Raw genomic sequence first — 72089 nt, 5'->3', positions numbered from 1 at the left:
TGTAGAACACACTGGATCCTCACAAAGACTGGGACAGGGCTGTGTATAAGACAATGCTTCCCTTGGTGATGCAAGGCTGTATGAGTGCAGGGACCACAGCTACTCTACCTGGTACTTCCTCCACTAAAGAACAAAATATTAAGTTATTAGCAAATGGAAAGGCAGCAAATGCTTTTGCCCAAGAGCACATGTGAAGACCAATTTCATCTGGAAGAAAATACAAGAAAAACACCCTCTAACCCTGGAGAAGGAGAAGTTTCCTTCTCTCTTAGGCCCAGACCACTGGGGATCTCCTGCTGCTCTAATGTGTTGATGTGAGATCAATCCAAAAAGTACACATTACATTGTATCCATTGCTTGTACATCAAAGGGATCCAGAAATATTCAGTTTGACAAATTTCCTTTTCCAACATTAAGCCATTGAGCAATTTTAGAGGGAGACTATGCCTTTTTTTTTTTTCTTCCACTGAACCCTTTATCCCACTAGTTATCCACTAGTTGAAGAGTCTAGATGTCAGCAATATGTAGTATGATCATTCCCATTGAGGTTAGAGAGAAAACTAGAAATAAGATCAAGTATAAATAAGACTAAACATTAGAAAAATATCGGAGTGCTATAAGTATTCAGAGATATCCATGTTTCTCCTTTAAATGCTATTTTTCCTTAAAATGTATCATTGTCTTAGAACAAATAAATTCCAAGGAGTGAGAGTTTAGGAACATTATTACCTTTATGGCAACTAGTAATATATATGTATTAACCTTATAGAAAACTCACTAGGATTTAGTGTTTTTAAAAGTCTAATATTTTCAAAGTTTGAATATAACTCTAAAGAGTTTTCTCAGAAAATTATCCAGAGTAACTATTTAAAACTAGGTTTTGTGAAGTTTTAGGGGAACAAAAAATGGATTCACAGTAAGCTAGTAACATCAAACTAAACTACTTCTCTCTTTCACTGTTCATCACTCCTTTCATATTTTCTCTTCCTTGCCTACAAATATTAGATCCTATGTTGCAAAACTTCCTTACACACATTATTAATACTTTTGACACTTGCTCATTAATTATATCAAGTTGATAAAGCCCTAACTTTAGTTAAAACCTCAGTAAACTGTTTTCAAAAAGCTATATATTACCTGAAAACCTCTCAAAACAATGTTAACTGCTCTCTTTAAACTTGTAACCCTCAGCCTCACATTGGCATTCAGCACTAATAAATTATACCACTAAATTTCCGTAATAAATTTGTTTTTGCACTTTCCATACCCAAACCACTTCTCAACATAGTCTCACTTCTGTCTTCTAATGATAATATCATCTTTGATGACAGAAAAATCTGGGTGATATGGAGGATTATTCCTTTATCCTTTTGGCACTTCAGTGGAGAGCTTTCTCTTCTGGGCAGCAAAGAAGGCCTTTGGCTGATCTCAGCATTCCTGGCTTTTTTCAGAGTCCTCAGTGTGCAGAACTTGGACCTGAGTGTGCACACTCTCCAGTATTCTTTAGGTTACCTTGAAATATTTCTTACTTAAAGAAAATAGAAGTTTTGTAGTCCAGTTTAGGCTAACCTATAAGTATGTAACACAGTGTAGGACAGGTTTGTTCATCCTCTTGGAGTACCTTCTGGCAAAGGTCCATCTGTAGCCCACCCAGGATCGTCTCTGCTGGAACCTTGGCCTCTCTGCGTATGGAACTTCCTTGTACAGCCTGTGCTGTGGAATAATGAGAGTTCTGGGGGTTGAGTGAACTCTAACATGCTTCTGCTTATAAGATTTCCCCCAATAAATGTTAGGTTATATCTGGTCTTTAAGGTAGTGTGTTTATGATGCTCTTGGGTGACAACCTCGTTTTTATTGATTAAAAATGGGAACAATCTTTTGGAAACTCATTTATCTTTTTTCAACTAAGTTGGCCAATAAAGGCAGTTTAGCCTAGTGCTTAACGTGTTTTCTGGAACTCATGTGGTGGGCTTTGAATCCCAACTCCCAATCATCAACTGTGTGATATTGAGCAAGTCATTTTTCTTTCCTGTGCCTCAGTTTCCTTATCTGTAAGTAACACAGGAATAATATAACATTGTAGGGTTGTAGTAAGGATTCAGTTAACATATATAAACTACCTAAAACAAAGTCTTACATATAATAAACCAATATTAGTGTTTGTTAAACAAATAATGCCTATCTATAACTAAAACCAAAGTCTCTGTGTTTTCTATCATTACAATGAAAGATGGAAGAAGTGGCCCTCTCAAAGGCCAACTCCATCTGTTTGTTCTGGATCAGATCCTACCTAGTTTGTAAGAACTTCATTCTTGCATGCATTCCCTTTCTCTGCTATCATCAATTTTTCTAACTCTGAATCATTCTGACTAGCATAAAAATTCTTATTGTCTATCAAATTAATAAAAATGTTTTCTTACCCCTTATCCTCTACCAAGTCAATTATTTTCCCTCCTTGACAATAAATTCATAGAAAGAGATTAGTTGTGGCAGATTGCATTTTACAGAATTGTCCCTTGCGATATTTCTGGTTTCACTCCAGAATGTTACTGGTCTCATCAAGAGAAGAATTTTTTTCCCTTCTCCTTGAACTCAGTGGGATCTTGTTATTGCCTCTATAAATGGAATATAAGAAGTGATATTGTGTGACTTCTGAATATAGGTAATAAAAGATGATATGGTTTCACCTGACTCGCTCTCTCTTGGGATGTTTACCCTGTGGTCCAGCCACCCTGCAGTGAAGAAGCCCAGGCTATATGGAGATGCCAAGTTTAGGGGCTCTGTTCAACAACCTCAACTAATGTAAGCCACCGGTGAGCTTCATTCTCCAAACACGTTGTAAGTAGGCAAAGCTTCAGGTGATTCTAGCCCCAAGCCTTTGAGTCATCCAGTTTGAGGTCCCACATATTATGGAGCAAAGACAAACTATCCCTGTCATGAACTGTTCAGATTCCTGACCCACAAAATCCACAAGCATAATAAATCATTGTTTTATGTCACTGAATTATGAGGTAATTTACTATGCAGCCATAATAACTGGAACATTTGTTTATAATAATTAGAGTGACTATACATCAGGGCACAGCAATTTCCATTAGGAAGTGCCAAATTGATGGAGATATGGAAATTACAAGAGAAAATTTAAAATAAATGAAGAAATCATCCAGCGTTTCTGAAATCCATCTAATAGAATTTCTAGGAAAAGATTATGAGAAAAGCAATGAAGAAATAAATAAAGAAGAAATTCCCTAAAAGTGAAGAAAGACTCTTCATTTTATGTGGGATGTACAGGTTTCTCCGTTATTATTTTCCAAATTATCCAACCTACATAATTAGAAAATACAGTGATGGTAATTTTATTCCTGATAATTTTCTGTTTTAAAAAGTTATTTTAAACTTTCTCACAATCAGGATGAATTAAGCCTATAATATAAATTAAAATAAAAATTCAAAACAAGTGTAGTAATGTTTAAAAGGGTTTATAGTAGAGTTCTACATAAAAGTTATTTTTCTTGGGGCTTCCCTGGTGGGGCAGTGGTTGAGAGTCAGCCTGCCGATGCAGGGGACACAGGTTCGTGCCCTGGTCCGGGAAGATCCCACATGCCGCGGAGCGGCTGGGCCCGTGAGCCAATGGCCGCTGAGCCTGCACGTCCGGAGCCTGTGCTCCGCAACGGGAGAGGCCGCAACAGTGAGAGGATTTCTAAGGATTAAAAACTGTCATGCAAAATGTAAAACAATAAGCAATATGAAGTATGTGTAGGAGAGTGTTTGAATAAACTTGTAGTGCTAGAGACCTTCCTAGTATTTCCTTGCAATCATATCTTTTTTCTAGTTATACATAAACAATTTGTTTTCTACCTGCTTAATTTCACATCTAAATGTTTCAGTTATATAATCATTATCCTTTTCAAGAAAATAATGTGAGTGACAATTCAATTCTTTTACTTGATACAGACTAAATTTGTTAATATTTTTCATTGTGGGTATTTGATATCTGGCTAGACATTTTGGTTACTGACAAAAAATATTTAATTTCCTCTGAATTTAAACCAATTAGAAAAACAAAAAGATGTTCCCTAAAAATGGGCATAAGTATACTGTGTTTTATGAATTGTTAGATACATTTGTTTCCAAAATTTTAACATTTTGGAAATCAGGATGAGTTTTTAAAATATAATGTATCATATTTTAATTAGGGGAATTGTTTTCTTTCATTATAGAAGCTTAAATGATGTGTCCTTCAATTGATTGGCATATATCTTTATTTTCCATGTAAGAAAAAATCATCGGTGATCTGAAATTTGGATATTTTATAAAACATCAAGATCATCAGAAGTTATATAGAATGATGCTTTGATTTGCAGAAGTGAACATTTATGAAGAAATAATTAAAGTAGATATAGAATAAACTATTAAGTCTATAAATTGCTCTTTAAGCACTGCTTTCACAGTTTTGTATGTGGTGTTTTCAATGCCATGGAATTGTTTATTTTTATTTCCATTAATTCTTCTTTAACCATAATTGAAGTATATGTTAAATTTTTCAAATATATGGAAGTTTTAATATAGCTTTCTGCTATTGACTTTTAATTTGTTTTTGTTGTAAAAGAGAATGGACTATCTGTGATAATAATTCTCTAAGATTATTTACTGATTATTTAAGATTATTATTTATTGTAAGGCCATAGTTATTTTTTGTACATGTTACTCCATGTACGCTTCAGTAAACTGAATATTTTTCCATTGTTAGATGTATAACTCTCTATTCATGCATTAGCTAAAACATTGACTTTGTTATTAATTTTTCAACATATTTTTTAATTGTTATCTGCTTGACCTATCAATTTCTGAAAAAGTGTATTGAAATCTCACACAAGGATGTTAGGTTTTCCAGTATTTTCTTGTAATATCCTTTATTTTTGTTTTAATTATTTTGATATAATTTTTAAATGTCTATACTTTAAAATTGTTAGAACTTTTAGATAAATTCAACTTTTGATCAAAATATTTTTACCATGTTCTCAATGATGCCTTTTTATCTAAAGCTATTAGTTTGAAAGTAAAACAGTTTTATTTATATTTATTTCTTTAGCATGTATTTCAATACTGAGCTAATCATAAAAACTCAAGATATTTTTGTCAAAGGAAGATTAGACTTTTATTTATATTTAAAAGACTGATTTTTAAGTGACTCTGAACTCAATGTAAGATAATCATCTTTCAAGTCAACATAAGAATATTGCACAGCATTGAAACACTTAGCCATTGATGATTAGTCAGGATACCTTATTTCAACCTGATTTTTGGCATTTTAAGCACTATTACTTTAAAGGCTTGGATTTTGACTCCTTGCTTTATTATCAGCTTCTTCTCCCCTAGCCTTTGTAACTGGTGTTTTGAATGTTAACTTAGTATATTTCGAGATGTTCTGTTTAAGGACCCTAGATTAACATTTTTAAGATTGCCCTGCATGAACTAATTTCATGCTCTTGGTTCAACTCTACCCCCTTGCAGTACTTCTTGTCTAGTCTACATATACCTGTTTTGCTGGCAAATCAATGTACAGAGAGAATTTCCAATTAGTTCTTTGCTGCCACCTCTTGGATCGTGAACACTATGATTAGTGTAAGATTAAGTGATATTTTTTCTAGTTACAGACAGGTTACTCATTTGGAACCAGGAGTTTAAAGTGGACCACTATAAAATAAAAATACTGTTAAGAGCAACAGGTTTCACTAGTAATTAATACTTCTAGAAGTATTGCTAAATTATCTTGTGTGGCTAGAAATAGCCATGCGGAAAGAAAGGGTAGAGACTGTTTGTCTAAGGGTATGATATGTATGGTCACATTTCACAGGTATGCAAATTAGGTATAACTTTGTAATTGGAATAATAATAATAATAAAAAGATATATACTAAGAAAATTGAAATAAATGGCAATTTAACCAAGTGAGCTTGGTTTGTTTATGTCTTCAGACCATTACTGTGATCTTCTCTAGGTTTATTTTAATTTGCTTTGCAGGGCAATGAGCTTTGGATAAATGCTTGCTTATTCTTAACTGATACAACTACTTTATTTGAAAAACTTTCAAAATAATTTTCACATAGCCAATGATAGCTACCCATTATTTGTATGACTCTGTGGCTGACTTGCAATACTCTCATAAATGTAAGTATCACTTATGTCCACCATCAGTCCTCTTAGCTATACAGGCCTTTAAAAAATATTTTACTTTTTCCAGTGAATGGTTAGTAAGAAAAATACAGCTATTGAATGTGTGTTTAACAGGATGAATAGGAGAGCTGGTATTAGAGAGAGTGTAATTGAAATGTAAGTAATTGAAGGATAACAAAAATCACTGGTAAAGGCTTTTTATCATTCCAGTGAAGAGTTCAGTCTAGCCTTCAATTGCTTCCTATAATTTCTGTTTGTAAGACTTTACTCGCTCGCTTTCTCATAGGAAACACTTGTGATGTCACAATTACAACCTGAGCTTATAGCACTATGACATTTTCAAGCTCTTCAAGGTTTGTCAAGCACAGTAATTATATTTCCTAGAAGTCTCTCACCTCTTAAGCCCATGTACCTTAATCATACACACAGTGGAACTCTGTAAATTGTGCAGGCCTGCAATAAAAGGACTGTGTTTAAATACTGCCTTTAAGACAAAAAGATGTCTGAGATTTTGAAAATAGGATAATCATAATTTGGTATGCTTTTAGTTTTACTATCATGAAACCTAACAAAGGGATTTTCTGCATGGATTGCTGTAGCTCAAAAAATCTATTTGAAGGCTTTAATCAGTTAAACATATTTTAACTGAGTTCTGAAAACTTTCTACATATCATTTTGAAATATTGTATGTTTTCTGTAACTGAATGGATCAGAATTATTTTTATATAGTGAAGTTAGCAATAGAGAATAACAAGTACTTCTAACTGAAATTTGTGATGCTTTCAATGCAAAAGATGTTGTCCAGAAATATTTTGAAACCAGTATTTCTGAAATTTTGTTTAAAATTATAAAATTAATTAGAAAAATAATTAATAGAATTTAATTCCTTTTTATATTAACAACTATAATCTCTGTTTTGAATGGTGTGTATATTGGGAATATAAAAAAAGGCAATTGGATATGGAGCTTCCATTTGTGACAAGAAACATAAGAGAATTTATAAAGCAAACAGCATCTGAGTGACCATTTGGTCACTTTGTAAACATTAGTTTCTAAAATATAATGTAAACATATACAAAGATATGCACAGATATAATTTATTATCAATGTATTTGGGAAACTGCTTCTAAATATTTATTTTATTGTCTGTTTTATTTTTAGTAATAAAAATAACCTATATAATGAAGATAAGAATACAATATAGAATTTTAATTTAAAGATGTTAATAATATAAAAGTAAACATTTTTGCTCTGTGAAAGACAGTTAAGAGAATGAAAAGACAAGCCACAGACTAAGAGAAAATATTTGTAAAACATACATGACAAAGGATCATATACAAAATATACAAAGAATGTTTAAAACTCAACAATAAAAAAATCAAGTTAAATAATGGGCAAAACATCTGAACAGACACTTTATCAAAGAAGATATACAGATGGAAAATAGGTATACAGAAAGACTCAACATCACTTGTCACTAAAGAAATGCAGACTAAAACAACAGAGAGGTACTATCACACACCTAAAAAAAATGGTTGAAATAAAAAAAACTGACAGTCTCAACTACTGGTGAGGATGTAGAGCAGCCAGAACTCTCACACAGTGATAGTTGGAATGCAAAATTGTACAACCACTTTGGAAGACAGACTGGAAGTTTCTTATAAATCTTAAACACAATCTTAACATACAGTCCAGCAATCTTGTTCCCGTATTTACCCAATAGTTTTGAAAACATGCTCACACAAAAACCTGAATGTGAATGTCTATAGCAGCTTTATTATTGGCCCAAACCGGAAGCAATCAAGATGTCCTTCAAAGAGAATGGATATACAAATCGGAAACTGTGGTACATCCATACAATGGAATATTATTTTGCAATAAAAAGAAATGAGCTTTCAAGGCACAAATAATGTATATTATTAAGTGAAAGCAACCAGTATGAGAAAGCTACTTACTATATGATTCGATTCATATGACATTCTAGAAAACACAAAATGACCCAGGCAATAAACAGATCATTGTTGCCCAGAGTTGCAGGTGGGGTTTGAATAGATGAAGCACAATAGAGGATATTTTAGGGCAGGAAAACTAGTCTGTATGACACCAAAATAGTGAATTAATGACACTATGCATGTCAAACGCATTGAATTTTACAGCACAAAGATTGAACCTTAAAAAAATTAAGTGGTCAGGAATTTCCAAGATGGAATGCAGACTGTGACAAAATAATCTAAATGCATTATAAATGTGTGAAATAACCAAACTTAAATGGGTAGTAACTCTGTAAATGAATGAAGATGGTAAGATTAAAAATGAATCAAACTGTACGTAAGCATTATGTTGTATTTGGTAAAGTATTTTAATATGGGGGTATGACAATTCTGAAATCATTGTACATGAATACATATTAGAATTCAATAATGAAATAAACAGATGGCAGGTGTTAGGAGCCAGGTTTTTCACTGTTGGAGTGGGTAGTTTTTGACAAGTAGGGTGAGAAAGCTAGAATGATCCACATGTTAGTAGATTAGAGTTGAAGATAGTATGAACTCATGGTTAGCTTAATGCAGACACAAATGGATACATATAGAAATAGTTATTTCTATCTTGGATGGAATCCTGACATAGAAAAAAGATATTAGGTAAAAACTAAGGATATCTGAATAATGTATGAAGTTTAGTTAATAATAATGTATCAATATTAATTCATTAGCTGTGATTAATTACCATACTAATGTAATATGTTAATATTGGGAAAACTGGATATGGATTTTATAGGAAATAGTTGTACTATCATTGCAACTTTTCTGTAAAAATAAAACTACTCTAAAATAAAAGTTTGTTCTTAAACTATTTAATCTCCACTTCAACCCACACATATTATTATATACTTCCTGTTAGTAACAAATCTTCAAATTTTGGTGTATTCTTCCACTCATTTTTTTCATTTCATATAAATTTAAGCAAACATCAATGCTTAATTTTTTTGGGAAAAATGCATTTTGTATCTACAAATATATCGACTGTGAAATCTATTTTTATATACTAAACAATCTCATATTGTTTTCTTTTTTTTTTTTTTTGCGGTGCGCGGGTGTCTCACTGTTGTGGCTCTTCCGTTGCGGAGCATGTTTAGGCATAGAGTTTTAGTGGATGCATTTCCAGCAGTCAAAACTTCATTAATTTTGATTCAAAATTCAAAAATTTTAGTAATTTGCCCTAAAAGTTACCCTGCTTCTGCATGATTTTCACTGATGCCTTGCTCATATTGGCAATTGTGCACTCACCATTTTCAAGATCTGAGATAGAGGTAACTCCCTCACTACTGCTTTATGCTCAAGAAAGTATAATTCTCCTGCATAACAGTGGGTTCTTCACCTGAGATACATTACTGAGAGTGTCAATCTATAATGACTGAGGGATCATCTACCTCCCTGACATAGTTGATACCATCATTATCTTGAAAGCAGTTTATATTTGGTGGTCAGAATATGTGATGGTATATTATACCATCATCAGCTGAAGAGAAAATCAAGGTGAAACATTTTGCTCAGTTAAATTTAAGTATTTATGTGATAATATATAGGAAAACCAAAAGTCAAAGAAATTACATAAATTTGTTATGAGAAATGAAACAGGATCATAGTCAAAGGTATGACTGACGCCTGACTCATGAGTAATAAGGAACAATGAAATTTATAAACGTGTAAAATATGGATTATCTATATGGTATAGTGAAGCAGTTAGTACTTAAATTTTCCTTAGATAGGAAAAGAAATATTATACAAAATAAATTAAAAAATACAAACAGCCTAAATATTTTAAGAAAAAAGATAAGGGAATTCTTAGATTATTTAATCTTCAATTAGCTCTAACATGCATAAATGATTCATTTACTTATGCCCCGTTAAAGAATTTTTACCACACTCATGCTTTCCCATTGAACAAAATCTAAATTTCTTAGCCAAGTTTTTTTTTAACACACGATTAAAATTTTTCTCTGAAAATATTTCTCTGCTTGGATCCTGACCTTCCAGGTATAGAGAAAAATATACTCCAGATAGAAGATTGTACAAAGTTACAGATCCCACTTTTAGGTGAATCTTCAGTCTATGGAATGAAAATGAAGAAATCATCCTCATAGATCCAAAAATCCAAGAGACACTGATAGCTTACACAATGCTTAATATATACTGATGTGTCATTTTGCCAGTATTTGCATCATTTTATTTATTTATTTTTGCCATTGTAATAGACACAGACACTGAATACATATGATTTCTAGTCCGAATTTCCTATCTTAAGTCCTGTGTTTACAGTTTTTTCCTAGTCAGTGGTTAACTGAGACTATGTTGAAAGTGGAATTTAGTTCATTAGGCTCTAAAGGGGTTCTTTGGGATGTTAAACACATTCTCTATCTTGACTGTGGTAGTAGATGACCCAATGCATACATCTGTCAGAACTAATCAGCGCATTTTTGTGTGTAAATTTACCTCAATAAAGTTAATTTAAAGATTACAGAAATAGAACAGTCATGCCATAAAGTAACAATTATCATTAGCTATCTGATAAGCAGTAAGCGCTTAGTTATATGCCATATAATTGATAAAAAAAATTCGTGCTTGTAGGTGCTGATGAATTCTTTCACGTGACTCTCTTAATCGTGAATTGGAGTATAATTTAAGGATAGACTAAAGCTTATAAAATAAGGGATCATCATTCATCTATTTTGTATATGTCTATTGTTTTTCTGTTTTTAGTTAAAAATTTATTTTGTTGAAGTATAGTTGATTTACAATGTGTTAATTTCTACTGTAGAGCAAAGTTATTCAGTTATACATATATATACATTCTTTTTCATATTCTTTTCCACTATGGTTTATCACAGGGTATTGAATATAGTTCCCTGTACTATATAGTAAGACTTTATAATAACTACATAATAGTTTGCATCTACTAATCCCAAACTCCCAATCCATCCCTCCCCTACCCCCACTCCCTGCAACCACAAGTCTGTTCTCTACCTCTGTGAGTCTGTTTATGTTTTGTAGATAAGTTCATTTGTATCCTTTTTTAGATTCCACCTATAAGAGATATCATATGGTATTTGTCTTTCTCTTTCTGACTTACTTCACATAGTATGATAATCTGTAGGGCCATTCACATTGCTGCAAATGGCATTTCTTCATTCTTTTTTATGGCTGAGTAGTATTCCATTGTATATATATACCACATCTTCTTTTGTCTATTGTTAATTAATCTCTCTCTAGTTTCCAGGAATTGCCATCGATATACTTAATGAAATTCTATTGTTTTGATATTCTTTTTTCAAAATATGTCCTCTTATTAGATAAGCAGATAAAATGATGGTGACACATAGTATTGTTTTTGCTGACTTATAAAGCCAAACATATGGATGATGTATCCCACCGCCAAGTAAGTTTAGAAAATAATTGTTTAAATAATTTGCGAGAGAATTCTCTACTCTAGAACTTCTAGTCTTTAATATACTCATGTATTTCATGATTCCTTAAAAGGAAAATATACTATGCAGTGTTTACCACTTTTTGAAAACCATAGATTTTTGTATAATATTTTCTGGCCTTCTGTTTTATGAAATAAGTTTTGGGGAAAACTGATATGAATATTTCCATTTCCCCAAGGCACAGTCATGTTTCTATATATTTTTCATTACTGATGAGGAATGCAGTGAAATTCCCCAATGGCAATTTTTCTCTCCCACTTTAAACAGTACTCTTTGGTAAAAGAGAACAGAATGTGCTAAGTGGTTTATCAGTCTTAGAGAGCACCCACTATGGTTTAATAAATGGTAGCTTATATCAATTAAACTAGCTTGAATGCAAAGCCCCACCCCTGCTAACTATTCTCAAAAAAGTAACTGTTATATGGGCTTCCCTGCTGGCGCAGTGGTTGAGAGTCCGCCTGCCGATGTAGGGGACATGGGTTCTGTGCCCCGGCCCGGGAAGATCCTACATGCCGCGGAGCGGCTGGGCCCGTGAGCCATGGCCGCTGAGCCTGCGTGTCCGGAGTCTGTGCTCCGCAACGGGAGAGGCCACAGCAGTGAGAGGCCCACATACCGCAAAAAAAAAAAAGTAACTGTTATATATAATACAAATTTTCCCTATAACTGAACTTCAGCCTTTCCCAATGTATGCAAGCAATAACCCTACAGCTTTTCATTTTTCTATAGGCATGGTTATCTCCTTGTTTCCTCTGAACCAAGACACAGAAACACTTTGTTGTTTTAGTTTATCATGATCAATAATTTTATATGCTCTTCTGGATACCTGTGTTTCTATCTAACTTTACTATATAATTATAAATACTTTCTAGAGCATTACTATTAGTAACAACTACTAATGAGGGAATTAGATATGACTAATGAGGTCTTTCTCCTTGTATTTATGCTCTTAGAGGACATTTTCCTCTTTTATGATGATATAGTTATATATTTCATTTTGGAAAATGTCTGCTTGAAATTTAGCTATGCAGGTTAACACGTTTCATGATCTTAGATGTGAAAATATGTATATATTTATTATATACATTATTCATATATATTTATTTATATTATATATAATGTTATATATAATATGCATATATATTTCATTATATATTTACTCATTACATGTATATACGATGAAATGAGGAAAAGAACAAGTATTACGTATTGTAGTCATAGGAGTAGGCCATAAGCAGGAAATAACTGATTTTGATGGGAAGAGTCAAATGGTTCTATCATCTCCCTGCATTAAAAAAAAAAAAAAAAGAAAAAGAGTTCATCTTCCTGCACGGTCAGTTATCCATTACTCTCTGGGTTCCTAAACAGAATGATATTGAAAAAAGAAAGAAAAAAGCCTAACCAATGATCAGAATATAGGTGCCTCAGTTTACCATATTTTCAGTAATAAGATAAACGATGCAAAGTTGAATTTTTTGTTGGGTGTTTGAGATTAATATATATGTGTACTTTGATGGTGCTGCTGGACACTTGGTAACAATATGTCTTACATTTTCAGAAAAAGAAAAAAGGTCAAAATATCTCATTGCTATTTTGGGCACATTCAGATAGTATGCAGAAAGGTATTACTGGCTTAAGTTAATATTTGTATTTCTATAAAATGAACTATGTAGAAATAAATGATACATGCCTTTTATCTGTCTCCAAAAATTAATGTAAATTGGTCCTTTATCACCACACACTTGAGAATAAAACCATTTATACCATGTTAATGTATTTTTTCAATAAGAAGCTCTTTATATGTATTGTGTAGAAATATTCTCAAAATAATTTGTCTACTTAAATATGTTCCCATGAGCCTAAGTATAAACGTCTAGTTCTTTATTTATGAAAAGAAATGGATCTCCTTAACAGGGTTAACTAATTATGATGTGACTGCAATTCTAAAATGCACAGTGTTATATTTATACATTTATGTGTATAGACATGTTTGCCTTCAAATACCTCATCCATGAATAAGCTAAATTTTAAAATAATAGTAACATACAACAATAAATTATAATGTTAATGATTTTAAATAAAAGCTTTTTAATAAAACCTTTATCAAGGAAGGATGCAACAGGCTATAGAATCAACTTGCAGTAAGTTAAGCAAATAAAATTTGTTCTATAAGCAATACATTGTAGTATTATTTAACACTGTATATTTTTATAATATTCTATGTGCCCATTGATATAAATATATTTGTTCTTATTTGTGTAACAATCCATCAAGATAAGTATTGTTAATATTGGTTTACAGAAGCAATGAAACTAAATTTTAAAAAGGATAAGTAGTTGTTCAAGGTTATAAAAGTCATGTTAGTGCAAGGAGGCAAAAATGTGGGGTATAACTATACTTCAGTTTAAAAAAAAATGTGAGGTATGCCTCATTCTTAAGTGCATACAGGTTCCATTGTGTACCTTTTCATATTTTTCCTCTGTGGAATGTAGAGTGTTTACAACATGATATAATATTAATAAATGATATAATATTCTGTACCAGGCACGGTTCTAATTTTCTTCCATGTATTAGCTGATATAATCTCAGTAACAACCCTATGGATTAGGAACTATTATTACTTCCAATTTATGGATGAGAAAACTGATGGCTGGAGGAACTAACCTGAGTAACTTGCTTAAGTTCTTACAACAGTTAATTAATAGAATGGGGATTTTTCCCTGGCATCCTATACTTGAAAGTGAGTCTAGATAATATCACAACTCTGCTTCAGAATGATCTAGATGGGTATGAGGACTTTTGGCCCCCTTTTTTACCTGCTTCATACTACCAAGTGAGAATTTACACTTTGTAATGATTAATTTTGTTTCATCTTGGCCACATAAGGTTGCAAAGATAGTACAGATAATTACCTCATGTCCCTTACCCAGTTACCCATTGTTAACATATTACATTAGCACAGAAGATTTGTCGAAACTGAGAAACTGAAATTGGTAAATGTTTCAGCTAGGTGGCAACTGCAAGACTTTGACAATGCCCTTCATCTATATATGCTCTAAACATGCATCCTATATATGGTACTCTTTTTCCCATAACCAGGATTTTGTGGTCAAGTAATCAAGATGCGGAAATGGGAGAAGAATCTTTCACTATACTACTTGTGATCCACTAGCAAAAATTTTGTCTCTTGTCCTTGTGACTTTATGTTCTGCTTGTCTAGAGGTCTTAGTTCCAACGGGGGCAATGCTTCCAACAGTGGACACACAGTAACTGAACTGGCAATTAAGAAAGCCACCTGGCCACTTTGGGCTCCTCATGCCTCTGAACCAAGAGAAGAATGGAGTTACAAATAATGGCTTGGGTGATTGATCCTGAATACTAAAAGGAAACTGGGCTGCTATTATACAGTGGAGGTAAGGAAGAGTATACCTGGAATAAAAGGGATCACTTAGAGCATCTTAGTACTACCATGTCCTGTAATTAAGGCAATGGAAAACTAAGGCAACCCAATCCAGGGAGGACTACTTTTGAACCAGACCCTTCAGTAATGAAGGTTTGGGTCACCCCAACAATCAAAGATCCATAACTGGCTGAGGTGCTTGTTGAAAACCAAGTGAATATGGAATGAGTAGTGGAATAAGGTAGTTATAAATACCAACTACAATGAGATGACCAATTGAGGAAATGAGGGATGTAATTCTGTAATTTTTATGAGTAGATTTTCCTTATTTCATTATGAATATGTGTGTATAATATATATTTCAAAATTTTATTCCCTCTCTTGTCTACTTGTCATTTAAATAAGATGTATTAATAATACTTAACTTTTTATCACATTATTTAAGTTACAGAATTGTAAAGAACAGTGAACATCACCCAAGGACTTTGCATCTGCTTCTGGGGAAAGGGTTAACAAGTTTTTGGTTGTATGCAGGATAGGTATGTCGTGTTAGGTGGAAGTATGGCTCTGTTATTGTCTTCTTTTGGTGATTAAGTGTGTTTAAGGATATGTGTATGAATGCCAAGTTGACAAGGAGGGAATGGTGATGGTTAGTTTTATGTGTCAACTTGACTAACCTATAGTATCCAGTTATTCTATTAGACATTAATCTAGGTATTGTTGTGAAGGTATTTTGTGGATGTGGATACCATCTATAATCAGTTGACTTTAAGTAGATTATCTTCAATAATGGTGGGCCTCATTCAATCAGTGGAAAGTCCTTAGAGAAAAACTGAAGTTTCCCTGAGGATAAAATATAACTGATTTTCCCCATTCAAGAAATCACAGGATAAGAGTATCCTCAGCTATTAAAATTCCTGAGATCTTGGTCAGGTTTGCAGCCTTTTCCTGATAATTTGGATTGATAGGAAATGAAATGTTTGAGAGGTAAAGGAAAGGAGCATGAGTGGAAACTACAATGAGGAAACTTTAAGCTTACTCTACCTTATTCATAATCTAGGAACACACCTAATTAGCCCAGGGGTCTTTGAATATACCTTCGGAAGGTATTGGCATACATTTGGATTAAACTCAGACTTTTCAAAATAAACCCTAATTTTTAGTAAAGAATTTCTTTGTCCTCAAGACTGCAATATCAGCTCTCAGCCAAAAGTTTCCAGCCTGCCCTGTGGTTTTGGATTTGCCAACCCCTAAACCTCAGCTCCTACAATCACATAAGTATACGTATGTCCCCTTCTGGCTCTCTTTCTATGACTCATTTACTCCCAGGTTGGAGACCAACACAACTAATTATGTCTCTTAGAAGAATCGTATCTTCCTTTTGACAAGTACTCAGCAAACAATAGAATGGTATGTCAATTATTATATTATTTCATGCTGAAACTGACTAAATAGCCTCTATATTTCTTAGGGAACTAATCATATCAATAATCTCAATAAACTTTTTAAACCACAGGCTGACAATTTCTTGTATTCATACACCTTCAAGTAAATCAAAAATTGCCAATTACAAGCTATAATTCTCAGTTTTATTATCTTAAAGGTTGTAACAATGTAATATGTCTCAAATTGATTGCTATTAATAGTAGTAATATTGTTTGTAAAGTGCTTTAAAAGTCCGTTCCTTATGTGAGACATTATGGATTAATCTATACCAGTTACTATCATAAAGTAAAATTATATAAACAAACATACCAATATAGTACTACACAAAATAATACTTAATTGAATATTGCTGATGAAGTGTGATACACTTGAGCTGTATTCAGCAATGATTAAAATCAAATAGTTATAATAACAATAAAAAGACAACTTTTAAGATGCTCCAAAAACTGTTTTATAAATAGAGCTTCACACTAGTAACAACTTAATTATTTAAAGCTATGCAAGTAGATTAATTAGGAAAGAATATCAGGACATAAGTTGGTGTCAAAGAGAGTGACTGGAGACATGGGCTTTGAGTTGCCAAAAGACAACTGGCTAAAACTCAAAGGACTAATTAAAATTTCAGCCCCAAATAAAAATGGTACTACAGCAGAATATTAGTCAACCATGGCGAGACACTCCACAAACAAACATAGAAATACACAAGAAAATAGAGTGCCCTTGGCCTCATTGTTCTTCACTTAACAAAGAACAAAGTGTCCCTGAGAGAAATGTATTGACTAAACATGCCCCAACCTTTTCATAACTCAATCCTCTTAAGGTGTTAATCTACCAGAAAATAAATACATGTTTGTGCTTGTGAATGAATGTTAATGCTAATGAACATAGGGAAAATTGTAATTCCATGTGCTTTGCCTAAGCTTTCCTCTTAAAGGAGCTGTGCTTGTGGAAATCATTATTCACCAATCTGATTTGAAACTGAAAGATGGCAGATGGTCAGCTCATGTTTAATGCGATACTGACAGGTTATGTATCTGAGGAAAATGTTGTATTTCCTAATATTGTAAGACAAATTAAATATTTTTGAGAAGAGAATTTGAGAACAAAATTTATAGTTTTAATACACAGAATCATATAAAAATGGCCACAAACAATGGCCATGTCTTTCCATTTTATATAGCTTTCATAGTGCACATAATTCAAATGAGTACAATTCTTAAAAATAAGCAATCCACAAAATTTTTAAGAAAGATTTTGCATAAAGGGCTTAATTATGGTAAAATTTGGTGCTAAAAATCCACTAAGGGATTGAACATTGTGAAACTTAATCCAATTTAATAACATTACAATTAAAAATGTGACTGGGGATTTGGGAATCAAAAGAAAAAGGTATGATTAATGCATTTAGAGATTTTGATTATGATCAATGATCATATACCTGGTGGTTGAAGGTTATTTTCAATCAAAATATTATATGACACACAAACTTACATATAGATTTCTGATCTCATGTTCTCTGTTGAAAGATTATATCTTTTCTTCTCTGAGAGTATTCAGTATTGTTAAAATAAGCTGGGCAAAGAAAGAATGCAGATATGACCTGGTTAAGTAGAAGTTATATATAATGGTGATTTAGGTTTAACTTACTCTGCAAAAGAAAACACATTGTCATATATCATGGAATCTGCAATATTATCTAGCTTAAGACATATTAAATTAATTAACATTAATGAAAGGAAAAAATGTAATTAGAATTGTAAATTGTCACAGATTTTTAATATCCATTATGATTTAATACAATTTTAAATGTAAAAAAAGAGCACCTTAGAATTGATAAAATACAATTTTTATATCACAGATAAATTAGTTATAAATATTTATAAAGAAACATGAGTGTCATTGGGGCACATGAGCCACAATCACCTAACTGGAATATTTGTGTTTCTTTCCCTTTTTATTTTCTCTGAGTTAATACAACTTGACTTGTGTTAATGATGCCAAAGTTCCTAAGTGTTATGGGCTGAATCGTGTCTCCCCAAAAGATGTTGAAGCTCTAGATTCCCAGTACCTGAGTGTAAAATTTTCTTGAAATATCGTCTTTGTAGATGATCAAGTCAAGATGAGGTCATTAGTGTGGGCCCTAATCTAATATGACTTTTAATAAAATATTTTAATAAAAATTTTTAATAAAAATTTAAAATAAATTTTAAATAAAAATTTTATAAAATTTATAAAATAAAAATTTCCCCTTACAAAGGGTAAATTTGGACACTTGAAACAGATGCACACAGGGAGAACTCTATGTGAAGATGAAGGCAATGATTGGAGTGATGTATCTACACATCAAAGAACGACAAAGACTCAGCAAATCACCAGAGTTAGAAAGACATGAAATAAATTCTCTCATACAGCTCTCAGAAGTAACCAACACTGCTGACACTTTGATTTCAGACTTCTATCCTCCAGAACTCTTAGACAATAAATTGTTTAGCCACCCAGTTTGTGGTGTTTTGTTATGGCTGCACTGGAAAATTAACAGACTAAGATAACTTAGAAATACTTTAGCAATATATGTTTGGTGCTATTGTTTGAATAACAGAGATAACAATTACAATTTGTTTCTTATTACTCCAGTTAGGAGAGTAACTTATTCAGAACCCAATACCTCCAGCGTTTTTATACATTGCCTGCTATTGACTGTTACTCTCCTCCTACAGCATGATTATGTGTTTTAAGTTATGAATAAAGGATCTGAGAAATTAATATTTACTACTACTAAGCAGGCAAATAAAAATCTAAAATCATGTTTCCTTAAATTGGCTAATATTTATCATAGTGAAAGTTTCCGTTAATGCCTCATGCTGCATACTGCAATAATTTTACTTATTTTAATATGTACGTGTCTCTGTGTATGCACAGAGTGTGTGTGTGAGTGTGTGTTTGTGTGTGTTTGTGTGTTGAGGAAGGTAGGGATTTTCAGGTTTCCTTCTTCTACTGTATCTTTTTGTTTTGTTTTGGTTTGGTTTTGGTTTTCCTTTCCCTCACAGGGCCTACACTTCAGATCTTCATTAGTTGGTATTTAAAAAAAATCACATGTTGACTAAATTAGTCAGAGTTAGATGATTTGTGCATCTTAAAAGAACAGCTGTGGCTTAAACTTAGCTTTTATCTGTTTACACATAGAGAGTATAAGGGAGGAAAGACTTTTCTGATAGGTTCTGAAACCTCCTAGGTTCTGTAGGGGAGGAAAAATAATTTTCCTTCTAACCTTCTGAGTTTTTTGGCTGAGACCCCTGTGATAAAGACAGGTTAACAAGAGAAAAACAAACAGCAGTTTGTTAACATGTATACCTCATGTATATATGGGAGATACCCAGGGAAAATGAGTAATTCAAAGAGACAGCCTAGAGTTCCAGCTTATAAAGCATCTTCAACAAAGAATAAATTTGTGGAGAAATGACAGGACAGAAGAAAGCAGTTTTAGATCTCCAAGTGTTGGGATAGAGGCTAGTTAATAAAGTTTGTTATGTAGATTCCTCTGGTGCCTTCTCCAGGCTGACAGTGTCTGATGGAGTGATTAACTTTTGTCCTTTCTGATAGACATGGGAAGAGGGACAGCTTTGAAAATGTATGTCCTGCTTTTAAGCAAATAGGGGAATGCAAGGAGGGTTTTTTTGTTTCTGTTTTTTTTTTAATCTCCTCATAATAATTCCTATGTCAAAAATCACCTATTTCAGGGTGGCATATTCTACTACCTTCAATTCAATAGCTGAGTCTACAAAATAAGCAACAAGCAAATTAACAGAATGGATATACAAATTTATTATTTTTTAATATTGCATGCACAGGGAGTTTCACAGGAAAGAAAAAAATAAGTAAACACCCAAAAAAGTGGTGACATTTGAGAGCTTATATATCATTTTAATAGGGGAAGGGAAGGAGGATATGGGAAACTTGAAAGTAAAAGAGGAGAGTAAAAGGTTTCTTTGTAAAGGTAACTTGGCCCTTTCTAAGGACTTTCTTTCTCTTTGTTTTGTGTTAGGGTAAAAGCTTTACAGTTTCCATCTGGGCCATGGCTTGGGCGAGGGCTCCAGAGTGGTTAAAAAGCTGCCTGGCGGCCGCAGGGAAACACTCAAACAGAAACCTTGACACCAGGGAAACGCAGAGGCGTGCCCCAAAGGCCACTGGGCTCTAGAGGCTCTTAGTCGCTTGCTGGTGAGCCTTTGTAATAGGTGCTCCCCCGACCAGCCTGGAGCCAGCAGCCTGCAGAGGTTAGTCAATTGGTCGCCCATCTTCTAGATGAGTTTCACCCTCTCACCTAGGAAGTTGTTTTCCCGGACGTCACTGAGCCTGGGGTCTGTGCGGGCAGAACCCAGGACGCTGCAGATCCAAAGGGGCCTGGTTCAGCTTCTTTTCCAGGAGCAGGGCGGCTTCCATGGCGTCAGCATTTTACCCCGCTCATCCTGGGACGGCTTCTATACTTTCTGGAAGATGTGGCCACCTCGCTGGTTTTCATTTTCGAGAGACGCTGGCGCCCTCAGGCTTCTGCTCAGCCAGCTTGGGGGAGTGGCCCGCGCCCTCCAGAGCCACGGAGTCGCGGTGGAAACCGAAGCCCAGAGAGAGGTAAGCGTAGGAGGCCCACAGATGCGGGCTGAGCAGGCGGTTGGCGGCCTCCATTCGGGGAATAATTCTGAGGAATCTGGGAGCTCTTGGTTGGTTAGCACCAAAGAGCTAAGCACAAAAACGGAGTTGCCTGGTGCCTGAGGCAGAGGAGGGCCGAGAAGATTGTCTCCGAGGTCGTGACTGGAAAGGAGGTAGGAGGCTGGAAGAAAGGAAGCCCCGGGGTCTGTTGCATCCTAACAGTGCTGAAGCAAGAGAGGCGTCCCAAATCTTAAGGACCCTCCAGGACGTTGCCTTTCTTTTTTTTTCCTCTTCAGAACAAAGAGTTGTCTTACACTGTGGGTAAACTGGAGTCTGTGGGAAGTGGGGGAGAAGGTGGAAGTGTGATGTTGGAGAACCCTGAGGGTTGCCGGGAGGATGCAGAGGATCTGCCCTGTGGGCCAGGCCAGGCTGGGTAGAAGCTCACTTTTTGGAAAAGGTGAAGAGGCAGGGGCCAGATTTGCCACTTTCCACTCCTCTCACCCACCCCCCACGGCATTAAATGAACAAAAAGCAACTCTGTACAGCACAAAATATACAAGGAGGGCCTTCCCCCAAGCCCTGGACTGTGCCGAGCGAGAGGGGCAGCTCTGGAGGACAGGGTTGGGGCCTCCAGCTTTTGACACCACCCCAGGCCCCTTCCCAACACCATGGGGCCAGAACTGGCAGCTCTGACCAGGAAACAAAATGCCAACTTCCGCTGAAATGTGTGTGGGACTCCTAGCTCAAAATTTTCCTCTTCTTCTCAGACCCCAGAGCTCTCTCAGGAACAACTGGCCTGAGCTTCTAGAATAGATGGGAGGTGTGATAGTTTGTGCTGAAGTTTGTCTGGGTGTGGTGCACACTTCTAGCCTACTGTCCTGAGATTAGTAAACCAGTCTTCCCCAGGTGGATGAAACTCCTGAGGAGGGGATTTAGGACAATTGAGTTCCCTCTGGAGGATCTGTTTTTAGGCAGATCAGGAGAGATAAGAGAAAGTCTCTCCTGACATTTACTGTATTTCAGATGCCTTCAGCTCAAAATGTTACCAACCAGGGTTCTTGGCCTTCCCCAATCAATAGAAATTGACTAGAGGCCAGACAAGATATTCAGGCACGGCTTTATTGGGGCCCCTGCTACAGCAGGGGGAGAACAAACAACAGGTTCCCTTGCTTGCTTGCTCCCTGAGGGGGGGCAAGCTTGTTCCTTACATGGGGTGAGGGTAGGGGTGTGTCCAGGGATCCATCGGGCCAGAGGGGCGGCTTAGGTGTTTTGCCCACCCCTTAGGTGGTGTTGTGTGCAGGGGGCATGCACGGTACCCTGTTTTTGCTTCAGGCTCTTCAAAAGTGGCAGTTGGGTTTTTTGGTCTCTTTGTATCTTTTGGGTCCAGAATTTTCCCCGACTGTTGCAGGTAGTTATTTTTAGTCCCACATAGCTTCTTTGTATGTTGTTGCTGGAGGAGAGGTGTTTCTAGGTGCAAGCATTGCAGCACTGCAGCAAAGGGGCCCAGGTCCCAGCCTGTCTCAAAAGTAATCAATATATCAAAGTGGCATATTTGGGGATGGCAAGTCTTGACCTGCTTCTAGGTGATATAGTTCTAGAGAAAATATCAATGATACACTAAGTCAAAATCAACATATGAAAAATATCAAGAATGTTAGGGAGGACCATTTATATAACTACTATCGTAATGCCAAAGTTTTTTTTAAAAAAATTAACATCAATATTTTCAGAACCTATACCACAAATATCAGTATTTTGTTGCAAATAATTCATTTCAGAAATAAATTTGAAGCAGTGGAAAAATCCAGTCAAATGCCCCAGTGATGAATTAAAGGATTACATTTCTAACTTTTTCCCTTGATAAGCACAATGGTATATGTTTATAATGCCTTAAACGTGTGCTATGTCAAAAATATGCTATAATTTGAGCTATATTTTTGAGCATTTAAATTTTGTTATGAAATTTAAAAACTGTTTCAAACTCTGTGGTATTTTTCAAAATTACAAATAATTAGCATCCCATGATAACTGCTTTGGAGGGAGCTCTACTTCCAGAATAGCTGTGTGAGGAGCTCTGTCGTCCTCATCTCAGCAGAATAGCCATAACAGGTGAAAATTATAAGAGACATGACCATTTAAAGTTTCTGCAAATTCTCCTAAAAACATACAGAAAATTTTTTTTTCAAAAAAGTCTAGATCACATGGCACTTGGGGTGCAGTTCTTCTCCCAGCTCTCAGTTAAGGAGGGTCGGCTGCCAGCATTTTTCAGACTACCCTACCACTGGCTATCTGGGGAAGGGTGGATTTGCAGAGGTTTAACTTCAGTCAGGTGCAGCTGATAAACTGAGGGCTCCTTTCTTCCATCCAGCCTAACTTTAGGGTGAGGGTGAGGCAGGTGGAACAGGATGAGAATAGTTTGGCCCCAATTTCCCTCTCCCCAGCTCTCTTACATTGCAGATTCCTGAAAGAGGCAGGTGGAGAAGATCAGAGGTAACCACCCCTATTGCACACCCTGTTTAAAGTGGAGCAGTCATTCCAAGGAAAGTGGGCCACTCTCCTCACCCCCAGCTCCATAGCAGAAATTCAGAGATTTTTTTTTTTTTTTTTTTTTTTAACTCAGGAAGAGAGGCAAGCTGTAAGAACAGAGAACACCAAAGCTCTTCTCAGGGGAGCTATCTTTATTTGGGACATAGTTTGGGAAAGTTCTAGCCTAAGGATGCTATTTTAAAAAACAAAAAACACAGTGGAGATTTTGATGGTAACACATTAAGATAAAGCTGGTAGTTCCATGAAAGGAGCAAAATAAATCACAAGCCAGCTAATTTACCAAAGAGAACTAAGGAAAGGGACAGCTAAGAATTAGCTGACAGCTGGCAGATAGTGGAGCCTAATGGTTGGATGTGATACCAAAAGAAGCAGGGAGCATAACAGAAAGATCAGGGAGACAGAGCTCTGCTAAAACTTTACACTGTCATTCCATGAGTACTGTGTGCATGCATGAAACTGTACTCTCTGAGGTTTGACATCTTCAGAAGCTTTATACTGTGGGGGAAATAGATTTAGCTAATGTAGTCTATCCAAGTCAAGAAATAACAAACAAGCCCCAGAGAGAGGGGTATCAGTGTCCAGAGTCAGATGCCACCGTTGCAGCTGCTCCTATGAGATTTTTGACTTGCTCTTGCCACTGGGCTCTCACTGCTAATGCCAGTCCTTCAATGATGCCATCACACCATTAAAATACCATTGCTTCCATTATAAATAATTTCTGAACCCAGTTTTCACTTACCTACATTCTAAAGGTATTACAGTTGGCCAAACATGGTTTAAATAATTATTTGTAATATTTAAAAAAGATTTATTGATATTTCCCAAGCGATCAATTACCAGTATAAAATATTAAACATTACTCCCTCCCTTAAACAACATAACAAATACTTTATAAGCACTATTGATGATGCAGCAGCTCTCTTTTCATTAAAAAAAATATATATAATTCCAGTATTTAATTACAAAAACCCTAAAATGTTGCTAGCTACCACAGAATAAAGCAAATTGATGGCAAGTTCCCTAAAAACTAATTACGAAAAAAACTTAAAAACACAACTGGAAATTTTGTATTTATAGTCAGTATCTCAATATTTGAGGTTATTTTTGAGAGTAGAAACTAGTGACTGCATATTGGAACTGTAATTTGTAGCCTTGAGAGAATTGGGAGTATTTAAAAATATCAAAGCTTTGGGAGAATCTTTCATTTGTTACCATTTTTTGAAGCTCTTTCTCCAGGCACCAATACCAAAGGATAAACACAGTTCAAATGACAGCCACTTCACAAGGCTTTTTAAAATTTGTGAAAAATATATTTCAAAAGAAAGAAAAACTCAAGTTATCCCATAAGTATATACCAGTGTGTTCTGTTGCTACTTTTGTTGTTTCCCCAAGTTAGAAGTTTAGGAAAGGAGCCCGAATTGAAGTGGGTTACTAGTTTTGGTTATAATTCAAGGAGTTTTATAATCAAAATTAAATGAGATTAGAATTTTTTTTTTTTTTTTTTGCAGTATGCGGGCCTCTCACTGTTGTGGCCTCTCCCGTTGCGGAGCACAGGCTCCGGACACGCAGGCTCAGCGGCCATGGCTCACGGGCCCAGCCGCTCCGCGGCATGTGGGATCTTCCCGGACCGGGGCACGAACCCGTGTCCCCTGCATGGGCAGGTGGACTCTTAACCACTGCGCCACCAGGGAAGCCCGAGATTAGAATTTTTAAGTGTAACCTATAAGGCTCTAAAGCAAATGTCTGTATTATTAAAATAAAAATTATAAAATGATTGCTAGTAACTACTTATGACATTCAAAATTCAAACATTTTTTCCCTTATATCTTTCCATCTTTCTAAACTGGAATGAATAAAATATTTTGAGTTTTGTCATAAATATTTCATGTACAACTTTATTATTTGATAATTTTCTTTTAATTTTTTAAATGTCATCATAAATGTCATATAGAAACAAACTTTTGATTAAATGTATTTTCTTCTAGAAATTAATGAAAGCTTCAAGACTCATATTCCCAGGATTGTAATATTGATGAAACAGAAAATTTAGTCCCACAATATTAAAAAGGGGCATCAACTTGATTAATTCATTTTATAAAACTGAAAATGTCTTCCAAGATTAAATATTACCTTTTCTGAGTTGAATTTTTATTTCAATTTCCATTGTGGATTTTTATCTATTAAATAGCCTTGACTCTCAGACTTTTTGGTTTTCTAGCCATCGTTTTATGATCTTACAAATACGTATTTATTAGTAAATTATAGTTTGGAAGTCTACAATGAGTAAAAGGGAAAACAAGTATTCTGTTTTCAACTGTAACCTACTATGTTTTTTTTTTCTTGTTTTTTTTTTTTAATATCTTTATTGGAGTATAATTGCTTTACAATGGTGTGTTGGTTCTGCTTTATAACAAAGTGAATCAGCTATACATATACATATATCCCCATATCTCTTCCCTCTTGCATCTCCCTCCCTCCCACCCTCCCTATCCCACCCCTCTAGGTGGTCACAAAGCACCGAGCTAATATCCCTGTGCTATGCGGCTGCTTCCCACTAGCTATCTATTTTATGTTTGGTAGTGTATATATGTCCATGCCACTCTCTCACTTTGTCCCAGGTTACCTTTCCCCCTCCCCGTGTCCTCAAGTCCATTCTCTAGTAGGTCTGCATCTTTATTCCCGTCTTGCCCCTAGGTTCTTCATGACCATTTTTTTTTTTCGGATTCCATATATATCTGTTAGCATATGGTATTTGTTTTTCTCTTTCTGACTTACTTCACTCTGTATGACAGTCTCTAGGTGCATCCAACTCACTACAAATAACTCAGTTTCGTTCCTTTTTATGGCTAAGTAATATTCCATTGTATATATGTGCCACATCTTCTTTATACATTCATCTGTCGATGGACACTTAGGTTGCTTCCATGTCCTGGCTATTGTAAATAGAGCTGCAATGAACATTTTGGTACTGACTCTTTTTGAATTATGGTTTTCTCAGGGTATATGCTCAGTAGTGGGATTGCTGGGTCATATGGGAGTTCTATTTTTAGTTTTTTAAGGAATCTCCATACTGTTCTCCATAGTGGCTGTCTCAGTTTACATTCCCACCAACAGTACAAGAGGGTTCCCTTTTCTCCACACCCTCTCCAGTATTTACTGTTTGTAGATTTTTTGATGATGGCCATTCTGACCAGTGTGAGATGATATCTCATTGTAGTTTTGATTTGCATTTCTCTAATGATTAATAATGTTGAGCATTCTTTCATGTGTCTGTTGGCAATCTGTATATCTTCTTTGGAGAAATGTCTTTTTAGGTCTTTCTGCCCATTTTTGGATTGGGTTGTTTGTTTTTTTGATATTGAGCTACATGAGCTGCTTGTAAATTTTGGAGAGTAAATCTTTGTCAGTTCCTTCATTAGCAAATATTTTCTCCCATTCTGAGGGTTGTCTTTTAGTCTTGTTTATGGTTTCCTTTGCTGTGCAAAAGCTTTGCAATTTCATTAGGTCCCATTTGTTTATTTTTGTTTTTATTTCCATTTCTCTAGGAGGTGGGTCAAAAAGGATCTTGCTGTGATTTATGTCATAGAGTGTTCTGCCTATGTTTTCCTCCAGGAGTTTGATGGTGTCTGGCCTTACATTGAGGTTTTTAATCCATTTTGAGTTTATTTTTGTGTATGGTGTTAGGGAGTGTTCTAATTTCATTCTTTTACATGTAGCTGTCCAGTTTTCCCAGCACCACTTATTGAAGAGGCTGTCTTTTCTCCACTGTATATTCTTGCCTCCTTTATCAAAGATAAGGTGGCCATATGTGCGTGGGTTTATCTCTAAGGTGGCCATATGTGTGTGGGTTTATCTCTGGGCTTTCTATCCTGTTCCATTGATCTATATTTCTGTTTCTGTGCCAGTGCCATACTGTCTTGATTACTGTAGCTTTGTAGTATAGTCTGAAGTCAGGGGACCTGATTCCTGCAGCTCCGTTTTTCTTTCTCAAGATTGCTTTGGCTATTCAGGGTCTTTTGTGTTTCCATACAAATTGTGAAAATTTTTGTTCTAGTTCTGTGAAAAATGCCAGTGGTAGTTTGATAGGGATTGCATTGAATCTGTAGATTGCTTTGGGTAGTAGAGTCATTTTCACAATGTTGATTCTTCCAATCCAAGAACATGGTGTATCTCTCCATCTGTTTGTATCATCTTTAATTTCTTTCATCAGTGTCTTATAATTTTCTGCATACAGGTCTTTTGTCTCCTTAGGTAGGTTTATTCCTAGATATTTTATTCTTTTTGTTGCAATGGTAAATGGGAGTGTTTTCTTAATTTCACTTTCAGATTTTTCCTCGTTAGTGTATAGGAATGCAAGCCCTATTATGTTTTTATAGCAAACAGCTAGTAGATTACAGTTTAAACTAGTCCTAACTGTCGATGAAAGATGTGTTCCATTCCTTGTAATATTGGCTTTGTTTGGTGTCAAAAGTACTAAGACAACAAATTTTCAAGGCTTAATGTACCAGAAAGACAGAACTACCTTTGAAGTGGTTTTCAGAAGCCAAAAAGAACACCTGCAGAACCTTGTACTATGTTCTTGGCTTGCACACCAAACACTGAGTAAAAGCTTTGATTTCTGCTGTTTCGTTCCTCCTACAATAACAGCCCTTGCCACTATTAATATAAAAAGACTTACAAAGTGAATCTATTAAAACTATATAGTCTCGCACCAGAAGTAACTTTTAAAAAGTTATAGTAGATTCTCTTTCTCATGGTTATTTCATAGGACTAGACTATATACCTTTGTTGTTTAAAGTAACAAGCTTCAAAGTACTTTATATTTTGGAAAGGACAGCGTATAATAGGTGCCCACCATGTGTAACAATGTGATCAAAATGAATTAAGATGATAAAGTGTTAGAAAAACATGATAGTATTTCATTTCTCACTTTCTTCTAGTTTTATTGAGATATAATTGACATAACGTTGTACAAGTTTAAGGTGCACAACAGAAGGGTTTGATATATGTATATATTGCTCAATGATAGCCACAATTAGTTGCATTAACATCCATCGCCTCACGTAGTTACAAATTTTTTATCCTGTGATGAGAATTTTAAGGTCTACTCTCTCAGCAAATTTCAAATATACAACACAGTATTGTAAACTAGAACTTATAACTGGAAGTTTTTACCTCTTGAAAACTTTCACCCAATTCCCCCACCTTCTACCTCTGGTAACCACAAATCTGATCTCTGTTTCTGTGATTTTGAGTTTTTTAGATTCCACATATAAGTGATATTATACAATGTTTGTCTTTCTCTCTATGACTTATTTCACTTAGCATAATGCCCTCAAAGTCCTATTGTAAATAACGCTGCCGTGAACGTGGGGGTGCACATATTTATTTGGATAGTGATTTTCTTTGCTTGGGTATATATCTAGAAGTAGAATTGCTGGATCATATGCTAGATCCATTTTTGGAAGAGACTTGTGTTTAAATAAATATTGATAAAGAAAATGTCATAAGTCAAGAGAAATTAGTGGGAACCGTGGGAACTAGAGAATGCAGGTGCAATCCAAACTGTGAACAGTTTTCAGTATCAGCCCATTGTTCACTCATGGCAATGTGGGCCCAGTGTTGACAGATTTTTCTTCTTTATTTTTCTCTTAAGAGAAACTGGCTTTGTGGAATTTTGTGTTGATTTACCAGTTCTTCAACCGTTAAATGATGGATCACTTTTTAACAATTTTTTAATGGTATGACACAAAACCACATGAGGGCCAAGTTGCTACCATGGATTAGCAATTTGTAATCTCTGGGTTATACACTTTAGACAGATAAAGCTGCTCTTTTGTTTATTTTTGTATTGAAGTATAGCCAATCTACAATATTGTGCTAGTTTCAGGTGTACAGAAAAGTGATTCGGTTTTATATCTATATCTATCTATCTATATAGATATAGATATATAGATAGATTCTTTTTTAAATTAATTTTTATTGGGGTATAGTTGCATTACAACATGTCAGTTTCTTGCTGTACAGCAAAGTGAATCAGTCATATGTATAGATATATCTACATTTTTATTTTATTTTATATTTTTAAATTTTTATTGGAGTATAGTTGCTTTATAATGTTTTGTTAGTTTCTATTGTACAGCAAATTGAGTCACCTATATGTATACATATATCCCCTCTTTTTTGGATTTCCTTCCCATTTAGTCACCACAGAGCACTGATTAGAGCTCCCTGTGCTCTACAGTAGGTTCTCATTAGTTATGTTTTATACATAGCAGTGTATATATGTCAATCCCAGTCTCCCAGTTCATCCTACCCCCCCACCCCCTTGGTGTCCATATGTTTGTTTTCTATGTCTGCGTATCTATTTCTGCTTTGCGCATGAGTTCGGCTGTATCATTTTTCTAGATTCCACATATAAGCGATATTATATGATATTTGTTTTTCTCTTTCTGACTTACTTCACTCTGTATGACAATCTCTAGGTTAATATATTCTTTTTTTTTTAATTTGTTTCCATTATAGATTGTTACAAGATATCGAACATAGTTCCCTGTGCTATATGGCAAATCCTTGTTGTCTATCCATTTTATGATTTTATGTATGGTAGTGTGTATCTGTCAATCCCATACTCCTAATTTATTTCTCTCCCACACCTCCTCCCCTTTGGTAACCATGAGTTTGTTGTCCATGTCTGTGAGTTTGTCTCTGTTTTGTAAGTAAGTTCATTTGTACAACTTTCTAGATTCCACATATAAGTGATATCATAAGGTATTTGTCTTTCTCTTTTTGACTTACTTCACTTAGTATGATAATCTCTAGGCCCATCCATGTTGCTGCAAAAGACATTATTTCATCCTTTCTTATGGCCAAGTAATATTCCATTGTGTGTGTGCATATATATATATATATATTTATATATATATATTTAAAGTTACTGTCTATTTATATATATATAAAGTTACTATCTAACATCCTTTTGTTTCAACTTGAAGTCCTTCAACTTGAAGGACTTCCTTTAGCATTTCTCATAGGGCAAATCTAGTTATAATGGACTCCCTCAGCTTTTGTTTATCAGGGAAAGTCTTAATTTTTCCTTCATTTTTGAGAGTTTCTTCTGGATACAGTATTTTCAGTTGACAGATTTTTTTCCCCAACATGATATATGTATATATCATCCTACTGCATTTCTGCTGAGAAATTGCTTATAATCTTATAGAAAATAGCTTTTATGTGATGAGTCACTTTTCTGTTGCTGCTTTCAAGATTCTGTATTTGATTTTGACTGTTTGATTATAATATTTCTTGGTGCCTAACTCTGGTTTATCCTTCTATAGTTAATATGGCTTTTGTATTTGTGTATTGAATTATTTCCTCAAATTTGGGACTTTTGGGCCATTATTTTGTCAAATATGCTCTCTACTCCTCTCTCTCTTTCCTTTTTTGGATTCCCATGCTATGTATATTGTTCCATCTAATAGTGTCCCATAAGTCCCTTGGGCTCTTTTCACTTTTCTTTATTATTTTTTTCTATTTGCTCCTCTGACTTGATGATTTCGAATGATCAGTCTCCAAATCCACTAATTTTCTCTTCTGTCTGATCAAGTCTGTTATTTAATACCTCTAATAAATTTTTAATTCATTTATTGTATCTTTTACTCCAGAATTTATCTTTTTTTATCATTTCCCTCTCTTTCTGATATTCTCCTTTTGTTCTTAAATCGTTGTACTAATTTTGTTTACTTGTCTGTCTCCTTTTTTGTTTTGGTCATTGAGTAAATTTAAGACAATGTTTTCAAGTCTTTGTCTAGCCTGAATTTCTTTAGGGTTAGTTTCTGGAGATTTATTGTTACTTTGAATGTTTCTGTTTTTTATGTACCTTGTGATTTTTGTTGAGATTTGGGAACTTGAAAAACTAGCCATTTCTCCCAGTTTTAATGGAATGGCTTTATGTAGAGGAACACCTTCACAGTCCCTGCCCATAATCTCATACCCCAAGTTTTCTGTGGAACTGCAGACTCCCTGTAGCTCCAACAATACCTTCCATTGCTTTCAGTAGCCTCCAGTCTGATATCCAAAATATGCCACCACTCTCATCAGTGTTCTTAGTCAAGCAAGCAAGCAAGAAATCCCTCAATCAACCCCTTAGACAGGACAGAATGTTATAAGAAAGCTCCATCCTTTTCCTTCTGTCCCAAGGTAGAAGTTGAGATTTGAGCTGTTTGCTCCTAACCACACAGAGCTCTGTAGCATGAAGGAGGTTGGGAAAGGGTTCCAAAATGCCACAAACTTCTTGCCAGTTTGAGTTCAGCTTCTTCTTTGTTGGGTGTTCACTTGTTTGGTGCAGCTTCTTAACTGTTTTCTAGAGTTCTCAGAAAACCATTTTGGTCTGTAAATTGTTGTTTATTCAGTGTCATCTTGCTGAACTTGAGGTCTGTAATGTTTTTGTTTAAACATATTTAAAATATGATTTTACATTTGTTCTTATGTAGTTCAGATTTTTGTCTTAAATAGAACCTTTAAAAGATTCTTTCAGCCTGTTTGTTGCTATCATTTAGAAATGCAAAATTTTATTTTAATTTTTCCTATAATCTTGCTAAACTTATTAATTGTAATAATTTATCTACAGATTTTTTGAGGGAGTATTTCTATCTACAGACTCATAACATCTGTAAGCATTAAGATTTTTCTCTCTTTTTTTATTCCTTATGCATTATTTCTTTTACTTTTTATACTATACTGACTGTGACCACTTTTAAATTTTTGAGGAGAAATAGTTATATGATACATCCTTGAATGATTTATCATCTCAAAGATAAAACTTTCAACATCTTACCATAAATTATGATGCTTGCTCTAGGCTTTTTATATTTAACACTAATTATAAGAAGGAAATCCTACCATGTTTCCTTTTTTTTTTTTGGTTTAGCATGAAGGATGTTACATTTTATAAAATACCTTATATGTATCTATTAGGAATGTGTTTCTTCTTTATCCTATTACTGTATAGCAAATTACTTTCATTTCTTGAATATACACAACTTGGTTTTGGTGTATTATACCTTTAATTTTTTAACAGACTTTTTACACTTAAAAATAGCTTATTGGGCTTCCCTGGTGGCGCGGTGGTTGAGAGTCCGCCTGCCGATACAGGGCACACGGGTTCGTGCCCCGGCCCGGGAAGATCCCACATGCCCCGGAGCGGCTAGGCCCGTGAGCCTTGGGTGCTGGGCCTGCGCGTCCGGATCCTGTGCTCCGCAACGGGAGAGGCCACAGCAGTGAGAGGCCCACATACCGCAAAAAAAAAAAAAAAAAAAAAAAAGCTTATTATTTTCCTTTCTTACAATGTTAATGTCAGGATTTTGTGTCAAGATTATGCTTGACCTCATAAAACAAGTAATTTTTCACTCATTTTTTATTTTTTTGTGTTTTTTAGTAATTTTACATAAGATAGTGTTATTTCATCAATAGAAGTTCAGTGCTACTGCTAAATTCATCACAGCAAAGAATATTTGGTGGGGGGATTTTTAAAATTTATTTGTTTTTATTTTTGGCTGTGTTGGGTCTTCATTGCTGCACACGGGCTTTCTCTAGTTGCGGCGAGCGGGGGCTACTCTTTGTTGTGGTGCGTGGGCTTTTTGTTGCAGTGGCTTCTGTTGTTGCAGAGCACGGGCTCTAGGTGCATGGGCTCCAGTAGTTGTGGCACATGGGCTCAGTAGTTGTGGCTTGTGGGCTTAGTTGCTCTGCAGCATGTAGGATCTTCCCGGGCCAGGGATCGAACCTGTGACCCCTGCATTGGCAGGCAGATTCTTAACCACTGCGCCACCAGGGAAGCCCGGTGAGGGGGATTTTTAACGTAGATTTAATTCTTTTAGTAGTTAAATTTTTAATCACATATTCTATTTCCAAATACATTCCATTCACTATTTCTTTTAAAATATAGTGATGTAAAGCTTCCTTATTCATCTTCTTTTTTTGTTTAGTATTTGTGATTCTCTCTTTCCTCTTAATTCTTTTAAGTTTTTATTTTGAAATCATTGTAGATTCACATATATTGGTAAGAAATAATACAGAGGGATCCTGCATATCCTTCACCCAGTTTACCCTAATTAATGGTAACATCTTGCAACTGGGATAATATTTTAAAAATAGATCATTGTGTTTTTATCGTCTGCATTTGTGTACACATTTTTGCCATTAACTCAAGGTCTTTACCTGTTTTGGAATTGGGGAGGAAGAAGTGGACAGAGGTAGAGAAGCCAGTAGCATTGTTAAGCTAGGAATGAAATAAAAAGAAGTAGTTACTGACTTGACACTAACATCATAAATAGAACTTCCAAGCAAGACATAATCTTGAAAGTTTTTACCTAAAAAAATGGATTTACAGTTGACTGTTGAACACATGGGTTTGAACTGTGTGAGTCCACTTATATGTGGATATTTTTCAATAGTAAATACTACAGTACTACAAGGTCCTGGTTGGTTGAATCCTATGATACACAGATATGAAGGGCCAACCATAAGTAATATGCAGATTAAGCTTTGCATTTTTCAAGGGTCAACTGTACTAAAATTACTAATTATTATTAATATATTAGAATCAAATTTAATGACCTAACAAATATTTAATAAGAAAATTTCTCAAAATACAGAAAGTGGGAGGGAGCTGTTATGCCCTTTCTGGCCCAAGAAATTGTGGGGAAAAAGGAACAGAATTAGGGAAGACAGATTGATAAGTATATGCTTTCCACTCTCTTGCTTTTAGTTGAAAGAAAGTTTTAGATGAATTGAAGGGAACACAGAGAACAGGAGAGTTTTGCATCACCCTGTAACCTGGATCTACAAAGAAATAGCATTTTATTCTTAAAAGTAACATAGGATAGCTTCTTCATAGTTTGTCAAAGTAAATTTGGCAATATAGGATAATTGTGTATATGAAGGCAACTATTAAATCCTTTTCTGAAGTCACCATCAAATTCTCCTTTGGCATGAATTAGACCCCAAATTTCCCAGATACTTCCAATTGATGTTATAGAGATTCGTGGAATGAAAAGCACCAGAAGTGCCATGAGACCTGCTAAAATGAGGATTGAATTAGACTAAAAAAAGTGACTTGCTAGAACATGGGTAAGAGCTGATTAGCACATAGAACTCATGACAGCTAAGGTGAGGCCAAATCAGCCACAGATTACATTAGACCTGGATAGAGATACAAGACCACAGATTTTACAATTTAGCAGTAAACCCCTGCAGAGGGCTTGTAATTGAGATCACTTATACATTAGTGTTTACCAGTTCACAGAGCTTATCACTCCAGTGACTCCACAAGAGGCCAGGCAACATGAGGAATCTGCTGAGGTTTTCTTTCTCTTATGCTGCTAATAGGACATAAAAATCAATATTCCACACCACCTTGGAGAGGCGCAGAGAGACAGAGATACAACTCTGAGAGAATAAACAGTACTAAGGTTAACCTTTAAAAAATAAACATATTTAATGGATTAGAGTAAAATTAAGTATCTTCACTGCCCCATGAGTAGACCTTAAAGATGAGATCAGATACACATAAAGGAACTTTTTATTTGCAGTTGTGGTGTATCATGTGTATATGTTTAATCCAGGTATGCACCTATTGCCCTCTATTTTCTCTTACTGCTCCGCAGCTCATATGTCCCCAAATAGTTTCTTCGCTCACTCCCTCATGTGCTAATTGTCTTTTTTTTTTTCTGGCTGGGCCTTGTGGCATGCAGGATCTTAGTTCCCCAACCAGGGATCGAGCCTGTGCCTCCTGCAGTGGAATCGTGGAGTCCTAACCACTGGACCCCCAGGGAATTCCCTCACTAATTGTTTTTTGACTTTTATTTGTACAGTACTTCTTCTTTGATCTTTACTTATACAAAGCATCATATATTCTTCAAAATCAAGGGCCTCTCTCCTCCACAAAGACTTCACTACTGACTTCAACCCATACAATTTTTCCACTTTTCTGAAATATTGTCTGTGGTTACTGTTACTTAGTTTAACATATAATTACAAAAAGCTTCATATATTTCACAGTTCTTTTTTCTCTCCCATCTATCTCATATAAAGTACACATAATAGTGCCTGGTACTTGGTAAGAAAACAATAAATTTTAGAAAGAAGTATTTTCTTATGAAAAGTAGTGTCCAGTGTCATGTCTTAGAGATTTTCTGGGTTTTCCATAGTGTCTAGTAGTCAGACTCCACCTAATTAAATAAATATTATTGTGTTTCATATATTTTCATAAGTTAATTTCTTTACCTAGTTTCACAGAATTTTGAGGAACTGTAAAATGTATGAAATGTGTGAAGTCTTTAAAACTAGGAATTGCTGCGCAAGACGTCACAGGCTGTTAGATTTATTTACTGTCTTAACATTAGTGTCATCATTATGAACACTCAAAAGATTCATGCTATTAGATTACACAGCCATATTGTAAAATTATTCCTTTTAAAAATATTATGAAGTAAGCAAAGGAAAAAGTGATTAACAAATAATTAAAAACTTCAACCAATTAATAATTTTACTTTGTCAACTTGACACCAAAGTAGTTAATACAAGTTTTTACTGTATTGTCTGACTGATGTATAGTCAGGGTAATAAGTACTGTCTGGTTTCTTCTCTGTGTAACTGAGAAACTTACAACTGTGGTTAATTCACTGTTAACCTTGTGTGTTTCTGCACAGTTAATCATGAAGGCAGAGGAGATATGTGTGACTGAGAAGAGACAGAAAGGGAGGATAATGGAATTTATGATCCTTTAATAATGCATATTTCCCACATCATTCTTTCTCCTGTTTGCCTTATATTAGCACTGAAGAATAAAAGATATATATCATAGTTTTATAATATATACCACCTTTTAATACATATAAGCACAATAATATTAGTTTGTCATTTTATAATTTTATTTTTTACAAATGTTCTTATTTCTTTTACCCCATCTTCTAAGTCAGAGAATGTTTTTAAAGTGAAGAAAAAAAGAATATATGTCTTTTAAATTTAATCTTCAATCACCTCCCTTGTATGCAATAAAAAATTATGCAATAAAAAAGTTTATTGACATGCTTTGAGATGAATCATATTCATTTTGGTTTTATTTCTAAATAATCACACTTTTTTTTCACAGACATATTCATAAGAGTGAATAATGTGTGCTTTCTATGGAATATAAGTTTGAACTCATTTATTATGCTGAAGAATTTATTATTTAGTATCAGTTTAATTAAAAGTCAGAATGTTGATTTAGGTCACAAAGAAGGGATTTTAAATTAGATGCTGTTATAAAATGCAAGATAATTTCCTTTCAGTCAATATTTTTTATTTTTAACACTTTCTTCAGTTTCATAAGTGGTAGAGATATTGATTATACATATATTTTAATGATAAATAATTCTCTGCAAATAGAATACATATATCTATATCTGTATCTCTATCTATCTAATGTGTGTATCTATAGTTAGAAATTGCTCCCCCAAAGTGACACGCCACTATTAAGAGAAAAGATAAGACCTTAAAAATATTTTTTATAGTCGAAAAGGATATACTCTTTCATGGTATTTGTTAAACTCAATATGTCTCTTGCCATTTTAATAGAAAAATAGATTGATAATTAAAATAATCTCATTTTATGAGTTCCTTGTTTTTTTCCCTTTGGCAATGAGACCAAAATAGTTAAAATGTATTTTCTTAAAGAAGGACAATAAATATTATTTTAAGTGAATCTCAATATTTTAAATACATCCAAGACTGTTCTAGTTAAAGAGATGAGTTCATCATAGTTGTGCATGTTCATTTTCCTGTACAATAATTTCTTAAGAAATATGATTAGAATTTACCCAGCATAAATTATTTGTACTCATCTCATTACTTGCTACTTTTGGTGGCTGACAGGTCTCAATAAATCAACAGTTATGTAGCTCTAAATTTTCTAATATCTGATTGCATGTAAATGATTAATATATTCTGATTTATCTACAGTATTTAGATTAAGTATAAAATATCTTGATTAGATAGGTTTTATTAAAATAAGGCCAGAAATATTAATAAGAATGCTTAAATAAATGCATTTGGAAAGCATGCTCACTGACATATAAGAAGGATGTTTCTTAATATAAACGCAAATAGCAGAGAATTTTAAATGCCTTTTTGAAAAGCAGTATTAATAATCTGAGCTTTAATTTTTTACTTTTCACCTCTTGGGCTCATGCTTTTTATTGAGAATACAGATTTGATTTGAGAAACCAAGAATTAATGCGATTGTGAAGAATGTAGAGCTCTTTTATTGTTTTTATTTTTTAATGTAAAAATATATTTTTTTATTTTTTATTTTTTATTATGTAAAAACCAAATATCTTGGAAAAACAGGAGAGGATGAGTCCCCACATAATATTTTGCTGGTAGTATGAAGTATTACCTGACCAAATTTGAATTATGTATTAGAAGCCTTTATTTAACTCTCAAACAATTCATTTTAACTACCTGGTCAAGACTTTGCCCTAGAAGTAATGCTAGAAATAATCAGACATACAAGCTAAGGTTTGTTTTCAAGGCTGATCATCAGACTGTTATTTATGAGAATGAAAATTCTGGAGGAAACAAAATAGCAAACAATATAGAATTAAAAAAACATTCATACAATATTTAAAGGTTACTTTCCATTTACAGTTACTACAAAATATTGGCTACATTCCCTGTGTTGTACAATACATCCTTGAGCCTTACACTCAATAGTTTGTACTTCCCACTTCCCTGCCCTATATTACCCTTCCCCACCCTCCCACTGGTAACCACTAGTTTGTTCTCTCTGAGTCTGCTTCTATTTTATTATATTCACATAAATGCATATATACATATGCATATATATATACACACACACACACACACACACGCATTGATGAAAATAATTCTCAGAAAGAAATATACAAACTATTAGTAGCAGAATTAAGGTTACTTTTTAAAATTAAATTTAATGTACAAATATATTAAGTACACATTGTGAGTTCCACAGTGCTCATAAACTTATCCCATATTCTCTACTCTCTCCTCTTATAGCTCAATTTACAGATATTGAAAAAGGCTACATCAAAAATGGTCACAGTTTTAAATTCAAGTAGTAAACAATCATACTCTTAACCTACAAATTGAGGTTAAAGAAACTTTGTAAAATATGAAAATATAATAAGACTTATGTGGTGGGGCATTTTAATTTGAATATGAGATATCAACTGCGTGGATGCAGTGTTTAGAAAGAAAAATTATAGGGCTAGCCAGTCAGAAATTAATTGATGAAGAAATTCATAGAAGAATACTTACCATAAAGAATAGATGAACTGAGGTACAAATAAAAACTTTGGCCTTGATGGGGAGAAATGATTCTAACTTTGTTCTTGAAGGTGTACACTGGACCAGAGAATGGAATGTAAAGCTTCTCATCAGCACATGATGAAACACAATTGAAAAATGCTGACTTCCTGAATTGTTATGGAGAAGGTGTCAGATAAGGTAAATTCCAAAAAAAAAGATCTTGTATTTAATTATTTGTTATATATAAAGATTTCATATATCTACAATTATACATTTTATACTTTTTCAGTTTGTTTCTTATTTCCAATTATGCTCAATCAGTTTGTTTTTATTTGTTTGTTTCTTATTTCCAATTATTTCCAGTTTGTTTCTTATTTCCAATTATGCTCAATTCAGTTTGTTTCTTATTTCCAATTATGCTCAATCCAAAATAAGGTATCTGAAAAATGTGGAGATATATATATATATTTATTTATATATAAATATTTATATATATATATATAAATTAATGTAATCTTTGATCATAGCATTATTCACAAAATAATTCATATAGCATTATTCACAAAAGAGTAGAGGAAGTCATAGGAACAGTTTTGTGAGGAAGATTTAAGATTATAAGAGATGTTTTCTATTTCTTCTGATTCTTTCTTTTAATGGTACACAAAAAAAGACTGAATACATAAAATGTGCTGAGAAGAAAATCACTAAAATCTTTTTTAAAAAGTTTTCCACAAATACACTACTCCTGTTTCTCAGCATAGGTGACTTTATGCTCATTTAGTCATCTCTACAATCACTCTTTTTGCTAAACATTTGTGTTTTTCTATCTTCTTTTTCTTTGGAGAAACTATCCAGAGGGAGCCCAGATGTTGGACTTAAAAGAAAATAAAAGCACCTATTATAAATATGTTCTCAAAATATGAGTACTATAGCACTCATATAATACAAAGTATCATAGATATATTCAAAGAAACCATATTTAATATTTAAAGGAAAGTTTTATGCATTGAGTCAAAAAATTAATAATATCAGCAAAAGATAAAAGAATTATATTAAAAAATGAAAATTCTAAAATTGAAAGTTCAATAACTAAAATAAAAAATTGACTATGGGGCTTCCCTGGTGGTGCAGTGGTTAAGAATCTGCCTGCCAATGCAGAGGACACGGGTTCAAGCCCTGGTCCGGGAAAATCCACATGCCACAGAGCAACTAAGCCCGTATGCCACAACTACTGAGGCTGTGCTCTAGAGCCCGCAAGCCACAACTACTGAAGCCTGCGCACCTAGAGCCTGAGCTCTGCAACAAGAGAAGCCACCACAATGAGAAGCCTGTGCACCACAACAAAGAGTAGCCCCCGCTCACCACAACTAGAGAAAGCTGTACGCAGCAACAAAGACCCAATGTGGCCCAAAATAAATAATAAATAAATTTATTAAAAAAAATATTGACTATAGGTGCTCACCAGCACATTACAGGTGGCAGAAGGAACAATTGGTAAACTTGAAAACAGGTCAAAAGAGATTATCCAATCTGAAGAACAGTAAAATTTAAGATAGTTTCTCAGAGAACTGTTGTCCACATGGCAAAGCACACATAATGGATAGACCAGAGAAGAGAGAAAGAGAGGTACTGAAAAATATTTCAAGACGTAAGGACTGAAAACTTTCTAAATTCAAAGAAAACATTAATCTACACATCTAAGAAGGTCAACAAACACCACAGAGAATAAACATAAGAGATTCACAACTAGACAGCACAAACTGTTGAGAGCCAAAGACAAAGAGAAAATCTTGAAAGCAAGAAGAGCAAAACAATTCATTATGTGTAGCAAACCACAGTAAGATTAGCAGCCGAATTCTCATGAGACATATTGCGGAACTCCTCTGAGGCCTCATATTAGTAAATAGTAAAGCAGATGTACAGATTTTGTGGCCATCATTTAGACTAGATAAATACCATTTTTCCAGAGTTCAGTCAGTGTCAAAAAATGCCTTACTTTCTTGGTCTCTGGAACCAAGTCTTTAGAAGAAGACTGACTTGCCTGGATCTGAGTGTAAGCCAGAACTTGAGGAAATAGACAATCCAAAGATTAAGTGAGAATACCAAGGTTGGTAGCCTAAAGGAACTAATATAAACAATTTGGTTTCAGATATAGCTGGTGAGCCAGAGTAGCAGGGCATGGAAGAAATAATAGGCAGAAACCTGTTCCAGTTATTAGAATAGATGAATGAGAAGATCATTTGGAAAGACCTGGAAGTAGCATAAATGCCCCATGATTAGATATATATATATATTTTTTTACTAAAGGACAATGCACAGTACACAATGCACATATGCTGGATCATTTCAGTGGTCAGAGTTGTAGTGGTAACAATGACCTAATCCTTTACTACTAGTAAATAAAGGGGAATTTTCTTAAAAGACTGGCATTTCAGCAGAGAGTAGAGAAGAATATGAAGGGTAAAATAAATATAATCATCAAAAGACTGGCATGTGCTGTGATGTTATTAAATATCATATTAAATATCATGTGCTGTGATGTTATTAAATAAATATTAAAAAGTGTAAGAAGTCTTTTAAAATGTTGAATATTACAAGGTAACTGCCAAGAAAGCAGTCAAAGTGCTAGGAATATAATCCAGAATTTAAAGGGAAAGTTTTGAAAGAGTATGAGCAAATGTAGACCCACAATAGACATATTTCTGACTCAAGAAATTTGGGAAGACTTAAACCAATTTTGAAAGATCTACTGGAAAAGATTTGGGGTTTTTAGGTAAATACTTTCATAGGTCATAAAGATGTAGGGAGTGAAATAATTTGATGGCAGAAAATTATGAAAGAAATAGAAGGGGTTTAGGACAGATTCAGGAATGAAGACCAACATGAAGGGCATTTTAAATTCCTACACAAGAAGGGAAGCAGTGTAGACTACACAGTTTTTTGTTTTAGATTCCATATATATGCGTTAGCATACGGTATTTGTTTTTCTCTTTCTGACTTAGTTCACTCTGTATGACAGACTGTAGATCTCTCCACCTCACTACAAATAACTCAATTTCATTTCTTTTTATGGCTGAGTAATATTCCATTGTATGTATGTGCCACATCTTCTTTATCCATTCATCTGTTGATGGATATTTAGGTTGGTTCCATGTCCTGGGTATTGCAAATAGCTGCAATGAACATTGGACTACACAGTTCTTTAAGACTTTTTAGGAAAGGAGTAAAGAAACAAAAATTTGACTGTTTATTAAAAGAAATGTATGCACTCTGATATAAAAATAACTAACTAGCTGTATTAATGTGAATATTTTTGGATTATATGGAAATGTATTTCTTGAAAATAAGAAATTTGAGGTAGTAGAATTCATTTGTCCTCTACCATTACAATTTGTAATACATCCCAAAACTTGCAGTAATGGCTGGAAATTTGCCTCTCCACCTTACTATTATTTAAATGTACATTGGCCAGTAGGTAAACTGTGGACATTCACTTAGAGTACATATTAGAATAATCCCAAATTGTATTATTTGACCTAGAAGTTTTAAATATATCATTAGAGTGGACTTGTACTTTTACAGTTGTGATGGGTAAGCAGGTAGAAGATTTCTGTCAAATCAAAATCATTCTATAGACATATTCTGTCTGTGACACATGCAAAGCTCAAGTGTCAGATCTGGGTCTTGAACATTGAGATGTACACTTTGCATTTTCACCATCTCATTATTTTGACAGGGTGTCTGGGAGAGCTGGGATATACTAGCTGTAATAGGAGTTGTGAATGTTGGCAGTGTAAGCACCCAAACACATAACTCCAGAAAACTTTCTTGGATCATAATAGTCTAAGAATTCTAGCAGGTTATGACTCATCAATTAGAGAGTTTGCCTTATAAGTAAGGAAAATAAGGCACCAGTGTAATATTGCTATTTTGGGTGGATCTTACTGTAAGCCTTATGGCTACTCATAAATATTTATGTGTGTGTGTGTGTGTATATATATATATATATTCATGTGTCAAATATAAATGTAGGTAATTACTAGAGCAAGCTTGACATTGAATAGTTGAACTCCTGTGAGAACACTGTGGTTCTTTTAGACTTCAGCCCCATGGTAACTGACATTTTGCCTCCATTTTATTTGCTGCAAACAATGTGGGGACTCTTAAAATTGTGCGGTAATGAATTCCCTTTGGTTTCTCTCTCTTCCCCATGTATGCCTCCCATGCTTTTCCTGTTGCTTCCTGACTAGTCTCCAGATGCCAGTGGCCAAGTTTTAGCTCCCTTGCCCTTCTTCTTCGAAGACGGCTCCATCCAAGCTAGCCTTCTGCAATCAGCCTTATTTCCTGATACCGTCTTCTCACGAGAATATAATTTTAATTCCTTATCTTAACTAAGATTCATGTAATTAAACATGTCTGCATGTTAAATAAAATGAAGGCCAGTCACACTCATTTACGTAAGACCAACCTCACCAAAATAATCACAGTGAGGAAGGTGTGTATTCATGGAAGGAATTAATATCTTTATAGAAGCATTTCAGGTCACAAGGCAGGCAATCCATGGAGATAGTGTGATCTGCGTTTGTGCAGATGGTGGGGGAAGTCTGCGCCTCACATTTTTACCCATGTATGCCAGTACCTGTTTCATGTAGGACTAAAATATTCCATGGCTTAAGTATGACAATCCCAATTTTGGAATAGCACTGTGTTGCCTTTACTGTACTGCTGAGATTTTTTCTTTGTTCTGTGTTCTTGGAAAAGTCTCCAGGGCTTATAGTCCTCTCTTTGCAAAGCCTCTTCTCCACTTTCCCAAGAGTAGGCACATTGGCTTCTTCTGTTTTGTGATCCAGCTCTTAGCAGGGTGCAGGCTTCAGGGTGTGCTCCATAAATACCTGCTCAATGAAGAAATTTAGCTGAGTGACTGACATATTTACTTACAAGGACTTTTTAAAACCTCTGAAGAAAACATGTATAACTTTGTCAGGAGCTCAGCTGAGCTGGAAAGAGCTAAATTCTCAGGTATTCAAGTAGCTGATCAAAGCAACAAACCCCAAATGAAAGTAACTATCAAACCTTTAATAACTTACTAGATGGTATATGCAAGATGCTAAAACCAGAGTTTGTGCCTACTAGATCTGATCATTACCCCCTGCCCAAGAACACAGGAGGTTCCCCAGGTGAGGGGCAGGTGCATTAGCACCTCACTATCCAGGGAACTCTGAACCATGACTCCTGTAGTTTTATGGACCCTGGGGCATGGGTAAGGAGACTCTAGAGGCTAGGAGGGGAAAACTGACTGAGTACTAAGTCAGAGAAGGGAAGAAATGTATCTTCAACACTTCCCCCTCCTCCCCCACCTCATAAAGGTGCCTGTGGAGGCCCCAATAAATAGACCTAGGAATTAAAGTGCCTAGGCTAAAAATGCAGGTTATGTGTACAGGGTGCAGGCGGAACCTGCGCAGGCTCGCAGGGCCAACTAAGGGACGACTGTATGTACAAATACACAGAGGGCCCTGAATCCTTGATTGCAAGTCTCGTGAGACTCTAATCCACTCGCTGTGCACCACATCTGACATTGGGATGTGCAGCTTTTCCCCATGAAGCCCGTCAGGGAAAGTCTTTGTGGTAGTCTATGGTCAGGCCTAGAAAACCACACATAGATTTTTAACCAGTATTCAGGTTCCTCAAACTTAAAGTGTATTATTAAAAATCTGCATAAATGCTTTAGGGGTTGTTTGGGGGGGGCTTTCTTTAACCTTTCTTCTCTGTAGAGAAAATTATAAAACATTTCATTGACTATGAACATTTTTCTCTACCAGTATACAAGGAAGATGACATATATTTTAAATAAACAATGTACGTGTTTCTTTCTGAAACGGCTCACATAAATAGCATCCACAGTCTTATACGTTATTTTAAGGAAACAAGGAAAATCTCGTTTTATGGAATTGCAACACTGAGGATTCTGTAGCAAGCCATTTTCTCTTTTAATGGTCCTTATTTATGCCAAAACACATGCAGTGTTTATTTATCTAGGCATGACACCTCTCATAATCTCTCTTCTCCCTAATTTTGAAAATGAAATATAACATCTTTTCTTTACAAGTTAATTGTGTAGAAAAAATGGTACTACATTCCTGAAGACTAGAAAAGAGCATTTAGGGAGACACGTACTGCTTTAAATATTTTGAAGAGCATCTGGAATAATCTCAGGCTTAGTCACTCTTCACAGTTTTCTAACTCTCAGGATGATGCGCAGTATACATCTAATAAATAGTCACGAATGCATAAATGAATGAATGAGCTCCTTCGTTTTGCTGGTCTTGGTGCCCATTATGAATCTCTCCAGGGAACGACTTTGCACTGGCATTCACTGCTGTTATCATATAATTCTGCATGCTCTTCTCATTCTCTGCTCTGGTTGTAGTTGCAAGTATTAATACAATATCCTGTGTAAAAGAGGAAAGAGACTTGGCAATTATACAAAAAGCTAGTATGTAGCACACAGACTGTTTCCACATAGGAAGAAACTTATATTTGTTAAAACATATAGAGGAAGATGGCTCTAGAGCTGAATTTCAGCTGTATCATTTCAGTTTTACTGCACAGGGAACTGAAAAAAGAATAAAAACCCACATAATTCTTTTTCTCAAATGTGTTTGGGATGATTAAATAAATAGTAGCAGAATTCCTGGTGAAGTTAGAATTATATCTACTAAAGTGTGGCGCAGACACACTCTAGTCAAAAACCTCAGTATGTACAGCAAGGTGATGGTAGTTAATAATACTGGATTGTATACTTGAAATTTGCTGAGAGTAGATCCTTTTTTTTTTTAATAGTGCTAAAATCTTTTTCTTTTTTTTTTAACATCTTTATTGGGGTACAATTGCTTTACAATGGTGTGTCAGTTTCTGCTCTACAACAAAGTGAATCAGTTATACATATACATATGTTCCCATATCTCTTCCCTCTTGCGTCTCCCTCCCTCCCACCCTCCCTATCCCACCCCTCCAGGCGGTCACAAAGCACAGAGCTGATCTCCCTGTGCTATGCGGCTGCTTCCCACTAGCTATCTACCTTACCTTTGGTAGTGTATATATGTCCATGCCTCACTGTCGCTTTGTCACACCTCACCCTTCCCCCTCCCCATATCCTCAAGTCCGTTCTCCAGTAGGTCTGTGTCTTTATTCCTGTCTTACCCCTGGGTTCTTCATGACATTTTTTTTTTTTCTTAAATTCCATATATATGTGTTAGCATACGGTATTTGTCTTTAAGAAAGTAGATCTTAAGCATATTCACCAGAAAAAAAAAAAAAAGAAACTACGTGTGGTAATGGATATATTAATTGACTTATTTGTGGTAATCATTTCACAATGCATACATGGTATATCCAATTATCACATATACATGGTAAATGTATACAATTTTATTTGTTAATTAACCTCAATAATGCCAGAAAAAATAATAAGGGAAACTTAGTGTGGACTATATGGGAACTTTCCTGCTTCCACTTCTATGCTGATTCTCCTGATGTTATAGGTGTTGAGTTCCATGGGGGAAAATGGCACAGGTTGAGGCGGCACTTCCTTTGGTTTTAGACTCTTGCTTATACCAATTGCAGTTAGTGATTAAAGGCTTAACTCTAATTTTTGGCTTGTTGCTTTAATTGGTCGCTCTGATACCTAGCAGCTCGGCTCTTCCAGCTCAGCTGAGTGCCTGACAATAATCACAGGTATATCGAAAACCTCTTTTGTGCAAAGTCAAAACTATTTTATCTCATTTAATACTCACACCCTCCTGCAGAATAAGATGTACCTTTCCATATTGTTTTACAGTTGAATCTACTTAACACCACAGAATGCCTAAAGATTCAGGGTACCTGAATAATATTTGAGGTCCTGGTTTTGAGGCTGTGTCTGTGTTATCGTACCCTCCCTAAGTTTTAGCCTTAATCCCAGGCAGTGGTCACAGCTTTGTTCAGCCTCATTTCATAGGTAAGAAGTCCTATCCCAATTCATTGCAGTGAGCCTGCATGACATGTTAAACATTTCTTATTCCTTTTATTAAGGCATCTAGTTCTTGGCTACCTCTGTTTGCTTTTGGGCCATCAGCTCAACAGCTTTAAGTTTCATTTCAACTTATTTGTATTCCTTTCTGGTTTTGGTGGAAGTGTTTTTCTTGATTTTGAAAATGGAAATTTTTTTTTTTTTTTTTTGTGGTACGCGGGCCTCTCACTGTTGTGGCCTCTCCCGTTGCGGAGCACAGGCTCCAGACGCGCAGGCTCAGCGGCCATGGCTCACAGGCCCAGCCTCTCCGCGGCACGTGGGATCTTCCCAGACCGGGGCACAAACCCGTGTCCCTTGCATCGGCAGGCGGACTCTCAACCACTGCGCCACCAGGGAAGCCCCTGGATATGTCTTTTTAATTTTCTTTTATGTATTTGTTTTCCATTGGAATGTATTTATAGTTATTGGTCAGTAATTTTTTTCTATCCTTTTATATTTAATAGTGATTATTTTTTAACTATAGTTATCAGAAATACAACCTCTATATAATTGAAGTTTTGTTGAGTTGAGAATTAAAAGCAACCAGTGGATTTTACACATAATTTTTAATGAAGAATAATTGACCAATATTTTTTAACTAAAACAGTTGCATCTTTATTCTGATTACATGACTATAAATGTCAATTTTCTGCATTACTTACCTACATTTTTTCTAGTCCCACCCGCCTACATTTCAAGTAAATTAATGTAATATTTATAAACGCTGTTATTATTCAAATACATCTTTCTAGATTTTATAACTTTAAGAGTTTGATAACAAAACAAGAGTCTTTGGAGAAAATATGGAATTTTAGAATACAATGGACCTTCTTATGCATTGTTTTATCTAATTTCTGCTCATTCTGTTAATTCTCATATTCTTAGAGTACATTATTCTCTACTACACTTCAATTAAGTGCATCCCAACTAAATTTGAGTATATATAAGCACATAATTAGAAAAAATAAGTAAACACTATCTTTAAATTATAATGCTATACATTATTTTAAATCCCCAGATAGATGAAACTGCATATATAAAGGATTGTGGCGCTAATGGTTTTTTAACTCAAAATTCTTGAATATCAGTTTTTGAGAATATTTAAACAGATAATAATAAAAATAAATTAACCTTTAAAAAATTTTAAGGCACTGTTCTCAGTGAAAGAAGTCAGACATAAAAGAATACATATTATATGATTTCACTTATATGAACTAACCAGAAAAGACAAATCTACAGAGATAGAAACATAGAGTAATAGTTACCTAGGGAGAGGGGTGGGCACAAATTTTCTTTTTAGGATATGCGAATGTTTTAAAATTTGATCTTGGTAAAATGTAGTGATGGTTTTAGAATTCTTTAAATAGACTAAATTCATTGAGTTTTCAAAACATGGTTATTTTGATAGAAAAATTTGATATAAAATAGTTTGACCAAAAAAAAAAAAAAAAAAAAAACATGATCTGTGGCTTTAAAGTCAGAGTTAGGTTTACGTCATAGCTTCATCATTCATTGGCTATCTGACTTTGAACAACTTATTTAACTTCTCTGCGCCTTAGTTTTTCTCTATGAAGTGGGGTAATAGTACCTACTCCACAGTGTTGAATTAGAGTTAACTGAGATAAGGTAGGTAAAACATGTAGCATATTTTCGAGCAAATAGTAAGGATTTAGTTAATGGGACAATATCTGCTTGAGATATTTTGGCATGTCTTGCTGTAGGAAAATAAAATTGGCCTCTTGGACCCACATCAAATTTTTTTTTTCTGTAGCAAACATGGGGAACTAGAACTACCCTGTCCCCACCATGAAATCTTGCATAATGTATTTCTCATTCAAGTGCCAGCATTATTTTCTCAGTTAAAAATTTTTTTTCTGCCTCTTTAAGATCAAAATTGCACACAGATTTGAATATTAACATAAGGAAGGTTGGGATTTAATGTTCTTTTTTGCTGTTGTTGATGTCTTAGTTACAGAAAGGAGACAGCAGTAGTATCCCATTAAAACTTGACTGTGATTTGATTTGTTCAATACCTCTACACACCTCTTTGTGAATACATTTGATGTAAGGGTACCATGAGAAATGAAAAGTGCTGAGGCTCTAATTTAAAAATTTTGTTTCTCTTGGGCTAATAGGCACCACAGTTAATTTCAACTACTGGCAGTAAACAACTCCAATGTGAGGGCTATTAAGCTGCAATCATTTTAGCAAAGCTTCCTGGGTGACAGAGCCTATGGCTCCAGCAACTCACTGAAAAGACTGAAGCCACAAATACTAAGAAAGTCTAACTGAGCCCTAAGGATTAATGAGATATATTAATGTAATGCAGAGGAGCAAGGCTTCATAGCCTGTTTAACTGGATGTGATTTTATTAAATATGCCATTAAATTTGAAAGCAAGGCATTAGATAGTCTTTGTCCCTATATCTATGTGTCTCTGAATTAAAAATGAAGAAACATATTCAGTTGTAAAATCTCAGAATATATGTGAAAAAAGTGATGTTCTTTTCCCTTGATATTTCCACTACTGTTTCTCTTATAAAAACCCAAAGGGGTTTTGTAATACAGACACTAAACTGATTCAGATATGGTAATGCTGCATTTCAATACTTTTTATCCTTTGTGTACTCAGAAATATTAAAAATCAAACACTTCTAGGCACTTTTTTCCTTACTCCCACAAGGATACTTTAAATTGTTTTGTGGTTTCTAGGCAAGGTAATGTTGTGGCTGCTTCATGCCATAGCCTTAGGCTGCAAATGCTCTGAGTCCTCCAATTTTATCCTTCAAAACTGTTCAGACTGTCTCAGTGGTTTGTTGAGCAGTAGCACTGGCTCTCACATTCAGTATCAGCCATGTGAACATCCCCAATAATTAGCACTCCTTCAACTTTTAAATAGCACATTGCCTATGACACTTAGGATATGCAGATCTCTGTGTTAAGTACAAATACTTCTGCTAAAGCTTTTCCAAAGACTGTAATGATTCAGAATTCAAAAGTCAGACAGTGAGAAAAAAAAAAGTTGAGACTGAACTCATTATTGATTATATGCTATCCTAGCGGTAACTGGTATCAATTTGATAAACTGAGATCGTTTATATTTGATCATTATTGATATTTTTTTCTGAACATGTTTTACAAGGTTCGCTTTTTGGAGTATTCCATTGGAGTATTACCTTTTAGATTTTCCTGTTTCTCAAACGGTTTATAATACTTGGTTTGCATATTACCTTAGAATACACACATAAGTTAGAGTTAGAAGAATTGTCCTTCACCATCAGTGTGCATATTATGGTGACAGTGAAGATAATTATGAAGATTTATTGTTTACTTTATTTTTAATTATATTTAAAAGATTATTTTAGAGCTGTTTTAGGCTTATAACAAAGCTGAGAGGAAGGCACAGAGATTTCCTCTGTAACCCCTGTCCCTATGCATGCATAGCCTCCCAGTTATCAAAAGCACTCGCGAGATGGTACATTTTTATGAGGGATGCATCTACATTGACACATCATAATCACTCAAAGTCCATAGTTTACCTTAGAATTCACTCTTGGTGTTGTATATTCTGTAAGTTTTAACAAATGTATAATGACATATATACATCAATATAATTTCATACAGAGTATTTTCACTGCACTAAAAAGCCTATGCTCTGCCTATTTATTGCCTTTTGCCAGTGTTTACTTTTTACCAGACTGTAAACTGAATTTTCAATGAACTGTCTTATTTAAACCTTATAGCAAACTCCCTAGCTGAAGTTAATGGGCCAGGAGGATTTACTTCATCTGAACCAGTTCAAGCAGATTCTTTCATTTAGATATTTGGAACTGGTGTGGGACAAATTGCAGGAGCAAAGGATAAAATCTAGTGGGGCTGCCACCAGATGCTGTGGCCTCCTTATGTTTTTCCTGTGTGCAAGGAGAATTAAATAATGGATGCTGGGGGAAAATAATTAGGCAATCATAGAAGAGAAGCAAAAATAAAATGCATTAAGAGAGAATAGCCTGAGTTCTGGATTTCTGATGATTTTCTAGTTCCTGCCATTTATGAGACTCTACTGTACTTGAATTATACAAGATATTTCAGTATATGCTTTCCTTCCTTACATTAGCTTGAATTCTGTTATCTGCAGTCCACAAAACTTTGACTGAAGCTAATATTTTGATCTACTGTTTCATATGTACATAAAATCATAAATAAAGCACTTCTCCCATCATTTCAAATTACTGAGCTTTGTGTCCCAATGTAGATTTCAGTTAATCAGCCCAACCAAGAGTTATGACAACAAGAACAACAAAACGAAAATGGTCAATATACCTAGAATATATTCACTGTTCATTAGTGCATTGGGGATCTTGAATAAATCACCACTTTTTGTATGTTAGTTTCTTAAACTGTCCAAGTAGATAAGATTACATAAGTAGTTGCAATTATGCCGAGGCTTGTCAGATGTTTACACAAAGGTGTTTTAAGAATTTCTTGAAGGGGCTAAGTGGGTAAGGAAAGTGAGTGGGTGGGGTCTTTTGTCCTTTGAAAAGCCCTGTTTTTACACACACACACACACACACACACACACACACATTCACACACACTTTCACACACACTTTCACACACACACATAAACTTACACATAAACATGTACTTGTAAATTCTGTGTGAAAAAAATTTATTGCTTTAATAAAATTTAAAAACCATTGACTTTGTAAATCTAAAATATTTTGTTACTAACATTCTGTGATATTAAGAGCATAGATACATATAACCAAGTGCAGTGTACATATAACCCATATGATTGGGAAGAGAAGTTTTAAGGAACAAAACAGAGGCCAGTCCTCACCAGTGGGAATCTTTAAGTCTAAATCTCTTCTTTTCAGTTAGGAACAGGCTTTGAAATTAGAAACAGAAATCCAAGAGTAGCTGGAGAGTTTGTTCAGGTCTTGAAGAAGTGTAAATTATCTAAGATCTGTGACCAGGAGTAGTTCTGAAAATAAAAAATATTCTGTTTCTTTTGACTTCAATATTTTTTTTTTCCAACTAAGACCCAGAGTTACCTGGCCATGAAAATGTATACTTTTTTCATAGGTTTCAAAGGGCAATGCGAACAGTGATAAAAGGAAAGTAAAAGTAGCTGCAGAGTATTTTACAGTTAAGATAGCAAGTGCTTCTGTAAGATAATTGGATACTGAAATAGAAAAGGGTCTCTTTTCCCTTTCAAACTTAATACTATTAAAAATAATTAATACAACAACTAGAACAATGAGAATGGTATAGGTCATTAAGAAAATGAGTTATCCAAAGGAAAAAAAACGATAGTATGGAGAGACAACATGATAGAAAACAGAATAGGAAGCTCCAGGAATCAGTTCCTTCACCAAAACAACTATTGAGCTGGTAAGAACTGCCTGAAGAGAGTTAAGAGAATGAGAAGACAAGCCACAGACTGAGAGAAAATATTTGTGAAAGATTCATCTGATAAAGGACTTATCCAAAATATACAAAGAACTCTTAAAACTTACCAATAAGAAAACCTAGTTAAGAAATGGACCAAAGACCTTAACAGACTTCTCACCAAAAAAGATGTACAGATGGCAAGTAAGCATATGAAAAGATGCTCCACATCATATGTCATCAGGGAAACGCAAATTAAAATGAGATACCACTACCAACCTAGTAGAATGGCCAAAATGGCCAAAATCTAGAACACCAATATCACAAAATGATGGCAAGTATATGGAGCAACAGGATCTCTTCTTCATTGCTGGTAGAATGCAAAATGGTATAGTCACTTTGGAAGACAGTTTGACAGTTTCTTACAAAATTAAACGTATTTTACCAGATAATCCAGAATTTGTTCCCCTTGATATTTTTATCCAAAGGAATTGAAAACGTATGTCCACACAGAAACCTGCATGTGGATGTTTATAGCAGCGTTATTTATAGTTGCCAAAACTTGAAAGCAGCTAAAGGTGTCCTTCAGTAGGTAAATGCATCAATAAACTGCAGCACATCCAGACAGTGGAATATTATTTCTCAGTAAAACAAAATGTGCTAGCAATCTATCAAAAGACATGAATGAAGGAACCTTAAATGCATAATAGTATGTTTAAAAAGCCAATCTGTAAAGGCTTTCATAATACATGATTCCAAGTATATGACAGTATGGAAAAGGCAAAACTACAGAGACAGTAGAAAGATCGGGGGTGGGCATTAGGGGACGAATAATAGAGCACAGAAGATTTTTATGGCAGTGAAAATACACCGTATGATACTATAATGATGGATTCATTGCATTATACATTTGTCCAAACCCACAGAATTTACAACAAGAGTGAACCCTAATGTAAACTATAGAATTTAGGTTTATGATGTGTCAATGTAGGTTCATCTGTTGTAACAGTGTACTGCTCTGTTGCAGTATGTTGCTACGACAGAGTCTCTGCATGTGTGGGGGTAGGAGGTAATGGGAAATCTCTGTACCTTCCTCTTCATTTTGCTGTGGACCTAAAACTGCTCTAAAATTATAAAGGTTTTTTTAAGAAAAGAAAATAAAGATTATTGGTATAGATAACTACTTAAGTAAATATAAACACTAGTATATTTTATTTTTGATATGTAACTCCTCTTTCTTGTTTCCTATATTGTTTTAAAGCAAGTGCATACAACAATAACTATGTTACTGCACAAAAATAGAGTGGTAGAATTTGTGACAAATAACAACTAACAACATAAAGGTGGTAGCAGAGTTGGATAAGAGCAGCATTAATGTATTCTATTAAAGATACTTTGGTATCAATTCAAAATAAGTTGTTATAAAGTTAAAATGTGAACTGTAATCTTCATGGTAACCACTAAGAAAATAACTCAGAAAATATAAAGTAAAGGCAATGAAGAAGTGATTAAAATGGTACACTGGAAAAAATTTTTAAAACTTCAAAAGAAGGTAATATTGGAAAAATTGAAGAATAAAAATACGTAACAATAATAAATGGCAGAAACAATTACTCCATTATTAGTAATTACTTTAAATATAAACAGATTAAACTTACCAATTAATTTACAGATATTGTAAGAATGGAAGAAAACAACAACCATGATCCGACCAAGTGATGCTTGCAAGAGACTAACATTCAACCAAAAGATACAAAGAGGATAAAAGTGAAAGAATGGAAATAGATATTTCATACAAATAGTAACCAAAAATGAACCAGGATGGCTTTACTACTCTCAGAAAATATCAATTTTAAGACAAAAAATTTAGAAGAGGTAAAGAGGTACATTTTATATTGATGACAGAGTCAGTTCATCAAGAAGGGATATCAAGCATAAACATACATCTAACAGTAAAGCCTCAAAATATTTGAAGTAAAAATTCACAGAATTGAAGGGAAAAATAGACACTTCTCAATAATAGTTGGAGACTTTAAACCCCACCATCAATAATGGATAAAGCATCTTGAGTGAAGATCAATAAGGAAATAGAGAACTTGAACAATACTCTAAAAACAACTAGCCGTAATAATATACAGAAACACTCCACGTAACAATCGATTACACATTCTTGTCAACTACACATGGAACATCTTCCAGAATAAAGCAAATTTTAGGCCATCAAATAATTTTCAATAAACTTAAAAAGATTGAAGTAATAGAAAGTTCCATGTCTTGACTGCAATGGAATAAACCTAGAAAGAAATAAAAGAAAGGAAACTGGAATATTTACAAATATGTGGAAATTAAACAGCATACTCTCAATAGGTCAAAGAAGAATCACTAAGGAAACTATAATATACTTTGAAATGAATAAAAATGAAAACACATCATACCAAAACTTATGGGCTGCAGCAAACTACTAAAAGGACATCTATAGCTTTTATATATTTATTATTATTTATTTATATATATTTATACTTATTTATATTTATTATCTATATTAATGAGAAGAAAGATCTCAAATTAGCAACCTGCCTTTATACCTAAAGAGGTAGAAATATAAGGGCGAACCAACATAAAGTCATCAGAAGGAAGAAAATAATAAATATTGCAGTAGAGATAAATGAAATAGAGAATAGAAAACAATAGAATCAATGAAACCAAAATTTATTTCTTTTCATTATTAAAATGAACAGATGTTTAGCCAAACTCACTAATGAAGAGAGAGAGAGAGACACCCAAGTAACTAAAATTGGATATGAAAAAAGGAATATTACTCTCCATTTTACAGAAACTAAAAGGATCATAAGAGAATACTATAATCTGTTATAAACCAACAGCTTATACATTCAAGGACACATTTCTTGACATACATCCCAATTGCCTTTTAGCAGAAATGGAGAAGTCAATCCTCAAATTCACATGGAGCTGCAGTGGGCCTCCAATAGCTAAAACAATATTGAAAAAGAATTTAAAAAATTGGAGGAATTATGCTTCCGGATTTCGAAACTCACAACAAAGCTAAAATAATCAGAACAGTGTTGTACTGGTATAAAGATAGACATGTAGACCAGTTGAATGGACTTGACAGTACAGAACTAAACCCAAATATGTATCACTAATTGATGAGTCACCAAGCCTATTCAGTGGAGAAAGAATAGTCTTGTCAACATATGATGCTGGGACAACTGGATATCTACATGCAAAAGAATGAAGTTATATCACTCCATATACAGTAATTAATTGAAAGTGCATCAACATAAGAGCTAAAATTCTTAAATACTATTAGAAAAAATAGTAAATCTTTATGATCTCCGATTTGGCAATGAATTCTTGATTTGACAATGAAAGCATGATCAACTAAAGAAAAAAAATTGGACATTAAAGGACTTGATAACATTTTAGTGAGATGGACAAGGGAAAAGGAAGAGTCAAATTTGATCCCAACATTTTAAGGGGTTTACTCTTTGTGTTCTACACTCTATGAGTCTTGACAAATAATGACATGTTACCACCATTATAATATCATATAGAATAGTTTCACTACTCTAAAATTCCCCTCTGCTTAACCTATTCATCCTTCTCTGCCTGCTCTGAAACCAAGGCAATCTGTTCATTTTACTATCTCTGTAGTTTTGCCTTTTCCAGAATGCTTTGTAACTGGAATCATATGGTATGTAGCCTTTTCAGATTCACTTCTTTCAGTTAGCAGTTTGCATTTGTTTCCTCCATGCCTTTTAGGTCACTTTTAAGAGCTCTTTCTATATTATAGTTTTAGTTCAGTGGCTGTCATCTGTGCTTCATAGAGTTTTGTCCATATATTATTAATTATTTATGAATTTATTGACTTTGTTTTAGTATCTTTGGTTAACCAACATTTTTCAAAATATTTTTAGTCAATTAGATCAAATTAATATCTAGATTTATCTAACTTGCTTAACGTTCTCAAACAACTACGTGAACTTTCTTAGAGTTTACTAAAATTATTTAACATGTTTAACATTTGTTTAATCTAATTGAAAACTTTTGTAAATGTAGTAATACAGTGATCAAAATTAATATTTTCCTAAATGTACCAGGCTTATCTATAACATAATTTATCACTTTCTCATTAATTATGCCCAGTTTTGTCAAATATCAAATTTATACACATATTAAAAATTATTTCTGTAATCTTAAAGGGGAAAGGCTAAATGATAAATAACTGAAAAATATATATGGAAAATTAAAAATCAAAGACAGGTAGAATCACACAAATCACCAAATAGATAATTTTAGATAATCAATCCAGTGAATTATTGATTCAGGTATTCTGCTTTTTACATTTAGATATTATGTTTCACTGACCAGTTTCCCTTTGCCTTCATAGAGAGTATTATAACTGAAAGTCATTTGCCTACAGTGGTAACTAAATAAAAATTCTAGTGCTACACCTGGAAAAGACTAGAGGAGAGAGATATGGAATTGAGGGGTACAATATTCTCATAAAGATATAAATTTATAAATACATTTATGAAAATATCTTCCAGAATATAGTTAATATTAAACAATCTTATGATCATGTCTACTTATAAAAAACTATATGTTGAACAAGAATGTTGTAAAAATAATCAAAAATTTTTTGATTAGTATCATTGCCATACCTAAATTTGCCACATGCTTTTCAATCCTTTTCTCTTTATGCCCCCGAATCTTTAGCAGCAGTAGCAAGCCAACCTAGATAGATTGAACATTCTTTTACATTGCATGACGAAGAAAAAATGAAAACTAGTTAACCAAAACCAACGTGTTAACATAAAATAAGTTTAGAGAAATGGTCATTCAACTAATGGGCCATTTTCAAATTAGTACAAATTGAACAATTACTGAACTGGCAAGAATTAACTTGGATCAATGAAAATTGCTCTAACAATCCCATAAACATAATCTCATAGCATTTAAGTGGAAAGGAATTCATAGGGATGCAGAGGAGTACCACAAAATAAGACAGCCAATGAAAAAGATATTATAAATCTTTTATAAATTTATTATAAATTTGTATTTACCTAAAAAAAAAGACATGAAATATATAAGCCAAATTGCACAAACTAAAAGAGCCACAAAAAGGTGGTGATATATTTTAAAAGGATTTAATCAGAAACTGATTAGTAAAGCTGTCAGTTTTTCTAAGGATTCAGAAGATTTAAACAATATAATAAATGCAATTAATTTAAAATATATTTTAGAAGCTTTTGTCCAAAAATCATTACAAATTGAGCATCTACAGAATCAATGAAATAAACTATAAAATAAGACACACTATCTGAAAGACATATTCTCTGACTAAAAATGCCATATAATAAGAAAGTAACCATTAAGCAAAGTCTAAATACGTCATGGATTAATAGAAAATTACATTGGATGCTGAAATAGTTATCAATGAATGACGGGGGAGACATTATATAATATAAAAACTTGTGTATTACAACATAAGTGGAACATTAAAAGAAATTTTATAATTATAATTTTAAATCCATTAATTTAAAAATATTTAAAATGAGTTCAGTTTTTAAATCATAGGATATTAAATAATAGCTGTATTAACCTTTTGTAAATAAAAGGTAGTAATAAAATATTGAAATGGAATAAAATAAGGCTCAAAAATATCAAAAGATGATTTTAGGAAACAACAGATAAAATAGACATTCATATAGCAAGATGAGAGTGATCAAAAACAAAGAGAAGACAAAAATAAACATTATGAGCAATATGCCCACATAACAGGCAAGGTATTAACATCCACAATAAAAAATCTAATAAAATATGTGAGGAACTACAACTCAGTCAAAAATTGAGCAAAGGAAAAAGGTAGGAAATCTATATGGAGAATAAAAACCTTTTGAAAATAGGAACTCTTGAAGTGCTTGTGGGAGGGTAAATTTTTTGTAAAACCACCTTACCACCTTGGAGTGCTGCTTAGCAATTGTGCAAATCTCCATATACTGATTCAAATTACACATATATGCTAGAGACATTTGGTGGATTTAAATAAGGAAACATATAAGGATAATCATTTCAGTTTTTTGGTAATTGTAAACCTTTAAAAGGAATCTAAGAATCCATTAGTATGGGACTGGTTAAATTTTTAGATATTTATTCATTATAGATAGTTTTCAAAGCTAATATTGTCCCATGAAAAACAAGTTTCAAGAAAATATAGTTTTTGGAAATTTAATTAAAAATTAAAATATTGTATATGTTATTCATATATATATACATATCTATCTATCTATATATACACATACACACACACACACAGATATTAAATGGCTTTATGCATCCAAATTCATGATAGTGGTTGGCTTTAAGGAGGGATGCAAAGGAATAGGATTATGAAGACAAAGTGTAGGAAAATATTTTTTCCATTAAAATAATCTATATCATAATATTCTTTCTATATGACATACTGTAAAAGGCAAAACTGTAGATAGTAAAAAGATCATTGGTTGCCAGGGGTTAGGGAGAGAGAGGGATGAATAGCTGAACCATAGAAGATTTTTAGGGCAGTGGAAATACTCTGGATGATACTATGATGGTGAATACATGCTATCCCTATGGTTATGCAAACCTATAGAAAGTATCAATACAACAAGAGTGAAACCTAATGTAAACTATGACTGATGATAATGATGTGTCAGTATAGGTGCAAATCTCTGTACCTTCCTCTCAATTTTACTGTGAACCTAAAACTACTCTAAAAAAAGGTTCTTAAAATTTTTGAAAAATGTAAATTATCTAGGATGATGTAAGATTTGGTTTATAATTTTGAATAAGCATGATTTCTTCGAGGAAGTAGAGAGTAACTCAGATGATTACTTCTGGTATTGACCATAACGTCCATCAAGCCTTATAAGAAGGAAAATTCTAAAGCTCTTGGCAGCAGTTGTACACTTTCTGGTCTTGATGTTTACTAAGCTTGCTGCCTGAGATGTTGTCTCTCCCCAAATAGTAAGGGATCTGCAATGAGCATTTACCCTGGTTTATTATCCTGCAACTGACTTTTGCTGATTCCAGTGCTTGCCCTTTGGCTAGGGCCTGCTTTACTCACATCTGCATTCTGTGGTCAGATGATGGTACATATGGATATGTATTGTCATGAAGCTAAGCAGAGGAAGACAACCTGGGATAAATAGCCAAGTCTGAGACTTAAAAGGACAGTTCTTAGGATAAACTTACTCTGATACTCACATTACAGCTATCATAAAGATTATAAAAAGTAATTAGGCACCACTTCTGCTAGTGGCTATTGTTGGTGTGTGTGTTTAACAGCTTTGTCTACAGGTAAATTATAGCACTGTTTGCATGTTTATCAGTGCCTGTTTTCTATCAGTCTTTTGAAGCAGCCTCCGCTTCACGTTTGTATTCCTCTCTATATGGTACTTGTTATGTTGTTTTACCTTAAGCCAAAAAATAAATTAAAAAAAAGTCCAAAGTACAAGTTGAGGACACCTGATTTGTTATCTTGGTGTTCTAAGGGGTTTCTTTTAGTAGTTTGTTAATAATATATCAATCTCAAGTAGAGTGTGATCCAAGACTTCAATGATCTGGGTAAATCTGGATGTATGCAACAGGGAAAAATAACCCACAGAAGGGATATGATAGGAGATAGAGCCAGAGGAAATCTCACGGTTTACTGTCTTCTCTTTACTGTTGTACTACGCCACTATAAACGCACTATATAAGAATGGTATTTTTCATAATCTGCAATATTTAACAAAGGTAATTTCATGTTTTTTCTGCTTGTGTGCATACCTTATTCCTGCATTACCATGAATTTTTCTTTTAAAAACTCAACTACCTTCTTTTTTGCTTCATATAGCATTCTTTATTTGTCCTTTTCATTATTTTGACGGTCCTATAGAGTAATGCAATCATAAGAAAAATGTATAGCTTAAAATCATAGTTTGTCATTGGAAAACTAGCATGAGACACATAATAAGAGAATTCTCAGTAGGAACTTAGATGAACTGAGGGAGGCTTCTGCTTAGCTGACAATATTTAGGTTGTTGTCTGTTTTGTAATTTAAATTCCTCCTGCAGTTCTCTAAAGGACAGTAATTTAGATATATCATTTAAACTTCTACTGTCACACTGTCTTGCCACAGTTATTCAAGTTGAAGTGAAAAATTACTCCCCAGCTATTCTTAACCTGATATTTTATCAAATAAAGGAATATATGAATTGTTCTAGGGAGCATTTAAATAATAAATGAAAAGAATTCCAGATGAATACATTGTCCTTTTAAGTTAGAAAGGTTTCCTTTCTCAAAGGAACAATTAAGATGCCAAGGTGTCTCCATGTTGACTTATTAGTGTCACCAAAAGGAAGTAAATTGTTGGACAAATAACAAAGAAAATAGACATATGATCTTCATGTGAATTATTCATGCTCAGTAGATGTATTAGTTTCTGTTGAAATGTAAAGAACTATATATAGAAACACACACACATACTGCCACACTCAACACTTTAATAAATATTATTTGCCTGCAACATATTTTATACTAGTACAATTATGAATAAAAAAGAATTTAGAAACTAGGAATCTTAAGAAGGACCAGTCTGGCTCTCACTGGAACTTGAAATAAAAGTAGTAGGAACTCAATAGGAACTTGAAATAAAAGTAATCTGTGCACTCTTCCAATCCATCACTCAGATTTTCAACTGATATATCTATAAGGTTTTCTCTTATACTTATTTTTCTTTCTCCTCCTTTAATATAGAACAGTTAGTAAATTAATAATAAGAACCAAAATATGCATCATCAATCAATTTTTAAAAATCTTTGTTATTAACTAATTTATTATCTTTCCTCTTATTCCCTCAGTTAGGAAACATTTGTTTCCCAGAAACTTTGGAAAAGATAATAGCGATTTTTCATCAGACTAGCACAGTTCATAAGACCTGATGATTAAATCCTACTTGGTCTTTTTTCAAATATAGCAACTAAATTGTATGTTATATTGTATCCATTATCAGTTTCTTCGAAGAAGTATCAGGTATCCTTGAAAACAATTCAGGCTTTGAAATCGAATGTACCTGACTTAGTCTCAGTTCTCTCAATGTCTGCCCACATGAGCATAGGCAATAATTTCTGATCTTTAACTTCTTCAACTAGATTTTGTACTCTCGGGTTGCTCTGAACCTCTTTTTTTATGTTTATAATTTCATTTATTATTGAGGTATAATTGACATAACATTATATTAGTTTCAGATATACAAAATAATAGTTCAATATTTGTATACATTGTGGAACGATCAGCATAATATTGATGTCTAGTTAACATTTGTCGCCTTATATAGTTAACCCCCCAAATTTTCTTTCCTGTGATGAGAACTTTCAAGATTTACTCTCTGGCAACTTTCAAATATGTAATAGAGTATTATTAACTATGGTCACCATCCTGTACATTACTTCACCATGACTTATTTACTTTATAACTGAGAGTTTGTATCTTGACCCCCTTCACCCATTTGTAATTTAAATTACTCCTGCAGTTCTCTAAAGGACAGTAATTTAGATGTATCATTTAAACTGTTACTGTCACACTGTCTTCCCACAATTATTCAAGTTGAAGTGAAAAATTACTTACCCTTCAGCCTCTGGCAATCACCAGTCTGTTCTCTGTATCTATGAGCTTTTTGTTTGTGTTTTTGTTTTCAGATTCCACATATAAGTGAGATCATACAGTACTTGTCTTTCTCTGTCTGACTTATTTCACTTAGCATAATTCCCTCAAAGTCCATTCATGTTGTTGCAAATGGCAAGATTTCATTCTTTTTATGGCCGAATAATATTATATTATATATGTATATACCAAAATGTCTTTATCCATTCCTCCATCGATGGACACTTAGGTTGTTTCCAGGTCTTGGCTATTGTAAATAATGCTGCGGGGCTTCCCTGGTGGCGCAGTGGTTGAGAATCCGCCTGCCGATGCAGGGGACACGGGTTCATGCCCCGGTCCAGGAGGATCCCACATGCCGCGGAGCGGCTGGGCCCGTGAGCCATGGCCGCTGGGCCTGCGCGTCCGGAGCCTGTGCTCCGCAGCGGAAGAGGCCACAACAGTGAGAGGCCCACGTACTGCAAAAAAAAAAAAAAAAATAGTAATAATAAAAAAATAATGCTGTGATGAACATGGGGCATAGATCTTTTTAAGTTAGTGTTTTTATTTTCTTCAGATAAATACCCAGGAGTGGAAATGCTGGATCATTCTATGGTAGTTATATTTTTAATTTTTTGAGGAATCTTTGTACCGTTTTCTATAGTGGCTGCACCAATTTACATTCCCACCAGCAGTGCACAAGGAGTTCCCTTTTTCTCTACGTCCTTGCCAACACTTGTTATTTCCTGTCATCTTGGTAACTGCATTTCTAAAAGGTGTGAGGTAATATCTCACTGTGGTTTTGACTTGCATTTCCCTGAGGATTAGTGATGTTGAGCAGCTTTTCATGTACCTGTTGGCCATCTGTATGTCTTTTTTGGAAAAATATCTATTCAGATCTTCTGCCTACTTTTTAATCGAATTGTTGTTGTTGTTGTTGTTTTGCTGTTAGGTTGTATGAGTTCTTTGTATATTTTGGATGTTAACCCCTTACCAGATATATGATTTGTAAAAATTTTCTCCCACTTAGCAGGTTGCTTTTTCCTTTTATTGATAGTTTTCTTTGCTGTGCAGAAGCTTTTTAGTATGAGGCAGTACTGCTTGTCTATTTTTCTTTTGTTGCTTTTGCTTTTGATGTCAGATTAAAAAATCATTGCCAAGGCCTATGTCAAGAAGCTTACTGCTTAAGTTTTCTTCTAGGAATTTTATGTTTTCAGGTCTTACATTTAAGTCTTTAATCCATTTGGAGTTAATTTTTGTGTATGGTGTAAGATAGTCACCCAGTTTCATTCTCTGGCATGTAGCTGTCTAGTTTTCCCAACATCATTTATTAAAGATACAGTGCTTTCTCCATTGTACATTCTTGATTCCTTTGTCATAAATTAATTAACCATATATGTGTGGGTAAAAAATCTTAAAGCATTCTTTAAGTTTATGTGATAATTATTAATAATAAAATAAGTTAATCACCTGATAAAAGTAAGCAGTCCCAATAGTTCATAATATCATTATTGCTTTCTATTATTTTCACTTCAGTCATTGTCCTTTTTTCTCCCGTGAATAGAGTTATTTGTTTGCTTTAGTCAAATATTTAATTAAGAACCCTCCTTACCATGGACAATTTCCCCAACTCTTTATGACCTGGTGTCCCTATAATAGGACAATTTTAATACCTCTCTCACATTAGGACCAATATACCCACTTTACCTGAAATATGATTGGCTATATTGTCTGACTTATTTATTGAAAATGTATTAACAAATGATTATATATGATGTCATCTCTTTCCTAGGTACTTGGATCTCTCTGTTAAAATAGAGACCTTCTGGATCATTCAAATGGTAGGAATTTCGGGGTTATTCCTTTTAAGGTCTTTTAAAATTTTCCTTTGTGTAGTGAAAGTCCTAACTAGTCATTTTTAGTTAATATCTCATATTGCTGAAAAAAATACATAAGCAGCTAGCTGGTAAGGTTATCTCCCACAAAGATCTCTTCCATCTCTGGGACTGATGATTCAAATGGGACATAAAGATGTCGGTACATTTGTGTTACCACTAGAATGTTTAAATTTTGTCTCAAAATCAATCTCATGGGCTTTATTCACATATTGACGTTTCGTTGGTTAATGCCCTAAATTGTCCCTGAAAAGTTGTATCTAATGTATGGCAGGATTACAGGACACTAAAACACTACTACTACCTTTGCCTTTAAAGGAGTTGATAATGCAGTTGATTATTTTAGTTAAGACTATTGTGAGAATAGTATTGGATAATATTGGGTTGGCTAAAAAGTTCATTTGGGTTTTTCTGTAACGTCTTATGGAAAACCCAAATGAGCTTTTTGGCCAACCCAATAAATATTCACATTTAAATTTGGAAATTATTAACCTTAATTAAAAATTCATTCAATTTTATTCTTCCTAAATTGTTATAGTATATGCAGACTTGATATTGGTCAGTGTTAAAACATTGGTGTTGCATAAATATATCTGTAAAAAATATATTTACTTCTCAGTCTTGTAAAATGCAAAAAATGCCTTCTAGACTGTACACCTCCATCATCAAATAGAGTTGGGACTCAAAAGTATGAATAATATTGCACAGTATATTCCTAAATCTGTTGATACAGTTCATAGGCATATGATAGCATTTAAGTTATGTCATACCAATCTTTTATGTGCTGAATAAAATTTGGCTAGGAGGATGTGTTACAATTTTCTATTATAATTGTGGATTTGTGAATTTCTTATAAGTTTGTGGGTTTTATCTGTATTTTTTCTTTGTATAATTTGACTATATTTTAGTTACATATATATATGACTCTTTTTAAATATTACTTGTATACCCTGACTTTTCTTAGTATGTATTTTTCTACTTGATATTTTTGTCTTAAGTTAATTTTTTATTATAAATATTGAGGCACAAGAATTTTCTTGGGAGGGAGATTCCTCTTTTTCAGGTTTTTCTTCTATCCATTAATTTCTACTTATTCTGTGAAGGTGTGCTGAGTTTTATTACTTAAAACAGTACATAGATACAAGGGAAGTGCTCTCATTTTTAATAGATGAGATTATAGTGACTATAGGGATATATTGCAGTTATTATCACCTTAAGTTGTGTTTTTTATTTGCTGTGCTTTTTGTTACTTTTTCCAATTTCTTAATTTTGTAGGATTGATAAAGTCCTTTTTATATAGACTTTTTTCTTTAATGGTTTATAAAATACACGTATTAGTTTTTCCATAGCATATTTAATATTTTAGCATGAATATGTTAATTTGTAATTAAAATTAATTAGAATCTTTGGCCTCTTGTAGAATAATAGTCAGAGGGCAAAGATTTCTCTTTGAACTTCTCTTTTCCTTTTCTATATTATTTATATCTATACTTTCCAGTTTGTTTTGAATGGAAGATTTGCATTATTATTGATTGATTAATTAATTAATTTAATGTTTAAAATAAATATTATTTGTACCTTCTGATTTGCAATATGAATTTCTTTGTTCACCCTAGCTTCCCCCTCCTTTTTTTAATTTCTGGATTAATTTTTCTACTGAATTAATTTTTCATTTTAATGAATGATAGTCTTTAGTAATCCATTTACTCAGGGTCTCTAGATAGTACATTTCTGCATCATTTCCCCAATATGTTGACAGTGTACTCTTTCACTTGAACGACAGTAGAGAGTAACTGAATGCTAATTTACCGTTATTTTCCATTCACTCTGAAGCTATGACTCCAGTGTTTACTGATTCATTCCTGCTTATAACATATCTGCTATTAATTTGATTGTTGTACTTTTTCAGATCAGTCTTTTCTCTTTGATTTTCATATTTGTCTTTATATTTGATGTTCAACTTCACTATGCAATGATTAAGTGATGATTTTTCTAAAATTAACTTAGCTCTGCTAATGTAACCTGATAATGCTTTCAATCTGAGGATTTATATATTATTTAATGTTAAAAAATATTTAATCATAATATTCCTTTATTTTTAAGTAGTCTCCAAATATTCCTTTATCCTCATTGTCAGTATTCCCTCCCTCGATAACTTATTTTAACTATGTGGTGGAGCTACTCATTCTAGCCACAGTTATTTCTCTTCATGTTTCATTTCACACTGTTTATTCTGCAATTCACTAAATATTTTTTCAGCTGCATTGTGTCTAATATTTATTCTGTTAACTGTATGTGAATTTTTATGTGAACATCTGAATATTTTCATTTCTCAGATCTTTTCTTCATACTTATCATTTCTTATTTGTATATTTTCTATTGCTATTTAATGAATTACCAAACTTTACTGGCTGAAAAAAAAACACACTTTCATTGTCACAGCTTCTGTGAACCAGGAGTCCTGTCATGGCTTAGCTGGACACTGCTCCAGGTCTTAAAATGCTATGGTCAAAGTGTGGGCCAGCCTGCATTTTCTTTTGGTAACTTGACTGGGGAAGAATATGATTCCAAGTTCATTTAGGTTACTGTCAGGATTCATTTCCTTGTGACTCTATAACTGAGGCCCTCGGATTCTTCTTACTGACCATTGACTTGTGGGCTCCACAAGGTTCTGGAAGCTGCCCACAAGGATCTCATAGAGATCCTTTCACAGCATGGAAGCTTACTTCTTCAAGGCCAGCAGAAGAATACCTCTATCACTATCTTTCTCTCCACAGTGGCTAGGAGTCTTACATAACAAACACAATCATGGGAGTGACATCCCATTATCATTGTCAAGTTCTATTGATTAGAAGCAAGTTACAGATTCCACCTGTACTCCAGGAAGTATACTAAGCGTGACTCATTTAGGGTCACCTATTATGTGTTCACTACATTATTTAATAAATTTCTTTATTCACTGCATGTTTTCTACTCTTCATACTTTGAGACATCCTCAACAATATTCATGGTCCTCTGGGGAATGCCACATAATATTTCTATCTATTGATGTTTAATATCCTTAATTTTTTGCATTTTCTGTTAAAAAAGGTAATGCTTGTTTGAAAGCTTATGAGCTCTGTAATTTTTATTTGAAAGTTCATGTTATATGAGATTATTTTTCTTCGTTGTATTTCATCTTCTTGCATGATATTTCATTTGACTCTTTGCTGTCATCTATGTTGCAGATTCCTGACGTGGGTCTTATGTTAGGAAACTCAGAGTTTTGTACTACATGAAGAACAGCCTATCTGCCAAAACTAACTTATCTGTGAGGCACAGGTGGCATAGTACCTAGAGCCTACAATATTCTAGGGGCCTAGGGAAATGTTTTCATTTTAATATCTTTTAAAATCAGAAGAAAAATGAATATAAGAAGAAACATATAGCAATGAATTTAGCCTGGCTTATATTCATTTTTATACTAGCACAGTCATAATATATAAGTTCTAATATATATATTTATATTTTACTGAGGAAGGGACCCACACAGACAAAATTCCTAGAACTCATAACAGCCGTGATACTGTCCCACTGGACATTTTAGCCATATATAGTATTGGCTTATACTCTTCTCATTTCCAGAAGGAGAAAAATCAATGTTCTTTGATACTTGCAGATCATTTCATTGAACTATTTTAGAACCCCATTCACTTGCTCAGTCCTGGGTCACAGTTTCTATCACCATTTAAGAAATCCAGATCTGATTTCCTGTCTCTCATTAGGCTTGCTTTAATACCTCTGTCTGTGTATGCCTGTGTAGGCTGATCCTTATTTTCTGTTTTCCAGTGTCACTGGCTTTTTCCATCCATGACTGTCCATTTCTTCTCAGACCCATTATATTAGTTACTGTCTCTTATTTTTTTTCAAGTGTAGCTGTTTGCTTTTTTTTCAAGTGTAGCTGTTTGTAGCTGAATGTATAGTTAAATCTTTTTTATCTGGCATTTCTTTGAATTAGGAGAAAATGTGGGTCACTATGCTTTTGTTCAGTCTGCCATCTTGACAAGTAATCTCATTTGTCTTCCAAGGGAAACAGTTTTTTTACAGTCTTGCTTGTGTCCAAAATAGTATTAAAATCATTTAAAAAGTTATTAGTGACTTCCAAATTTCCAAACTAAATGATGTTTTCAAAGTCATTATCTTCAATGATGTTTTTACAGATTTTTATTATTTTAAGCTGACTTTAGCACAAGAAGACCCTGAATACAAAATTTTTAAATAAATGAATCAATGACATCTCACACATCTTGTCTGACAAAATAAAGCTTCTGTGTTCTCTATTTCCCCTCTCTTACCACCTAAATTAGTGTGCTGGATCTTCAACATTAGCCACCCTAGATCCATTCACTGCTCTATGTATCTGTTTTTGAGCCAGGAGACTGTCCTATGTACAAAACTGACCCTCTTGCCCTCGATCATATGATTGAATTTAGCCAATGACAGGTGCTAGTAGAAGATTGAAGTGAGGAAGTACTCAAAGCATTTATTCCCTAATATCCTTCTCTACTATTATATGAATTGTTAGTGGTTGTGTTCTAAGGCATCTATTATTTTCCTTCAGCCCTTGCCTCTAATTTTAGCTATTGCTCTCTCCATGTTCTGGCAAAGGCATCCCTCTAGGACCTCCTCATTCTTTGTTGGTGTGCCTTAATCCTATTCATACTTTTATAGATGGTCTCTTCATTAAACTCTCTCAATTACCCCATTTACATATGACATTTGTTTCTAGCTTAAAACTATAATTTGTATTATATGGGAGTTTATGTTACATGGGGGTTACAACAAAGCTTTAACCTTAGACTTCTCTTAGTATGTTTAGAGGATAACTTGATAATCTTCTCTATAGCCATAACTTCAACTCTCATCAGGAAGTGGGCAACTTATATAGCTTTACTATGCAAATGATTCTCTCTCTAGCACCTCAAATATAATATTTCTAATACTAAATGTTTGTCTATCTCCATTCATACAAAGATTTAATCTTCCTGAATTCCCTCCCTTGCTATTTGTTGCCAATATCATTCTACCAGAACTCAAACTGATTATTTCTAGCTGGACATTATAATAAAAAGTGAATAATTATTTTAAAATATTTTAATTATTTAAGCTATTTTATATAAAGCTGTCAGATTAACCTTTCTAAATTATAGTTTAGATCTGCATCACATTATATGGTAATCATTAGCATCATGTGGCTATTAAAATGTAAATTAAGATGAAATTAAAACTTATTCACACTATCACTGTTTCAACACTTGATAGACATATGCGATCAGCACCTTCCATACTGACTGTATATATGAATATTTCCAGCATTGCAGACAGTTTGGTTGGCTTAGGTTATCACAGTTCTCTTAAAAAATAATCCATATTTTTTCATTGCCCACTGATTAATTCCAAATACTTTTGTCTGGCATTCAAGGCCACCACAGTCTTTTTATAATTTGCTTATCCTAGGTGATTAGCGAAAGATAAGCTTGGAATTTTATATTAAGGTGAAGAGTATGGAGCTTTTATAATAGTAATAAGGAAAAAAGAAAGGGGAAGGTCCCAAGGTACAACTTTCACCTTTCAAGGTCCAGGTCTGGCTAAGGGAAGGGGGTCCCTGCGGAGGGTGGGGGTTACTCTGCCCCAGAGCGTTCGTCCAGCACTCAGTCTGGGTCCTCCCATCAGTGCCCAGGCCTGGCTGAAGAGGCAGATCACAGTTGGTGGCTCTCTCAGGGCCAGGTCCCCAGACCCTGCCCAGCTGTCATTGCTGAGGGAACCAGGCACCCAGGACCCAACTGGCCCTCAGGCTCCTCAGGCCACCCAAAAGGTGGGGGCCAGGGTCTGTGTCCCATGCAGACTTCCGCTGCCATTAGGTCGCAAAGGAAGGGATGGGGGGACACATTCACAGCCGCCACAGGGCCTGGGCCTGGCCAGTGGGCGGTTCTGGCGAGGGCTCTGGAGCCCTGCAGGACACACCCCCAGCCTGTTTTCTGGGTCCCCAAGGTCACCCGCCAGCCCGAGGCCGGGTGAGCTGGAGGGCCCCAGGGAGAAGGCCGGGATTTGCCTCTTACCTCACTCTCCACCTGACAACCTGCTGACAGTTGGCCTAATCCCCTCTAATGGTCGCTCTTTGACAGTTGCTCGCTTGGGGGTGGGCCACTGCAGCGCCGACCAATGGGTGAATAGCCCACTAACTGTCACTCATTGACAGATGCTTGCTTAGGGGAGGGGCCCACTGCGGCACCGACCAGTGGCTGAGCAGGACCTCTAACACGGCTCTAACTGTTGCACATTAATGGTCTCCCGGTAACCGTTGCCTGGTAACAGGGTGCTTGTGGGGGGGGGGTAACGGCGGGCAGCAATGACAGAGTGCTAAGGGGGCTGCACACTGCAGTGCTCTATTACAACTTAACCAATTTTCTTTGCTTCTCCATGAAGATAAGTGGTGGCATCTGGAAGTTGAACCCATTTACCTGATTGCTTGGTCTCATGTATAACTTTTTCCAAGTTTGTTTGTATATTGGTAGTTCACAGAAGTTATAGTAAACAGAGACTGAATTCTAGCCTGTGATAACTTTTTCTGGGAAAAACTTTAAAGAAAATTTTTATTGGAGAATAGTTGATTTACAATGTTGTATTAGTTTCAGGTGTACAAAGTGAATCAGTTATACATATACATATAGCCACTCTTTTTTTTTTAGATTCTTTTCCCATATAGTCCATTACAGAGTATTGAGTAGAGTTCCCTGTGCTATACAGCAGGTTTTTATTATCTCTTTTATGTATAGTAGTATGTATATGTCAATCCCAGTCTACCAATTTATCCCTCCCCCCTTATCCCCTGGTAACCATAAGTTTGTTTTCTACATCTGTGACATCTGTGACAGCATCAGGTCTTCTGGGGTCTTCTGGATATCTGCTAAGGCGTTACACTCACTTGCAGCAAATTTATAGTTCTGTTCTGTTTTGTAAATAAGTTTATTTGTACCCTTTTTTTTTTAGATTCCACATATAAGCAGTATCATATATTTGTCTTTCTGTGTCTGACTTACTTCACTCAGTATGACAATCTCTAGGTCCATCTATCTTGCTGCAAATGGCATTATTTTGTTCTTTTTGTTCTTATTCCACTGTATATATGTGCCACATCTTCTTTATCCATTCCTCTGTTGATGGGGAAAAACACTTATGATGAGATTCAGCTCCTTTTGTGTAATCACCTGGATTGGCAGGTAGAACCCAGGGTTGATATGGGATGTAGGTTGGAGATGAGAAAATAATGAAGCCTCTGGATACTTGGATGTGAAAATATGAGACCATATCTTGTGGCAGAAGTTGAGATATTGACTGGTGTCCTAGAATGCATGCTCAGTTCTGTGATGTAAAAATTTTATTAAGAGCTGTGTAGATGATACTGTAAGAAAAAGGTTGAACTCCTTAAAATTTTTAGCATAAAAAAATGGACTGCTTACAGAGCTGTCCACAGAGTTAATGAATGACACTTTTCTCTCCTAATTGCTCATTTAACTAAGTCTGAAAGTCAGATCAGAAACTTTTGGCTTTAGGCTGGTTAACATAATCTTGATCCAGAATCAATTAAAAAACAAAAAGCAAAACAATAGACAGTTAAACATGCTTAAATATTGGTGAAAAAATGAAACAGTGGGGTCTAAAATGAAGGGATGAGGCAGAATCATTGCATATATCTTTTTTCATTCTGATAGCATTACTAAATCCACTTTGTTGAGCTTCTCTGGTGATGTCTGGGCAAAACTGTGACCATTTCACGTAATTCCAAATCCATCACAGATTCTAAGATATCTTAAAGAAATACTCTTGCAATTCAGTCTTGCTAAAAGAGTGGTGTTGGCGGTTAATGTTAAAATGAGAATGTTGGAATCATTCCAAACTCTCTGGCAGTGGTAGTTATGTTGTTACCTAACATGAACAAGGTGTATTCATTAATTGGTCTGCTCTATACTCCTGAGTAGTAAATGAATTGGGAGACCCAAAGGTTCCTATCTGTA

General features: G+C 34.4%; 2 long non-coding RNA genes across 2 annotated transcripts; both read right to left on the bottom strand.

Annotated features, from left to right (window-relative positions):
* Positions 1-22601: 22601 nt before the first annotated feature.
* LOC125964112 (uncharacterized) lies at positions 22602-38235 on the bottom strand. Its single transcript, XR_007476801.1, has 3 exons — positions 38195-38235; positions 34973-35070; positions 22602-22660 (listed from the first exon to the last, which is right to left on the bottom strand). It is a non-coding gene; the product is annotated as an uncharacterized LOC125964112 (long non-coding RNA).
* Positions 38236-52907: 14672 nt separating this feature from the next.
* LOC125964113 (uncharacterized) lies at positions 52908-70175 on the bottom strand. The gene is made up of 3 exons (XR_007476803.1): positions 70134-70175; positions 57142-57214; positions 52908-52973 (listed from the first exon to the last, which is right to left on the bottom strand). It is a non-coding gene; the product is annotated as an uncharacterized LOC125964113 (long non-coding RNA).
* Positions 70176-72089: the final 1914 nt, after the last annotated feature.

The sequence above is a fragment of the Orcinus orca genome, chromosome 1, assembly GCF_937001465.1.
Source record: "Orcinus orca chromosome 1, mOrcOrc1.1, whole genome shotgun sequence".
Classification (NCBI taxonomy): domain Eukaryota; kingdom Metazoa; phylum Chordata; class Mammalia; order Artiodactyla; family Delphinidae; genus Orcinus; species Orcinus orca.
This window is presented reverse-complemented; position numbering and strand designations above follow the sequence as displayed.